Source organism: Melanostigma gelatinosum (genome assembly GCF_949748355.1).
Source record: "Melanostigma gelatinosum genome assembly, chromosome: 2".
Lineage (NCBI taxonomy): Eukaryota > Metazoa > Chordata > Actinopteri > Perciformes > Zoarcidae > Melanostigma > Melanostigma gelatinosum.
Window position 1 is genome coordinate 30,627,323 of NC_136635.1, and position 65,206 is coordinate 30,692,528.

At 33.6% G+C, this 65,206-nt stretch overlaps 3 protein-coding genes across 3 annotated transcripts in view; 2 read left to right on the top strand and 1 right to left on the bottom strand.

Annotated features, from left to right (window-relative positions):
• Window positions 1-3,428: 3,428 nt before the first annotated feature.
• On the top strand, window positions 3,429-15,799 carry LOC306796440 (RNA-binding protein, mRNA-processing factor 2a). Its single transcript, XM_079295356.1, has 8 exons — window positions 3,429-3,770; window positions 5,818-5,895; window positions 7,748-7,786; window positions 7,990-8,052; window positions 9,293-9,443; window positions 10,959-11,107; window positions 13,456-13,528; window positions 14,720-15,799. Exons 1-7 carry the CDS (start codon window positions 3,507-3,509, stop codon window positions 13,519-13,521), a joined length of 810 nt encoding a protein of 269 aa, XP_079151482.1. The 5' UTR covers window positions 3,429-3,506; the 3' UTR covers window positions 13,522-13,528; window positions 14,720-15,799.
• Window positions 15,800-24,555: 8,756 nt separating this feature from the next.
• On the top strand, window positions 24,556-34,262 carry cpeb1b (cytoplasmic polyadenylation element binding protein 1b). Its single transcript, XM_079287139.1, has 10 exons — window positions 24,556-24,999; window positions 27,552-27,781; window positions 29,418-29,670; window positions 30,490-30,603; window positions 31,071-31,160; window positions 31,592-31,728; window positions 32,481-32,679; window positions 33,052-33,146; window positions 33,474-33,554; window positions 34,051-34,262. Exons 1-10 carry the CDS (start codon window positions 24,786-24,788, stop codon window positions 34,159-34,161), a joined length of 1,524 nt encoding a protein of 507 aa, XP_079143265.1. The 5' UTR covers window positions 24,556-24,785; the 3' UTR covers window positions 34,162-34,262.
• Window positions 34,263-65,108: 30,846 nt separating this feature from the next.
• Window positions 65,109-65,206, bottom strand: part of LOC306796550 (CD82 antigen-like) — a 24,199-nt gene continuing 24,101 nt past the window's right edge. The window contains exon 9 of the mRNA XM_079295547.1: window positions 65,109-65,206. This exon is cut by the window's right edge and continues 1,157 nt beyond it. The gene's annotated coding sequence lies outside the window, so the exon portion shown is untranslated.

Sequence of the window (65,206 nt, forward strand, 5' to 3'; positions counted from 1 at the left end):
CTCCATGACAAATTTCCCCTTGGGGATCAATAAAGTATATTTCTATTCTATTCATAAGAACATTTCTCAAGCAATTCTACACTGTTCCGTCCTCACAGCCTCTCGTGCATCTAGTGTTTCCAGACTGGATACATTTGAGACACGTGGGACGAGTTGTAAAAGCAGAAGACAGTTTTATCTTGTTTCTTCAATTAATGAGGAGCAGCAGCAATTTTAATTCCTATAAAGCCCCCGAGGTTCTGAGGCAATCCATTAAAAAATAAAACAAAAAAACATCTCTTGATAATTTCAGCTATAAAAGTATCAGCCCTCAATTATGTAAAGCCTCGATGCCGACACGAGGTTTGTGAATTTAGCTCCAAACTACGTCAAGCATTCCTTTGAATCCAGAGACGCATCAATAAGACATCGTTTGCTCACCAATCTATCTTTACAGTGAGGACGTCCGTGACTTCTTTGGGCATAAACGGTTCAGCGCTTCAGTGACTCCGTTCTTGCTCTTTAACCCTTTGTGTGGCATTGGTCCCTATTTTTTACATTATAATTTGGCCATTTTTGGACCGTTGCATTGAAGAGTCGTGGGAAAAGAGAGGACGCAACAAAGGCATTAAAAAACATTTTCAGGCTTCAAATGGCATATGTAGTGATTTAACAAAAGGTGTCAATCGTCAGAAATTAGAGATGATACAAAAACAAGCATTTTCTTAAATCGACATATTTTGTTTGCATGTTCTCAAACAATGGGAATAATCTGCTTTTGTTTCGAGCAGAGGTTTAGGAAAGTCTCGTCATATTAAGAAAGTCATGCAGCAAATAGAGCTGGACAAAATGATCGTGACGTTAATAACAATATGTATCAAAATAAAGCACATTTACACAATTATTAAAGCATCGAACTGATATTTAAAGCGATGAACTGTGTTTCACTGTTCTGCATTACAAGACATCAAACTCTTTATGTGTAAAAGCAAAACGGGCACAAAGATTCGGAAAACAGAGATTCCAGCAAAACTGACAGAGAAGCAGCGTAATGATCGGCATTATGTGCCTCACTCTGTCTCAGTGAATCGTGAGGAGAGTGAGAGGTTTAGTGTAATAATTCCTGAATCAAATTCAACATTTATTTTACCAGGCAAAATAAAAGAAATGCAATAAGAACTGATGCAGCTTTTGTGCATGAAGATGGCCTCCTGTCAATTTAAACCGGCATATACGGCCTGAACGAACTGTTCTTTCTGATACATTGATGAACACTCAGCAAAACTAACCACACACACTCACATAAAACCTGGCTTTCATCCAGTGAACGGTTAAAACATCAATATCATCATTGTCACCCTTCACACCGGCTCACAGGCCTCCAGCTTCCACCTTCATCACAAACAAATCAGACATACAGCTCAGTTTCTCTTCAAATCGATTGATTTTGTCTCGTTAAATCATTTAGAGATATGTTTGATTGTAAAAGAGCTGCTATTTTTCAATGATTTCAAAGACATTTCGTATTTTTGATGAATCTGTCGATTATTTCCCATCGATTAAACCGATTAACTGGTTGGTCTGTGAAGTTGTTTTCTTGGTAAAATGTATCGTTTTGACCGACATCTTACAGATATTTAGTTTACAATGATGTAAAACAAAGAAAAGCAGCAATCAATGATCATTTACACACGTGACCAATGCTTTGTCTCCCTCTCTCTCTCTCTCTATATATATATATATATATATATATATTTGTTTATATATTTACCCACTGGTTCAGTCAGTTGTTACAGAAACAGTGAAAACACAGCAGAGCTCCTCTATTTTTAGATCAGACCTCTGAAGAAGAACAGTGAGAACCTCCCCCCTCCTCCTCCTCCTCCTCCTCCTCCTCCTCCTCCTCCTCCTCCTCCTCCTCGGCCTGCAGGTCTGATTGTGTTTCTGTACAAAGTCAGGAAACTGTGTGGCCTTTGGGAGCTGTCCTGTTGTGAGGAAACGCACTGCATGCTTGGATCACGTCCAGGGTCGAGCCTCAATACACAACACGGTCGTTTCTCCGCCCTACGCCCCTCTTACATCAGCCGGGATCAGAGCATTAAAACACAGGCATGACTACTTCTTCTTCTTCTTATCATCATCATCATCATCATCATCATTATTAATATTACTATTATTGTTAAATGTATTGATTTAGATGTGTACTGGCACAGATAAAGATGTTACATCTCTGTAAACACTGTTTATCATTTTATTCATCTATCAAGTCGATTTATCAGTCACATCACATAAGTGTGTGTGTGTGCGTGTGTGTGTGTCTGAGAGAGAGAGAAAGAGGAAATATTTCCTTAAATCACAACAGGCAGTCGATGATGATGAAATAGCTGCTGTACAATATATTGAACTATTACACACATAAACAAAATACACAATATTAATGAATTAAATATTCATTAATATTAAATATGAATGAATAAAGGCATACTAAATAACTAAACTACATCAAAATTAAATAAGAATCTAATTTAATCAAAATCTTTAATCTTTGTTGCTTTAAAGCACATTCACCTGCAGTAAAATGTGCAACATTTATAACATTGCCTCACCTTCAGTGTTGGGTTAGTAAGTGGTGCTCATACATGTCTCAGACTACCACACAGCGCTGCAACCAACAATTATTTTCATTGTCAAAATAAAATGTCGATTATTGTCTCGATTAATAAATTAGCTGTTTGATCTTCAAAATGTCGATCGGGTTTTTTTTTTGTCCACAACTCAAATATATTATTCAGTTTACTGTCACAGAGGACCAAAGAGAGGAGAAAATAACCTCACTGAAGAAGCTCAAACCAATGAATCAGTTATCAAGTTGCAGGTTAACTCAATCTATTGTTTACTAAAAATAAAAACAAATAAATTAAATGTGTTGTCATGAAGCCAGAGTGTTAGAAAGACAGAATATTCAATATCATTATTATTTAAACTTTGTTTTTTAATTGTTTGGGGTGACAATAAAAAATAAATAAAAATACATGCCATGAATTAATAATATTTATTTAATATTTTATACATAGGTTGTATTTTATATGGTTTGGGCTGAGTTCCCATTGGCTCTCCGGCTCCCATAGGAACGGCGATGCGGCGGCGGGTCTTCCTGCAACAGCTGAGGCGGATCGGCAGCGTGATTGCGGTTCACAGCGGACTCCGACATAATTGATGACCTAATTGAAAAGCAGGAGGAGGAGAGAGCGAAAGGAGGGGGACTCACTCAGCGGACAGGAGGAGAGAGAGACGCGCTGCCAATGAGAAAAGTTTACTTGTTCTTCCTCCGCACAACCCCACAGCTGAGGGGCATTGATGTGAGCGCAGAGGCTGTCTTGTGTTTTACTCGCACTTCTTCCCCCCCCCCCCCCACGTCTTTCACTCTCACACACACGGAGCACTAAATCCACCCTCTCACCTTTATAGTTTTAGCGCGCGGTCTTGTGTATTTATTTCACTGCCCTGTTTCCTCCCTTTTTTCATGAATGATTCTCTCTAGCAATACTTGCAAGATATCCTCGGACACCTCGCCGTCCTCGCGACCTCACCACCTCGGCACCTCTTCGCCCCTGAAGTGCAGACGCCACCAGGACTTGCACTGCAGCTTCAGACGCACTTGGGGGAAATATCAGTCGACGAGGAGAAGCTTGATACTTTGTGCCGCAGCAGCTGAAGCCGCAGAAGCGACCGCCGACATGAGTCTGAAAGCTGACGCCGAGCCGAACACCAGCGTCTCCATCGAGGAAGAGGTCAGTTCGGGATAAAAAACGAAGTTTGGCAGCTGAATAAAAATGTGTTTCCGGTCATTCGAAGGCTTAGTTTGGCTGAAGTTCCTTTTAGCTCAAAGTGGCTTTCCGCTCCTCTGGAGCAGCTTTGAAAAGGAAGTAATTTAAAAAACCACTTCCAGTGGAGGTCTGTGCAGGAATATCCTCCAACATTTTTATTTCAACATGCATTCCTTAACACTGTAGTAACGTCTCTCTTTTTTATTTTTACAAATTAAAACGTGTTTGACCAGGTGTGACGTAATCACTGCACTTAAATGAAGCAATTAAGCCGTTGGCCGTGCATTTTAGAAATATTTTATTAATTGTGACCTAAACTGCAAATATTGTAAGCTGTATTTACTTTTTTTTTAAATAATAATTTTATATTAAATACTCTGTAAATTATAAAATTAACTAAATAAGAAAAAAAAGTCCAATAGCTGAAGTTAAATATGAACTCTTTTTAATTCATCAATTATCCATTTATATATTTTTTTCCTCACGTTTGAGCAGTTTGTTGCGGTGACATTTTGTTTTCGTTCAGGTGTCAAACTAAATAAGATGCGTCACACAGACGCTGCAGGTTTCTCAGATGTGTGAAGAGGCAGCAGGTCCTCATGAAACTGAAACCTAAAAGAGAGTTTCTGATTAGACTCTTTATAAATAGATTTAATTAAAAACTGTTGCTTGACATCCTGTTTGGCAATTTGTAAGTTTTGTATTTTAAATCAACTGCAATGACAGAACTCCAAGGCACTTTGGTTTTAAACCATTAAAATACCTTTAATGTAATGGCATTATAATTTAAAAGGTTTAAATCTTGAATTGAACTAAAATGTGACTTAATTTAGACCTAAAATCAAACTCTTAAAGCCTCAACATGGGAGTCAAATTGATCCATGTTGACTTTCCTCGTTTTTTTTATTGTGCCAGTTGTGTGTGTGGCCAGCTATATTTCCTCTTTAATGACTCCTTATGGAGACACTCTGAGGGGAGCGCTGGGCCTTTTGTTGCTCCTCCTTTGTTCCCATTATATCTTTCAACAAAGACACGTGTGGCCTCTTGACTTTCTTAGCCTGGTTTCCCTTTTTTTGTGTATTTTTGTCTCCTTGTAATCAAGAACAAAGATGAAACCGGACGTTTGTGTTGAGGCTCAAACATCAATTTAGTACTGAAGTGTTAAATCGACACACATAATCGTATCTCTCGTTAATAGTAGTTTCGAGAGAAATTGCCTAAATTTGACTGACTAATTTCAGATTTTTTTGGGTTCATACAACTCGAGGAGGAGCCGGTGGACAAATGAAAACATCTCCATTGAGTTTGTGTCCCGCTGAGCCGGCCTCCACGTCGCTCTATGTGCTGACTTGTAAAGGGCTGAGAATCGCTGCTGTTCGGCACCTGAAAAATGCCGGCGGGGTCAAGGGCCGCGGGTCAGAGGAAGGAAATGGTGTCGCGCTGTGCACTGTCGTCCAGTGCTATTCGTCTGGCAGCCCCATTGTTCTGCGGGCCTCCCCACCGGCTGGGAACTAATGGGCCTCCGCGCTGCACTGTTTGTTTCCACGGCCGCACTGGACTGCGCACGGCATCGGTTCTCAACGTCTGCTCGAGGGGGGAAAGTCCAGGGGTCCTTGAACGGTACCTAGGGGGTCTCCATCAGGATAAAGAGCAATTCCTGTTCACCGAGCTCGTATCATGTTGGCGGATCGCGGTTTTCATTCATAGGCAAATGTTGAATACTGAGGGTCATCTAATGTTTTGGGTCTTGACAAGGTTCCCAACATGAGGGTCGGGGCCCAGCCGAGGGGTCGCTCGGTGAATTTGAGGGGTTGCGAGATGGTTGAAAGTAATTGGTTAAAAGTTTAATTACAGGATATTTTGACTCCTATCTTCTCAAAATAAAACAATGGGAGATGTTGGCCAAGCATTTATGAATCTTTTTGCAGCTCTGTTGACAACCGAGAGAATGAAGACTCCAAATAAATAAAATACACGATATTAAATGCAGTCTTTCTCTTTGTGTTTGCAGGTGCGAACGCTGTTCGTCAGCGGCCTCCCGGTCGATATCAAACCACGGGAACTTTACCTTCTCTTCAGACCTTTCAAGGTAAGTTATAAATGACTATTGTGTTGCCCGAATTGTGATTTGAGGTATACAAATGCTGCAGACTTCTCACGTTTCCTAAACATGAAGATGTTGCGCCAGGTTCTGGAGAAGAGTCGTGGAAAGTGTTTGCAAAATGATTATCTGCACGCAGAGGAAGACTGGTTTAAAGTACTGAGGAAGCAGCTGTAATCCAGTCTGAAGGTTTTCCTTTTGCAAATTACTTTTCATGACGCAGAATCCTAATTCACACAGAAAAAAAGTTCATTAGAGTTCATTTTTAGTTGCGTCAAACAATCCCCCGGTTGATGGACGTGCAGATATTTGCGCATATGGAAATGAGGCCACATCATTGTTTTCTCCACTGCGCTGTTTGTTTTTTTTGAGACTGGACTTCAGTGCCATAAACTCCCCTCCCACCCGTGTCCTAACTAACCAAATTGGAAGTGGTGTCCCTTGCACATGGATGAGCTCGTGGAATGTGTAAATGAGTAGCCCTCGCGATTGGCCAACTGACCCTCTCCATGACCAGCTCGCCCACCTCGTGTGGAGATTATTATTCTTTTTTTAATTTCACCTTTGTAACTTTCAGTTGTTGTGAAACCACTGAAATGTTTTGTTCCCTCAAGTCATTGTGACAGTTATACTTTGTATGCCTCTACAGTAGGAAACAGTGTGCAAACATGGGTTTTAATGAAGGTTTACAAAGAAACTTTTTAAAATATTGAACACTGTATTCCTACCTCGTTGTTTTCTCTTCGGCTGAATCTGGTTCCGATTGTTTCTTAGGATTTATGACAGCCAGTGAAAGTTGTTTAATTTTCCATGGCTGTAAATCAGGATCAGCAGAGATCCCATCTATCAATATTCCGGTCTAGCCAAATTCCCCTTCAGTTCTCAGGAATTTGCTCTTGCTTTAATCGACCCTTGTGCTGTTCTAACCTGTTTTTAAAACCAGAGGCTTTATCTGGACGTCATGCTTTAACGTGTGCGTAAGCGAGAACAATCGCATGTCTGATAACGTGCTTAAAACTAAATGTGGCTGTAACTTTATTTTTTAGCTTTGAGGATATTTATTAGTCAAATCAATTCATGGTGCATTCAGGACTGCGCGTTGCGTAATTTCCTGGCGTTTAATGATACACAATAGGCCTTATCTATTAACTGACAAGAATGACATCACCTTGTATTAGGAAACGTATACCTTTAATGTATCACAACTTTGTTTTATTCCCGCGTTATTAAAAACATAAAGGCATGTAAAATACTTTCAACATGAGACGCTAGTTTTTCATATTAGGTTAAATTGTGTAAGTCGACTACAATTATGAGAACAATACAAACATTTTAGGCTCCCTCATGTGGCTTAAAGATTAGCTGAAGATACAAATATTATATAAATAAAATGTTAAAAGACTGGAAGAAATCTTAAAGTCTCCTGCGACCCTTTTATATGAAATAACCACATAAAGCCTTTTGTACGGTGTGAATTAAATACTTGACAAATGAAACGTTCTGAGTATTTTCTCTTTTAATTAAGAACTTAAGTGAAACATGATAAGATTTTCTGAGGAGCTGTGTTTATTATCAATTCAGACGACCTAATTGTCTTTGTGATTCCATTTAAAAACAATATATTGTCGCCCTGCTGTGACTGCGTTTGTATGTTTCGCCTCATTTTACCACAACAAACGTAAATGCAACAGCGTCTCAGAAGGACTCGCGGCGTCCTGCTGCAGAGCTCACACTGAAGGTGAACACCAGCAGGTTTCTCTCGACGCAGCGAGAAGCGTTCATGCCTGACTTCCTGCATGTGACTCCAGGGTGGATAATTGGCTATCTTTCTTCCCCGCAGGGTTATGAAGGGTCACTGATTAAGTTGACGTCAAAACAGGTGAGAGGCTTCGTCAGTGGACGGAGCTGCTTTAATGCTGTTCTGTCTTTTTGTTACTTTAACATTGGCTAAAGACTTAAATGTCCTTTTCTTGTTTTTATCTTAAGATAAACATCCATCATTAATGTAACCGCAGGTTCTTTCATGTTGAGATGATTATTGATGTTGGATGTCAAAGTGTTTCTTCCCTTTTTTCCTTCCAGCCGGTCGGGTTTGTAACCTTTGACAGTCGCACTGGAGCTGAAGCTGCCAAAAACTCTCTGAATGTAAGCGTTCCCATGTTTTTATGGATTTATTGTGTCTCTGAGTCTGTTGCTGTTTTGACGTCCCTTTTCTTTTTTTTTAATCCTTTTTTAAATATGTCGTATTTCTCAGATTTGTTCCACCCTTTGCTCAAAGGGACGGTTAACCTCCAAAATCACAAATTCATATTTGTCCTCGTGCCTGTAGTGCTGTTGTTTTGGAGAAGTCTGCCTTCTCTCCAGTATAATGGGACAATATGACACTCTGCTTGTGGAGCTGAAAGCGTCAACGTTACTTTTAAAAATCTTATTTTTTGGTGTGAGCGCCCCAAGAAGTTTCATATAGTCTACTTCTATCAGAAGACGGAGATCTCTACGGCTAATTACACTCAGCTACTCGCACCAAAGGAATCTGGATCGATAAAAAGCACTACAGGCCAAAGGACGAAATGTGTAGACATGTTTTTGTTTTTTGGGTGAACTGTCCCTTTTCTTTTCGTGATTGGGAGCTTTAAAAAACGTCTTCTTTCCCATAAAATCTCAACGTCAACCAGTTTTGTTTCCTACATTCAATGGCAGGGCCATTTTTGGAAAGAGGCCAGAATCCCGTAGCCTTACGGTAGTTTACTTTGACCTTGATACACACCCCTTCGTTAGCCTGTTATAGCTCTCCTTTATTTTGCATACCACTGCTTTAATCGTAATACTGTGTTCTATTAGCCACATGTGTAGTGTTATTTGTACACATCTCCAGTAGTGTAACCTCTCATTGTATCACCCAGTAGCCCACGTATCTGGCAGTATCTAACACCTCTCTCATAGCCTTCCTCATGAGCATCCCCTCTTTTAGACACACACACACACCCCAAAGTACTACTCACCTGCATGTGGGCACAACGCTTGGGGCACAAGAACACAAGCGGGGTTCAACCACCTGAAAGGAGTTCCGCTCAGAAGTCTCCCCATCGGCCCCCTTTCTTTCCCCCTCGTCTCTCCTCCTGCGCTCCTGATTTGGTCACGAGGAGAGAAGGGGATGCGAGCGTGTTTGGAAGATTCCAGGAGTGTATCCTCCGGTCTTTATTTGAAGACGTGAGAGGGAATGTTTTTAGGAGGATACATCCCGAGTATTGCAATCCCGAGTATTGCAACACGGCTTTAGGGAAGAAAGGAGGCCATGTGAGACTGCTGAGCTACAGCTCCTTTTGTTTTAACTCAGCCGCCTCCCTTACGATGCTATGTCCTCCTCCTCCGTCTCTCCCCCCAGGGAATCCGTTTTGACCCCGAAAGTCCCCAGACCCTGCGCTTAGAGTTTGCTAAAGCCAACACGAAGATGGCAAAGAGTAAGCTGATGGCCACCCCGAACCCCACAAATATCCACCCTGCTCTAGGAGCACACTTCATTGCACGGGACCCATGTAAGTTGTACGGCTGCACCACTCTCAGGCTCTTCTTGTCCACTCTCACCTTAGCGATGCCAGAACTCGATTTGCCCGTTTAAAAAAATATATATGTCATCTATCTCAGGATAGTTTGTTACAAGATACAAACGGGCAGAGATTAAAAAAGTGTCGAACTAATTAAAGACTAACTCACCTCCACATGCATGCATCATCTCTACTCTTAGTTCAGCCGCTTTGCTTCTGTACAGCTGGGAAGTCTCCACTCTCTCACAGGTTTTAGTTTGTTTTTTTTTTGTTCGGCAGCAGCTGTGTCTGCTCCTCTTTGCATAAAACACCTGCTTGGGTCAGTAGATGTCGACAGGTGATGGCTGACAACAGTGTCGTGGCTGCGTTCAGACCAGAATTCGCTCTGTGGAATTTACACTCGTGTCGAGGCAGAAAAGAAACGCGTGGTTTGCGTTGTAAACAAACTGAGAAACGGTTTCAGTCAAATTGTAAATCGTCCTTCTTCTCTCTCATCCTTTGCTGCTCGTGTTTGGTCATGCAGGAAACGCTGCCGTCGTATAACTTTGAGTCGCCTGTTTTTCTTCTTGGATTTTACACTTGACGCATTATTGATTTTTGAATTAGTTTTGGCCTCAAAAGACAACAAACTTTATGACTAAAACGTTCCTTTAGTTTGTTGCCAAAGTGTTACAATGCTGTTGGAACGTACTCTATTTTGAATTTATTTTCCAGTCCAGAAAAGCATCTATGAGCCTCCAGAGTTATTGAACTCTAACTATTGAGTCTCTCTGACAGTTTAAACTGTTCAGCTGATATTCCAATAGTACTAACCTCTTATTTCTCTTAAGTTTAAAGAAGAGCTTTGCTAAAGCAACAAGTTTCCTGTTAAATCCAGCTTATCGACTGTAATATTGTGAAACATTTGACTCAGACGCTAGCCTTCCAGTTTCTTTTACCGACGACTTCTTCTGTTCTTATTCAGCTGTTACTCGGAGGGATCTTGATGTGGTTTTGTTCTCATGTACAAACCGAAGTATCATCGCTTAGTAAAGAGGACCTTCTACAAGCTGAAAGCATTGAAGACCATTCAAACACGGAGTATTCCTCTCAGACATCCGACAGACATCTTTTTTTTTTTTTGGCGGGCGATCACAAACTTGTGAAAGGCAGCGTATAACAAACTGATTCGAAAACATCCCGTCCCGGCCTGTTCCACGTAGAAATGAATGGGCAGCGAAATCTGGTCTGACTTTACCTTTTACTTTTACTTTTTTTTTTTTAGCCTTGTAAAAGTTAAGTCTAGTCTTTTAGAGTCAGTTGAAGCGCTTACTACAATGAGACGCGTTAGTAGACCTAAAAGCCAAAGTCAACAGAAACCTCTTTTTGCGGCATGATTTGATGACTCATTGTCTTCCTTATTGAAAATATTTAGCTTCTGTACCGATTGGCTACATGATGCAGGGCCGTATATTCAAGGATAGGTCAGTCAGCGTTTTCGTTTCCTCCCGTCCTGTCCTTCCCCAGATGATCTGACGGGGGCGGCGCTGATCCCAGCGTCTCCGGACGCCTGGACTCCCTACCCCCTGTACACCACGGAGCTGACCCCGGGCCTCCCTCACGCAGCCTTCACGTACCCGGCGGCCGCTGCCGCTGCTGCAGCCCTCCACGCCCAGGTGAGGGACCAACCGCTGTGTCTTCTTTCCTTCTACTTTCCCAAGTATCCTCCAGTCCAACTTCAGCTCTAACAAAACGGGATCCTCCGTAGAGACACAGAATGAACGCCTGCACCCAGGTACAAGCCTGAATCCAAAATTACTGAAAAATGAGAAAGTCCTGCCCCGTACAGTGGACCACCGTGGGAGCTTAGTTAAAAATAAAGATGTGCTATAGTCAATGGCGAGAGACGCATCATTATTTGATCCTGATTTGAATTTTGCCTGAATGTTTGTCAGTTTAACAATTGTCGTAAAACTTAAGTATAAAACTGAAAATACGTAATTGGAAAGACGTCAGACCCCAAAAAAAAGTAATTGCTCGTTCTTTTGCTTCCCGGCTGATAAAAAATGATTTAATAAAACTCATCCGGTAAGATAACGTTACATTTGTGCGTGCGTCATAGCTAAGTTGGCAAACTAGCTAGCAAGCCAAACTAACGGCCATTTTGGTGTTTGTGAGGTGCGAGAAGACTAAATATTACGACAAACTGCAACTTTCATGACATGCAATATCTTTTAAATTGAGAAACATTAAATGTGTAATTAATGGCACAATTTAAAAAGGATCATGCAACAGTTATTATGAATCCCAGAGCTTTTCTTGGCAAGACCTTTGTCGCGTTAAAGCGCGAGGATGGATCGGTTGTCTATGCTAACAGAGGTACTGGTAACCTGACTCGTTCTGGGCCCATGTCCTGACCAATGGGCGATGCTGACATCACTACTCGAGGTCAATGCCGAACCTCAACCAATCGTCTCTGCCTCCACCAGCTACGCAGGGCAGGTCTTGCCAAGAAGAGCAGTGGGATTCATAATTACACAACATGCAATGCACAGCTGGCTCTCTTGCTCTATATAGAAAAGAAGTACTTCACATATTTCCAGCTTCTTTTTTTTTTTTTTAAGGATCCACCGCTTAAATTAATAGCAGAGGTTCAGATTCTTGAAACGACCCCAGTGGTCATCTGAGGTACAACAACAACGGCACAAAGATAAACCCCAGATATCAAGTCTCCAATGCAATGACGTTAAAACCCTGATTTACATCGCAATAAAAAGATTTGTCATCTCTAAATGGAAAGTCTCGACTCCCGCTCTGCTGTCAGCAGAAGTGACGTGTTCATGCTTTCATGTGGTGTAGCGTTACGATGCCACGCACTTACCTTAAATCCCTCTTTGTGGTCGTCATCTGGCTGTTTTTGGTTCATGGTCGCCTTTGTTCTTTTTTGTGGGTTGAGATATAAATGTTTCCTTTTAATAGAGCTCAGTGCGTCCCGTCTGTGTGCTGAAGACAAAATGTGCTCTCACTAATGAAACGCCCATGTTTTATTCTACGGCGCAGACTGAATAAATGGAAATTTCATCCTTTTTAAAATAAGTTATAGTTTAATCCCAACTGAGACCTGGTTTGCATTCAGACAGTAAATCGGTTAAATGTCGTGTTAAGATCTGGTCTGCAAATATTCTTTTTAACGAAATGGGTGAACAATTTTTGGCAGACACAATGGAACGTTTTTTGTCCCAAAGTGTTTACATTGCAAACTAAATGCTACAGAAATAGAGCAGCTAAATACAAAGCAGTGGGCAGGGCCTTCGGTAACAATAGCAATGGAAAACATTTCCCTCGTTGGTTAATTTAAAGTTCATTGTGATCTAACTTCCTCCTGCAATGTAAGAGCACAGGGGAGTGCTACACTGCAAAGTAGGCAGCTATTACATGGAGCGTTTGTCGGGCGTAAGAGGACGAAGGAATGTGAGGTATTTGCTTGGAGAAATTGTTCGACCTGATGGCCTTTCTCCGAAGGTGCCAACTTACTGTCCACGTTCCCGTTGCAACATAAGCTGACTGTAGCCACACAAAAGGGGGGGGGGGGGCTTTTTAATTGCAATCCGGTGAAAGATCGCTAAAAGTTCCCTTCCCACTGACTCTCGGCCTTCGTAGTTTGACTGTGTGACACAGCGGCGTAGCATCAAATGTCTGACCTCCCGAGCTGTTTTTATTCCGTGTAGAAATGTCTCATTCTGCCACAAGTATGGAAAGATACCGGCTCTTACCCTGTGGGAATGTTGAACACATGGAGAGGTTCGACTCTCCACATTTCCATGCCTCTTAATTACTCGAGGACTATTGTCCTCAATGAGCGGTTACGTGACCCACATTCCCATGGCTCCATTGACCAGGGCTTAAAGGGACAGTCCTCCTAAACCTGTTTGTCCAAAAGTAAATTGTTTGAGTGTTGATCTGCTGAATTGAGGACTAAAGCCTGCTTTATATTCTGCTGTACATGATTATGTTTGTGTTTCAGATGCGCTGGTACCCTACGCCCTCTGAGACTGCCCAGCCTGGATGGAAGTCCCGGCAATTTTGTTAGATTTTTAGTGAGTAACCTTTGGTCGAACAGTTTGTTGTTTTTAAAAGATATGCCAACCCCCTCTAACTGCTAACTGCTAACCTAATGTCATGCAAACGTAAACCTGCATAATGAGACTAACACAATGTTTGACTGAAATCTGCAGTATGTGAAAATGTCTAAACATATTGTTTAAAGGATAAGGTTGGCGATGCTGTCTTGTCAACAAATCGATGAAAAGATTAAATACAACACTCCAAGAACAGGCCATTTGGACTTTAATCCCCCCCCAAAAAAACACTAAATGATCTCCTAAAATAGCTGAGCTCTGTAGTGCACGGTGTTCAGCTCATTTTCTGTGAACAGTGTAGCATTGAACACGGAATTAGCAAGCTGACTAGCTAGCTCGCCGCTTTAGCATGCTAGTTTTCTGAAGCCAAGAGCTGGCTAATCAGCTAGCTAATCAGCTAGCTAATCAGCTAGCAAGTTAATTCCGCCATGCTTTAATGCTACACTGGTTACAGAAATTAAGCCGAACCATGTTGTCATTTATCAGTTGATGGCAATATTCTTTCTTGCGCTGTGGCAAGTGTAGATGAAGCATTAAGTTGTTGATATTTAATCATTTACTTTGGCTCTCTGTTCGCTGCTTGTTTTCGTCGTTACTGTAAAACCTCACCTCAGTGAATGGCGACTTGGCGTGAGTGTTTAGTTTATACAGCAGTTAGCACGCTACAATAGCAACAATAAATATAAAAATGGCCGCCGCTCTGACCATCATGCTACGTTGATTTTGAATGGAAATGTTCTATTTCTATGATGTCCCCAATGCGCCTGTGTGGCTCATTGGTGATGGAGCGCGGTTATGCGTTTGTTTTTTCTAATAATTCTACATTCACCATCCTGTTGCAATGAAACGGTTACTTGCACATCAAATGTGTATCAGTCCGCAGCTGAAAAAAAGTTTACTTTCATGGAGTAGTGTTTGTGTAAAAAGTGCCTGAAACTCATCTTTAAAATAAAATAAAAAAATTGAAGTATACATTTGTTGCCGGTTTTAGTGATTCACAGAATTAATGGAACAAACTTTCTTGGGCTGAGAGCTAAAGCGCCGTGAGACAGACTAACACTATTTTAGGTATTTTCATAGTTATTTTTTATTTTTTTTTAGATAGTCTTTATTGTTGTGTTTAGACTAATGCTTGTTTTTCTTCTTCAGGCCTCTGGAAACTACACCTTTCTGTCCAGCTGAAGGGAGGTTTGCTACGCTCTTCATTAATTAATTTAATCAGGTTTATTTAATGGACAAATGTGCATTATTATAAACAGTATTTATATCCCCTCCCGATTGTCTCTGGGGGGAGTCTGAGTTGAAACCATCTTGCTGTCGACAATCTGAGCTTATCCTTGGCAACTACTGCGGTACCATCTTAGCACTTCAAATAAAAAAATGTATAAAAAAGAACCTCATGCAAAAAGCAGAGTCAAAACTTCATGGATCTTTATTGCTGAGGAAAATTGATGCATTGAAGTTGTTGTTGCGCTAGTCCTTCAATGGGGTCACCGCTGCGCCCGAGAGGTTTAGAAGCGTTAAGAGTCATTGCATGTTAGTCTTTATGGCATGAATTTAGAACGCAGAGTTCTGTGTATCCTAATTTTCTTAGTTTGTGTTGCCTCTTTACCTTTTTTTTGGCCTAGACAGCGAAAATGTTTTGTTTCCCTGTAGAACCTTGGTCTTACCTCTGTGAAAGCTAGGCTGTTGTGGCTTATCTCGCATGGACCTCGTGAATGCAGCCCTATGTTCTATATGACAACCCCGTGTCCTTACGATCATATCAGTGTCTTTATTTGAGCAAAGGAAAGTACAAGTATTTTTGTACTTTTTTGCGTAATGTATATTTATGCATTTTTGTGCAACTAAAAATAATGAACCTGTATAAGTTGGATGTTTAGTCGTCTGTGTTTTTCAGTGTTACTTTTTGATCCTATAATCCTGTTGACGTAGTTTTAAAGAAGTGCAATTTGTTTAGAGGAAATGGGTATCTGTAAAACAAATGGAAGTATTCTGAGCGTGGCTTGTGCCATTCTGATGACACCAGATTGCTGTAAAACGGATGTTTCAGAATGTGAAACTGGACTACAAACGTAAAGGGTTGTTTATTTTCTTGGGGGGGCATTTGAAATGGGAAGCAGGATCAGAGCGATGGAGTAATTTAGTTTGTGGTTTAGAAACAGGTTTGTCTTTGTATCTGCTGTGCATAAGATGTAAGAAAACAATTATTCCCATTCTATGAATAATAAAAAGAAGTGAATGCATTTTGTCTTTGGGCGTCTGTCATATTTATCGCTGCGGCCAATCGGAAGTTAACAAACAACGTTAACTCCGAGAATTCAACTCTGTGGACATCAGATGTTGCCGTCAATAATTCAAGACATCTTTTTCATTTATGCGCGGGTGCATTAGTGGCGCTTTGCAGCGTGCTGACCTCTGCCCTCATGAACTGGTGAGATGCTCAACCAACCGCGACGGCTCCTCAAGGGACTCTTAAGTGACTGTTCCCAGTACGACCAGCTGCCTCGTTGCAGTGGTGACGGTGGTTAACCGTAAACATTGGTCCATATTGTGCCAATTATACAGGACACAATGACTGCTTCAGCTATGCGACAGTCACTTTTTAAAGTGAAAACAGAACGGCATACTGTGAGCAATAGCATCGAAGTTTAAGCTTCAATGTTTTTAGTTTCTTTTTATTTCTAGTTTTTTTTTGTTTTGTTACCCTTTTAAAACCGAAATCAAGACCTAGTGCAGAATCCATGAATTGACCATGAAATTAAGGAGTACAATTTTAATTATCACGCAAAACTGTCACTACTCAAATGTGAGGGTTTGCTGCTTGTCCCTTTATACACTAGTGGGTATTTAAATGATTGCTCAGACAAGACAGATGAAGTCTTAAAAACCTATGAGCTCTGAGAAACTGTCTTTTTCACTTTTTTGGGGCTTTTCTACGAAGTCAGCACAATCTACCCCAGATTAATCCATGAAAATAATTACTTGCAGCTGTTAGACTCCATAGTTCACCGATGGATGCAGACTAATTGAGATCTGCTGAATGTAGAGGGATAAAACTCAAATTAAGCAGATTCTCAATCGTCCATTTTGATCTTTTTCTGAAGAAAGACGGGTCGGTCAACTTCACTTTCACACAGAATATTTGGATTGACATGAAATCAATAGAGTGCAAAGACAGAGATGCAACCCAACATTTTCTTTTCTCTGCTGTTTTCATCTGCAGACATGAGCTGTGTGTCGGGTTCAGATACAAACCTAAACATACCGAGAATAGATTTGGAATTCTTTACAATAATATTGGAATTGTTAACGGACAAAGGGGCACAACTGTGTGGTTGGTTCAAAACACACTTTGTTTCATATATTTATTCTAAAGTCTTTATTTACAGCGTTCATCTCAGTCTGCAGTAGGTCAGCATGAAGGTAAATGAATGTTTGCATTTCTGTTTTCCTTTGTGACCATTCATGTAAGAACACAATAATACAATACAATAAACCTTTATTGTCCACCAGGGTGGAAATGTGTCTTCGGCTCACCAAACACAAGAAACACATTTATCCGAATGGATGGAAACACCTGTCTCTCAGAAACGAGGTTTAAAACAATATCGTCTTAAGAGGGTTCTGCTCTGATGTGCAATAAAATCTCAAGCATTCATATTTTGTTGAAATAAAAATACATTTTAGATGATCTCTCTTACTGTAGGTTTGAGAGAAATGTTGGAAAAGGATTTTTCTTTTGCATTTCTCATATTTCAAACAGAATTCAGTCATATATACATCTATGTACATTATATATACTGTACATATGTGTACCCCACATTGTCAATCATTCAGAAAGACCCTTAGAACCCACCACTTCAGACTTCGTATTCCCCAAACAATACATTGAAAACACTCAATTGTGCTTCTTGCAAATTGTTTTTTAAAGGACTGTATCTGTGCCACAAGTTTTAAATTGTAGCAACCTGCTAAAAGTGTGAATAAGGTATTATCATTATTGTTTTTTGTTTTTTTTAACGACCACCAGGTAGAAGGCTGTCTGGAGATTCTGCTGAAGGACTTTGTCGCCCTCTTCTGGCCAAACGTCCACATGACCAGCAGCCATCAAGCAGCTAGCTTTTCACCTGCAAGGAATTTGTCGTGGTGGAAGGTGCATAACATTCAACAATAAACAATAACATTTAACTATCAAAATAACATTTAACTATCAAAATAACATTTAACTATCAAATAACACTGAACTATCGAATAACATTTGACGATCAAAAACAGTCAGCACAGTGCAGGAAATAGAAACATATTTGAAATGTACAATAAGATATGGAATATAGGATATGGAATAAAGTGCACACAAAAACAGATAACAGGACTGGAAACCAAGTAAAGTGTATGAATGTTAAAAGTGACGAGTGTGTTTAAATAGAGAGACAGGGATGTGCAGGGGAGAGACCAGAAGGGGAGAGACCAGAAGGAAATGTCCTGGGGATGACGGAGTCAGTGGGGGACCCGGGCTCTGTTCATGAGCCCGACTGCCGACGGGAAGAAACTGTTTGTGTGGCGTGAGGTCTTGGTTCTGATGGACCGCAGCCTCCTGCCAGATGGGAGGGGCACAAATAGATCATGTGCAGGGTGAGAGGGGTCGGCTACAATCCTTCTTGCTCGCTTCAGGGTCCTTGAAGTGAACAAGTCCTGGAGGGACGGCAGATTGCAGCCAATCACCTTCTCGGCAGAGTTAATGATGCGCTGCAGCCTGCCCTTGTCCTTGGCAGTGGCTGCAGCGTACCAGACCGTGATGGAGGAGCAGAGGATGGACTCACTGATGGCTGTGTAGAAGTGCACCATCATTGTCTTTGGCAGGTTGAATTTCTTCAGCTGCCTCAGGAAGTACATCCTCTGCTGAGCCTTCTTGGTGATGGAGCTGATGTTCAGCTCCCACTTGAGGTCCTGGGTTATGATGGAGCCCAGGAAGCGGAAGGACTCCACCATGTCGACGGGGGAGCCACACAGGGTGATAGCGGCTGGTGGGGCTGCGTTCTTCCAGAAATCCACATCATCTCCACTGTCCTTAGAGCTCTAAGTGGTTCAGACCGCACCAGGTCACCAGATGGTCAGTCTCCCACCTGTAGGCGGACTCATCCCCACCAGAGATGAGTCCAATGAGGGTGGTGTCATCCGCGAACTTCAGGAGCTTGACGGACTGGTGACTGGAGGTGCAGCTGTTTGTGTACAGGGAGAAGAGCAGAGGGGAAAGAACGCAGCCTTGGGGGGAACCGGTGCTGATGGTCCTGGAGGATGAGACGTGCTTTCCCAGCTTGACGTGCTGCTTCCTGTCAGACAGGAAGTCTGTGATCCACTTGCAAGTGGAGTCGGGCACGTGCAGCTGGGAGAGCTTATCGTGCAGCAAAGACGGGATGATGGTGTTGGAAGCAGAGGTGGGCTGAAACAAAGGCATGGGCCCCTGCTGAGCCGGGGGAGGGGGGGCTGGTTGATGGGGCTGTGGGGGATGGAGTCAGGACTTCAGCTACTATTCAGTGAGAGCATCTACTGGTGCTGGAGGAAGTACAAGTACAAATACCACGCGGTAAACATACCCTGGTACATGTGAAAGTCCTGCATTGAAAATGTAACTTTAGTTTAAGTATGTAAGTAAAATTCTGACTCCTTAGAATATTAAAAGTAAAAGCACTCAATGCAGAAAGATGTCCCTTGTGAGTGTAAAACTATTACATATCATATTACTGAAGTATTATTACTCTGGCATCGATGTAAAAGCAGGTTTGTAGTTGGTTGAGCTGGAGTCAGTTTTGTATCAGTCTGCAACTCATGATTATTTTGATTATGGATTAATTTGCTGAATATTTTCACCATAAATCAAATGTTTGTAAAAAAAATCTGAAAATAGTGAGAATGGCGTCACAATTACCGAGACACCTTCACAATGTTTGTTTTGTCCAAACAATAGTACAAAAACGATAAATTATTATAATTAATATGATAAAAAACGAATAAGACTTTAAATGATTACGTTGTTTCAACTGTACTTTTAGACGTTTTTGGGTAATTTAATTGATAACAACACATCATAGTTTAAAAACTCTTCCTCTAAAATATTAAATTGTAAAGGAACTAAAGCTGTCAGATAACTGTCGTGAAGTATGAAGCTCAATATTTCCCTCTGAGAAGTAGGAAGTGGCATCAAAAGAAAAGACTTAAAGTAAAGGTACTTGATTTCATTGCTCCACTGCCGTCTACAGATCTGTTTGTGTTCTCAAAAACATCTGGAGCTCTCCTTCAGATCAAATATACGATTCAACATGTGCACCTTATTAATATTAATCAATATAATCAGTTTAAAGTGGAACCAGCGAGACTTCATCAAACTACATTATACTGTATATTACAGTTCTTATTCTCTCTTTGATGCATTGTATTTGTGCTGTTTTGTTATTGATTGTCCTCACTGAACTGATTCTGCTGCTTCAGAGACTAACACTCACATGTGGATCAATAACTTTCCATCTTATCAAAGCCCTTCATCTACTTCCTGTAAGTTTCTTTTAAAGCAATTGTTCATTAAAATACGAACTCTATCTCCTTTACAGGTGTTTGTTTCATCTTAACTCCGCAGCGTCTTTGAAGCTCAAACATGGAGAGGAAGTCGTCCAAATCTGTCAACCAACAGCTGACTGTAACCATGCTGACACCAAAGTTTTGCTTTTATTTTAAATATTCTATGTATACTTTCCCACTGCAATGGTGTTCTATATATGACATTTTGTGTTTTGGTGAGCTAAAGACAGTTTTTACAGTCTGGTGGACGATAAAGATTCTCTTCTATGATGATTATTATAATCGCTCAATGCAGCAGCAGCTTTGAGGTGCTAAATAGAGAGACTCACACATCTGGCTCTAACCAGCAGTGGTGGAAGAAGTACTCTGATATTTCTATTCCAGTAAAAGTAGCAAAATACTCTGTTACAGGTAAGGTCCTGCATTCAGAACTTTCGTAAAAGTATCAGCATTCAAATACAATCACGAATGTTGCAGCTGGTAAAGATGCCAGAGGGCGTAATCCATAATAATGCATCATCATGTAGTATTAGTTGATTGAATTTCATGTTCATAATCTGACTCTGCAAAGTAGCTGTCACATAAATATAGTGGAGTTAAAAGTACAATACTTGCTAAAATGTAGTTGAATAATATAAAGTAACATAAAATGGAAATAAACTCAAGTAAAGTACCTCAACATTGTACTTAAGATGAGTCGGTACTTCAGTAAATGTACTTAGTTACATCCCACCTCAACAGGAATGACCTGAAAGAAGCGTATACATATATACATATATACATATATACATATACATCGTAATCCAAATACACAGAAGTCTGATGGTCACTTGTCCTCATCAGGTAACGCAGCTTCCATTTTCTACCATTTCACAACAAACAGGTGGGTCACAAGTATTAAAATGTTTATTTTTAAGTTTGTGAAAGCTAATAAAGATTATGTCTATTTCGAGCAGAATTTTTAAATATGTTGTCACCACTGAAGTGCCCTTGAGCAAAAGCCCGGAATCCCCCAAAAAATCCAAAACATCTCTGAGAAAATTTCAAAATTAAGAGTTTGAATTCATTCACCCGGATGTGACGTCGGCGGTTTAAAGTCCTTTATAAATGAATTTCATTTATACGGTGCAGTAATTCACTGAGCAGTACTGTTAAATAATGTACTACTTTCTTTTCTTTACAAAGAACTCAGTATTTACCTCCTGTAGTGAAACACAGGAACACTGAGATGAACTGCATTGAGTTGTTTTAACGTGGAGCAGCACGAGAGTACACGATATCTACTTTAAAGTGAGTATCATGAAGGTACACAACAACATCCTTGATGTACTTTCATTGTCATTCCTTTGGAACCTGTGACTCGATGTCTGTATTTAATGCATTTATTTGAACTTGCTTTTGTGTTATGTATTCAATTTACTATCATGCTTTGTTGTAGCTGTTTTGAACCAGATATCAAATAATATATCGTATCATATAAGTGATTTTAGTCATAATGAGACAAACTGTATGAATAAAGGTTCAGTCCATAAATGAATCAATAAGAAATAAAAACAGCAGGACGGTTCCAGACCTTTTGAATCCAACTTCCACGTTTCAGTTTGATTTATTGATTCAAATAAACAAATGAAGTGAAATTGAATGTAAAGTCAGTCTGATTGTTGTATAACTTATTGTTGTTATTATAAGTTGCAAATGGCTTTTTAAAATGTTTTAGTAATACACTTTTACATTTCATTGCTTGATATTGACCAGAAACAATGACGTGTACTTTTACATTGTATTAATGATTTATGATACATCACAGTATATGTCTAAAATACTGTAGGGCATCTCCCAGAATGCATTGGGCAGAAATTATTTGGAAACTTTGAGTATTTTTCCCCCAAAATAACCAATGATGACAGACTAATATGACTGCAAACATAAATGTTGTCCATTCAGAAAATATTAAAAATAGAATCCCAAACATGTACAAAGTTAAAGTACTTATAAATCGTATAAACAATATGGTCCACCTGTACATTATATTAGTATTTGTAGATCATAATATTAGTTTTAAATACGCTGGGGCACGTCCCAGAACACATATTTGGATACTTGAAGTATTTTTACCCCCATAATGAAAAAGCTCCGGTGATACACGACTATAAACTATAAATGTATTCCACTCAAAAAATATTAAAAATAAAATTCAAAACATGTTTAAAAAGTAAATACTTTAACTGACCAGTCTTTGAGTAATTCAATCATTTTTTGAATATTTCTTTTAAATATATAATCACATGACTTTCTATTGTGTGCGGCGTGCTTCTTTGATGTGTGTCACGTGACACTGCTACTTACTGGCGGGTGAGCTGGTGTGAACCAGCTCGTGTCATTCGCCGAGCACACGTTCACTAAATTGAGACTAATGAGCTGGCTGGCAGACTTTTCATAAATATGACCCGTTATCGCTGCCAGCAGTTATAATTTGGACATTTCTCTCCAGCTGTCAGTCCGCATCATGGCCTTTTCCCTGGTGAGTTAGAGAAACCAATTTAAAATAGCGACGTCTCAACGTGCACATTTGACCTTTTGTGTGACACGAAACTACTCCCGACGTCTCCGTTCGACTCTATTTTTTAATTCCGCTGCAGCACATGTGTCGTGACCTCCTAGCGTTACCTTAGCATCACTTTTCTCTTTCTTTGGTGTTTGCTTCTGCAGAGAAACGACCCCCGCATGCCAGACAGCCCGGACCCCGAGTCTCCGGCCCTGTCAACGTGCAGCAACGCGGACATCTTCCGCAGGATGAACACCATGCTGGGCAACGCTCTGGATTTCACCGGTGTGTGCACCACACCCAACAACAACACCACCACCACCACCAGGGGAAAGCCAGACCTGCTGTTTGGTAAAGTCTGCTTAGTATTCTCCACCCTGCAGCAGGTCGAGTTGGCTGCAGAAACCAGTGCAATGGTTGCATTGCTGGTTTTAGAAACACTGGGACCAATACAGCCACCAATACATTCTCTCACCACTGATACCACATGATGGGTACAGCCAAAGTAACGTTTCTTGGGTTTTATATTAATGGGAGACGCTACAGGTGAATAGTGTTAAACATGAAACTGATGGTTGTCACAGTGAAACTTCACATTAAGACTTTAAGTTTCTGTATTACAGCTTTTCTAAAATGTGACGTTTAAATATGCAAACGTTTGAGAAGCTGAAACTGCAGAATGCTTAGCATTTCTTCCTGAAAATCATTTTTCTGTTGATTAATCGGTTAATTGCTTTACGCTCTTACAACCAACGCTAATGTGAATTTATTCACGTTAAAAAGAAGAGAGCCTGAATGAGCCGACTGTAGTGGCACATTTTAGACCAGGAACTCGTAACATGGCCCTGAATGCAGCTTTCATTGCCTCTAGTTTTAAACTAGGTGGATTTAACTGTGTGGAACCTCTTCATCGCCACTTTCTCAGCCAGACTGGTCAAACCTCTTTCCTCTTGTTATCATTCGGGTGCCAGCAGCTGATTCATGCTGCATCGCTGTCCTGCAGCATTGCAGCACTTTGAAGTGTTTTTTGTTTTTTTTAAGAGGGTGAGATTTGCCAAGACTTAAGCTCCGCGCAGCGCCGGTGTCCTGTCTTTGAATTGTTACGTTTACAGTGACGTACAAAGATTTTACTCGGCTTGACTTCAGCAGCACTGTAACACACTTGTGTACGTTAAATATTTAAATTTTAAAAGTGTGTTTCTTCTTGAAACGCAGCTGAACTTGGGTCTGCGGCCGCCCCGGCTCCTGTGTTACTGCAGCTGGATGCTGTCCAGGCTCTGGTAGAGAGGGCAAAGGGAGGAGCTCAACATCTGATCAGTCAGCTGCTTCTGCTACAGCGAGTGTGTGTGTGTGTGTGTGTGTGTGTGTGTGTGTGTGTGTGTGTGTGTGTGAAAACCATCAGAATCAATGTGTCCGATTTAGCAAGTTGGCTTTTTGAGCATGCTCAAGTCGGAATTTTTTCTTTTTTTTTGTAAATGAAGTCTGCTGAGTCATTTGCTCCCATGCTGCCTCCCACCATGCCACTGTAGCTCTGCCCCTCGCCTCCCTCCCTCCCTCCCTCCCTCCCCTCGTTGTCAGCTTGCTCAGGAAACTAGGCGAGACGGAGTAAGCAGCAGCTGTGGCTGCCGTCTTTCCACCGACTCGGGAGAGGGGAGTACTTCTATCAACAAGCCAATAGCTCCGACAGGAATTTTTTATTACACAGTTGTTAGGCAAGGGAGGTGGAGGGGGGGGGCAGAGCTGATGTCATTAGCAGGGGTGTGCGAGTGCATCAGCAGCCATGTCACATGCTGCTAGGTGGGTCAGTGATGCGGACGGAGATGCATGGCAGTTGCACCGGGAACAGAGGCAGCAGGTTAGCTCCCCCGTCAGCTGGAGAAAAAAGGAAGGGGGGGGGGGTGAGAGCAGGGAAGTTTGTTTTTTATGGGATTTGTTTGGTGTCGCGAGTCTGTCCCTGACCTTCTCTATGTAACGCAGACTGAAACAACGGTTCTTTTTTTTTAACACTTCCTCTCTCTCTTTGTTTGTGTGAATCTCTGAACTGGATCTTGGGATTGAAAAGAGTCGGAGCTGGCTGCTGTGGGCAGCAGGAGGATGCTCTTCCCCAACTGTGGTGGCGGTGGCGGCGGCGGCGGCGGCGGCATGCCCGGCTCCCAGGAGATGCCGTCATCCAGGGGCCTGGCGGGTGTCACAGACCTGGGCCTGGGCCTCCAGTCCCTCCGGCTGTCCGGCTGGGACCGGCCCTGGAGCAGCCAGGAGACGGACGCGCACAACTCCCCCTCCCAGGTTCACACCAGCTCACCCTCCAGTAAGTACCAGACATTTTGTTCACATGTCATGTTTTTATACCTCATCATGTCCCAGAGTTTAGTTGACGGTGGCTGTTTTCCTAAGAGTTTATAAGCTCGCTGTTCATAACCTCATTACCATTACAGCAGACGTCATAACCTCTGCCAGCTCGTGTGCCCTGGTGTCTAATGAAATATGTGTTGGTTATTAACAGCAGTCTGCGCTTGGGAACAGGCTGTAGCGTCACCAGGGACGATGATGTGGCACTTCTGCTTTGCTGCATCTCTCAGCGATCCAGCCGGCACAAAAACAATCCACCGAAGCTACTCTCATCCCCCCCAGAATAAATCATCTAATATTTTAATGCAGAAGTTCTTCTGAATATTATAAATACCTGTTGATCAGAACTGAATGAATGGCGTCGCCAGAGTCCCAGTTGGCTGCTTTAACGTCCGTGGATGCTGAGATGAGCTTTGGATATTAGACTCCAACGATGCCCCGCTCGTCCTGACCCATTTTGCCGCTGCGTGTCTGAACCGACCCGACGTTACTTCATTTAGAGCTTTTCTAAACTGGGCCCTCGTCGAACTGGGACGTAGCTTTGAATGCGGCCTACAGCAGAGCGATCCCCTCAGAGCCTCGTGTTTATCCGTCGACTCACTTTTGTTATCCATCGGAAGGAAGCTGCTGGCTGAAACTTTAGGCATTGGCGCGTAGCTTCTGAGACGAGATCGTAGGGCTGGGCGATAAATCGATTTAATCGATTAATTCGAATGTGTGCTTTAAGGCGATGTGTTTTATTGAAAATCGAGAAAATCGCCCCCACCCCTTTTTCCCGTAGTAGAGTGCGCGCGCATTGTTTACAAACTAAAACAATGGCGGCCAGCAGCTTCACTGCTGCCGCCGCCACCTCACAAAAACAACCCAGCATTTTGGAGACATTCACCAACTGTACTCCGCATGAGAAGAAGAGTGCCCGGTGGAAAGCCATCACGGATGCAGTCGCGATGTATATCGCAAAAGATATGGTGCCCATATACACCGTGGAAAAGCCGGGGTTTATTCACCGTCTCAAAGCTTTGGACCCCAGGTACGTGCTACCAAGCCGTAAACATTTTTCTGACGTTGCCTTGCCTCGGCTGTACAATAGTACACGCCAAAGGATCTCTGCGGAGCTGGAGGGGATGTCATTCTACTCCGCAACAACTGACCTGTGGTCCAGCAGGTTGACCCAGACACCGATCCACTTGACTGGTGGAAGCGTCACCAACTTAACTTTCCAAGGCTAAGTACTTTAGCAAAGAAATACCTCTCTGTGCCAGCTACAAGTGCCCCCTCTGAGAGGCTTTTCAGTGTGTGGGGGGGGGCATTGTTACATGCCACCGTGCATGCCTGAAGCCAGAGGTAGTAGACAGGCTTGTCTTCCTGGCAAAAAATATTTAGAAAAAACATGCACTACTGTTTAATACTGTTGGTTATGTTGTGAATGCACTTGATTTTGTTTACATGCACTTATTTACTGTGCAAAATATGTTATGTTGATGTTAGATCAGATGTTGCACTTTTGAAAATGTGAATGTTAAAGGGTCACATACATTTTATTTCATGCTGTGTTTGTATCAGTGTATTCAGTTAGAAAAGCTTACTGTAAAAAGTTACATTTGCACAGTTGTTTACAATGGAAGGCTACTATTTAATGCCATTTAATGTTATGTTTAATTTAATTTTATATTTAAATGATTCAGGCAAACAAAAGAGTGACCAAATACTTTTTGTATACTACAGGCACCTTTCTACAATGTTCAGGTTTTGTTTGCACTTTATTTTTATCAACCTACTTGGGAAAATCATCACAAAATAAAAGAAAAAATTGTTTTCAACAGCTTCTGTCATCTGCAAAAAATTTTGGGGGAAAAAAATCGATTTAAATCGTGAATCGGATTTTTTGTAAAAAAATCGGAGATTTTTTTTTTAGGCCATATCGCCCAGCCCTACGAGATCGTGTTTCACATTATTTGCAGCCGAGTTGCGAAGAATCAAAAGTAAAATAGAAAATGCTTCGCGCGTCGGCTCGAGCGGGCAGCCTGCTTGCACATCGAGTATCCTCTTCTGCATGCAAATTCTGGGAAAACTTGACTTTGCGGCCTTTCAGTTCTCACAAATCAATGTGGTTCTTGAGATTCAGCGCACAAACACAAGTTTCTTCACTTTGCTCTTTAGTGGGGACCTGTTGTGCAACTGGACGAGCAAAGAGTCATTTTTAGACTCTTGCAGTTCCTGCATTCCTCCTTGTAGCTTCAATGAGACCGGCAACAACTTATCAATAGTGGTCGACTGTTAAAAGAATCCCTATTTTAACAGTTTGAGTTATTTCGACTGACTTCTTAAATTTGTGGACATTTTTCACCATTTTATAGACTGAACAACTCAAAGATGAATAAACGATGAAAATGACCCGTAGCCTTCAGCACACACATCCCATCTTCAGTTTGCTCATCCAAAACAGACTACGTCAACCTCTCAAATGGCCGAGTCACCTCATTAACTGGTGTGGTGGTCCTGTCTCTGCAGTGCTGGGTATACTGAACAGCCCCTTCAGTAGCATCCTTGGGAAGCCCCCCGGCTACCTGCCCCCCGAGTCCCTGAGCATGACCGCTGACTTCCTGGAGAAGTTCCCCAGCATGGCGCGCATGGCGAACCGCCTGGACTCCAGCTCCTTCTTGGACTCTCGCTCCAGCAGTCCTGAAGACTCGGCGACCAGCGGCTTCAGCTCTGGTTCAGACCACCTCTGTGACATGCTGGTGAGAATCATCCTTCTTCTTCGGCTTCCTTTTCTTAGAGGGGGGGGGGAGAGACGTCCTTGTTTCAAACGTAGATGAGCTTCACGTTCAACAACCAAATACTGAGGTCACGATCTGCTGAGCTGTAGTCTGTAAATGATCAGTGTCTTTATTTATAGTGTCTTTATTTATAGTGTCTGTATTTTTGGTTTTTCCGAAGGCGTGTCTTTGTATGAGAGCCCAAAACGGCCATGATTCAAACCTTTTTTAAAGATATTATCTTGAGATCACAATTAATTCCTCATGTCAATATATCGAAACAGCAAACGTTGGTATCTCGAACAAGATCATTTGTTATTACGAGAGAACAGATGGTCGCTTATTCGTAAATGTTTAGGTCAAAATGCTTTACTTTTATAATATTGATGCTGATTGATCAGCCAGGTTTTGCTGAACTGTAGATTCCATAAATCATCACAATGGTTTTATTTAAAACGGGCTTCGATTTATTCGATTTACTCCCGGAAGTACATTTTCGTATCGTTTTTCACTTTTTCTAATCTGTTCTTTTTTGTGTATTAAGCTCCGTCAATAGAATATAAACTTCCTACACAGATGTTTATCTTGGAATCAATCCAGCGGCTCTAAGGGCATAACTCCTCCCTTTCCTGTTAGCCTTTTAAAGCGTGGTGCTGTTGGGTTGGTGATGAGAGTACGGTAGACCCAACGTATAAACCCAGCACAGTGTTGACTCTTTTTCTCATGAAAGCAGCAAGTTCTTCTCACCAACAGTCGCTTAAATTAGTCTCGTGTGCAAAACAATCACCAGCTAGTAGATTTCAATTCACGAGTTCAAAAGTAATAACGGAATTTAAAAGTAGAGTGCAAATTGACGACTCTCTTATGAAGTTTTCAAAGTGAATAATTGATATAAAAGCGCAAGAAAATAAATATCTTATCAAAAAACCCAAACAAGATGTAAACTACAATGTGCTTCTTAAATCTTCTGTTACCGAACGGTGTGTGTAATTTTATCTCCTTCTGGGCTTCGAGCAGCCCATAGACCTCCGTGCTAAAGACGCTAGCGTAGCTAACTAGCTTCTTTGCAGCTTTGACACGGCCGAAGGCACTTTCGTCACAATTATTACACATTTATATGGATGGATAACCTCAGGCCAATATTTGAATTGCGTGATATCGGAACCAGAAACTGATATTTGATCGGATCGACCCATCGCTAAATATTTGGCATCTGGGCTCTGACCTGATTGTTCTCAAGGGAACCGGTTCTCAGGGGGAGAAAAGCTAGACTGAGCCTGCAGGTGGAGGCGAGGATCATAAATGCTGTACAAACGGCAGCATCAAGTGTCTGCGTCGCTTTGAGGTGAACGGAGCCCGGACGGCTTCATTGCTCCATGATTGTAAAGGTGTGTTTTAGCTTAACGTTGCAGTGAGAGCAGAATGCCCCTTGTGAGTAACCGCAGGCTGAAACTGACTTCATCAGTGAATGAAACCTGCGTTTCTGTTTGAGAAGCTACAGCAGCAGATTGTAGACGTGACGGGACTCTGTATGACGGGATCGTCGCTGTGGAAATGTACATTATGAATAGTCTCCAGTAAGGTGCAGTTGTCTGGACATGTCTGTCTTCCTCTCCAGTCGACTTTGCGGATTTCCCCTCCGCTGCCTTATATGGCGTCTAACATGCAGAAGGATCTGCTGCGACTGGGCTCCCGTCTGGACCCCCAGGACTCCTGCGCTCCTCTGACCCCGCCATCCAGCGCCAGCCCCACCTCCACCATCTCCCGCCGCTGGCGTAGCGGCTCCCCCTGGCCCGGTGCAGAGATGCTCGACCAGTCGGATGACACGTTCAGTATCGAGAGGGAGGCTCGTCTGCACAGACAAGCTGCAGGTAAATCTAGAGCTCACCGACTGTTCTACCCTTTGTTTTCTGCTCTGTTTTAATTAGTGGCGTAACGGACCGTTGTCTGTTTGTACTTGTAAGTTTTACTGATAGTCAGTAAAAAATGTGCAATCAGGAGATCTATATTTAAGCGTTCCATTCTCTGATGATGTTACACTGTGAAGAAGAAATCCTTGCTGAAATTGACAGGAGAGCTAATGACGTTAGCAGCGCCGCCAATGTACAAAGGTTCCATTGTGATGCATTCAGGCTCTGTTCGGTGGAAGGGAGTATTGTGTGACAGTAAATTATCGCGGTGCGTTCACATGTGATCTCGTAGAATGTAGTTTTTATGAGTCACTTGAATAGTTTGAAGACGTTGTCTGCAATATGAAATGGATATTGGAGATGAATTATGAGTGTTTAAACTACTTATAACCTGCTTATAACACATCATTAAACTACTAGTCGCAAGACATTTTTGAATAAATGAAAATAGTCTTTTTTTCCCGATCATTTGAATTGTTTCTATGAAAAAATAAACTACATTTAAATGGTTTACACTAATTGTCTGGATCTTTGTAGACCAACTGCTGGAACATTACAAAACAAACGTGCTTCATATGAATAATCTATGACCGGCAGTTTGTATCTGTGGCAAACCATGTGATCGTAGATTTCTAAAAGTTATATTTGCTCTTTTGTTCTGATCCGTGAGTTTTTTTTTTGAGCCGTTGCACCTCTTCAGTTATTTATTATACATGGTCGTGTCCTCTGAATTTTGTCTTACCCCCCCCCCCCCCCCCCCCTTTTGCCTGTCCTCGTCAGCTGTGAATGAGGCCACGTTCACCTGGAGCGGTCAGCTGCCTCCCAGAAACAACAAGGACCCTCTGTACTCCTGCAAGGTGTTCCTTGGTGGCGTTCCGTGGGACATCACAGAAGGTTACTGCTGCTTTAATGTTGCTGCCCGACGTCTTCTGGACGGTTTTATGGATGCTTATTAGCGTTAACCTGACAGTGTAACGAGTGATGCATACTTTCATAGTTCTGGTAGGGCTGAAGGTAACGTTGTCAGAACAACCACTGTAAAGCTAATTGGTTCTATTTTGCCGTGAATGTGGACTTTTGCAGAATAGGCTTATGAAACCTGCTGATGTCAGCTGATGTCCTGCTCTTTGTTGACGCCTGGTGGTAAAAGCCGTTTCTCAGCTTGTTGACACAATTGTGGGGATTGTCGTCTGAGCCACATTTCTTGGTTCTTAATTAAACAAATGTGCTTTTTATTCTATGCTCATTAACTCAACTACGTCACGATGTTGACGACCAACAACCGCACCCTTAACAACTGTAAATCTAACGACTTTATAGAAGCCAGACTCGAATAAAACGGTGGTTCTGCTTCATTTCAGCCGGCCTGATCAACACCTTCAGTGGCTACGGCCCTCTGACTGTGGAGTGGCCTGGTAAGGATGGAAAGCACCCTCGCTGTCCTCCCAAAGGTAATGTGGCTAAAGGTAACGACGAGCTGGTAGGCCATTTTTATTTCCCTTCGTGGTGGCACTGTGGTGAGCACATGGCATGCTGATGAGTGGCTGGAGGCCTCTAGAGCGACTTTGGATGGTGACGCTGTGGCTTTACATGTAGCGTTAAACATGGCGGTCGGAAAAAACCCTCACGGTGCTTTAGATCTTTGGTAAAGTCTGTGAAAGCTTATGAATGTTGGGCTTCTGGGTAACCTGATCATCGGCTGTTTAAAGCAAACTCATTGCTCGTTACTGTGAAACAAGTCTTTGTAGTTTCTTTACAGTACTGAACTAAAAGGTTAGAAACTGGTGACAGACGTCACATAAACGACAAATCGATTAGTTGAAAAACGGAACAATAACCGTTCGTTTCAGCCCTAATCTTAAAGTGCGTTTTCTGTTTTTAGGCTACGTCTATCTGGTGTTTGAGAACGAGAAGTCTGTGCGGGCGTTGCTCCACGCCTGCTCCCAGGACCCGTTTCACCCCGAGGACAGCAGAGAGTACTACTTCAAGATGTCCAGCCGCAGAATGCGATGCAAGGATGTGAGTTGGCGCTAAACCTGCAAGGCACCGTTATGAAATGCACGATCAGTGGTGGAAATACACGAAGTACTTTTACCGCTTGAGACCTAAAAAAACGAATTCCATCAAGTTCGTGACTAAACTAACGATGAAGGAATCTGTTTTAAAAGGGTGACTTTGAGTTTTCTGTCGCAAAATAAATGTTAAAAAGGATACATGTAAAGTAGATAATCACTGTACTGACTGGAGTTCAACTTCTATTCATGTCCTTTTCTATTTCTGCTGCAGTCTGACTAAATAATCCAAAATGAACTCGACCAACTAAATCAGAGAAAGTACTCAAAGGAAAAACTAGATTATTTTTACTCTTGCATTAATGTAAAGTGTTTTTTCCTAATTATACTTGCAAACTTAAGTAACATGCAGACCGTATTGTTTGCACAGTGTAGTTGACTCTTTAATAGGCCTACAGATGCACTATAGAATATTTTCTGCCGCTTTCATGAGCATGAAATAAAAAAATTCTAAAATGTTTGTGTGCTTTACATTGTAGTTATAAGAACAACAGATGGTTGCAAATAGTAAATCAGTTTTCTCAAACTCAATCTTTTAATTTTCTTTAATGGAAGAAATGGTAAATGTGTTCTTTAGTTGCAGCCACAGATCAGATGTTTCCTTAATTAAATGAAAACATTACTCGCACAGAAACTTGGCTGAGTAAAATGTCACAGCTGAGGATCTGTGACCGGACTCTGGCTTGTTTCCTGGTTCAGGTGCAGGTGATCCCCTGGGTGATCTCCGACAGCAACTACGTGCGCTGCCCGGCTCAGCGTCTGGACCCCAGTAAGACGGTGTTTGTTGGCGCGCTGCACGGCATGCTGAACGCTGAGGCGCTGGCCAGCATCATGAACGACTTGTTCGGGGGAGTCATGTACGCCGGCATCGACACGGACAAGCACAAGTACCCCATAGGTGAGCTGCGTGTTGGTCAGATGTCCTGCTTTTCATTCTTCCAAGTGTAGCCAGGCGGCAACCTCCAGTTCTGCCACGTGAAGCCGATGAGGAAGTGTTAAAGCTGCATTCTCTCTCGTGGCCATCAGGGGGCGTCTCCTCTGGTTGTATAGAAGTCTGAGAAAATGACTACCGTAAATTCCGGCATATAAGCCGCTACTTTTTTTTCACACGCTTTGAGACTCCGGCTTTTACAACGATGCGTATAATTGATGGATTTTCATGGATGTGACGGTTCTGCTTTATGTGCATGCAGTTCAGACGCCTTGTAAGCTCAGTTTTATCTAAAGCTGCTGTGCAGAAATGAATTCTCTCAACTTTTCTCGTGTTCAGGCTCTGGACGTGTCACTTTTAACAATCAGCGCAGTTACCTGAAGGCTGTGTGCGCAGCGTTTGTGGAGATAAAAACCCCCAAGTTTACAAAGAAGGTAAGAAGATGCCAAGTTTTTCTACAGTGGGGAAAACTAACTCGTTACTGAGTTCATTTACTGAAGTACTTTAAAGGAACAGTGCATCATTCAGGGGATCTGTTCGCAGAAATAGAATATTATAACGAGTGTTTTTAGACGGTTATAATCGCCTGAAAATGAGAGTTGTGTTTTCGTTACCTTAGAATGAGCAGTTTGTCTTCAGTCATGTTTCTACAGTAGCCCTGAACGGACAAATTCAACGCTGCGTCTTGATGAGGCCGCCTTCGGGGTTTGTTTTTTTCACCTTACTTGCTGTAAACTGAGTGTTTTGGATTTTCCTCTCAGGTCCAGATCGACCCGTACCTGGAAGACTCCATGTGTCAAGTTTGCCTTCGCCAACCCGGGCCTTTCTTCTGCAGAGACCAGGTCGGTGGAAACGCGTCTTTGTCCTGCTAGCAGAGCCGAGTGGTGACTTTCATGACCAGTTTCTCTAACTTCTTGCGCTCTGATTGCCATCGAAATGAGTTTACATTATTATTGGTCCACAGAGTGAGTGTATATAAACCAAAGAAGCAACCCTGTTAGTATCCGACCACAAGTCAGGTAAAAACAAAGTTAGCTGGTCTTTCATATTAGAGTCTGTTATTAACCTACTCCAGTTATCAGAACAGTAAACATGTTCAGGCTCCCTCGTGTGGCTCAAACGTGTACTGCAGATTGAAATGTTTAATAATAGAAGAAATTCAAATTTATTTGGCGACCCAAATTAAATCTCCTGTGACCCCAGTCTTTGGGAATGAATGCACTAAATGAGTTTGAGCTATGAAATTTGAAATGAATCACTTTAAAGTGTTTCACAAATATCAGAAATGTCATTCTCAGCCTACTAATGAGCTCTATCACCGTCTGTCCACACACACAGGCCTGCTTCAAGTACTACTGCCGCTCCTGCTGGCACTGGCAGCACTCCATGGACATCTTGAGCAACCACCGGCCCCTCATGCGCAACCAGAAGAACAGGGACTCCAGCTAGAGCAGATGGACCCAAACACTCTGAAGGGCCGTAGAGAAGAAGAGCCCCCTCCCCCTGGACGAGGATTGGGGGGGGGGGCGTGAGGCTGCCCGCCAAGGAGAGAGAGCACGTGTGCCGGATGTCCCTCGGCACGGGGGTCACCACGGCACTCCACCAGGCACCGGGGGGGGGGGGGGGGATATCACTGTAGAGAAATGTTCACTTTTGCACTTTTGCGCTTCATTTTTGCTGTTCACAGTGGCACGATGCACAGTGACCTTGTTGGGGGGGGGGAAGGGGAAGACAAGGGTGCCCTTCACACTTATGCATTTTTTCCAGACTTGCGGCCGGACGGGGAGATGGGAGTCCGCCGACGGTTGAAGAAGTGGATGAAAATGCCATTTCTTGTTTTTTTTTCGGGGGTTTTTTTCTCCTTGTTTGTGTTGCATAGTGAAGAGCAGTCACGCAAGTCTCATTGCCGTTCATTGGCAAATGCCATACAGTGCCTTTAACTTTTTATTTTTCTCCCCCCCTTCCACTGCTCCTCCGCCCACCCTAACCCCCGGCTGGCATCTGTTTTTTCCTGTGCAAGCCAGCTGGTGTTTCTTACTTTTGGGAGTTGAATGTTGGCCTTCATTTAACCAGTCGCATTTCAGACATTTTTACGCAGTTTTTTACTAATTTGTACACAAACGGTTTTAAGTCATGACATGAACATTTTGAACAGAATTCTACCCGGTGGCTGTTTTTTGGGGAAAACCCCTTTTTTATTTTTCTCATACAATTTTTCTGTAGTGTTTTTTCCTTTTTGTTTTTTTAATTTGCCCTCCCAAATTTCAACTGAACGGGCACAAAATGTTGGAAGTACTACTTTAACTTGCGTTGTTGGTCCAGTTATATTAAATGTCAGCATCAATAGTACTGGATATGCCTCAGCTGTCCATCATTTCTCAAGCACCTGATGGATCCTGTTGAGACTAGAGTGAATGAGCATTTGATTGTACATGGTTTTGGGTTTTTTCTTTTTTGCGCACTTTTTAATTTGCACGTGTGGAGAGGTGGCAGTGGTTTTTATTCACTTTTGTACATCAGCAGGGGGAACGCGCTTACATTAGAACAGCTGCTAGTTTCCTGTTGACTGTAAGAACTTCCACTTGGCTGATGATAGCGTGAATCTATCCAGAGCTTGAGTAGACCCCAGTAAATGATTCCAACGCTTTCGTATCCCATCTTTGCCTTCCTGTCCCAGTTGGGACGTCAATGCATAATAAGCTGTGTGCCAAAGACTTGAGTGTCTTTCCTTTATCCATTGAGTTTGTCATGCTGAGCGTGTCCTTGGCCCACCTGCTTTTTAGAGTTTTGAAAGTCTACCTCATTGTGGTCTGCCAAGTTTGCTGCTACTTACAGTTGTGGAGTTTGTTCAGATTGGGCACAATAAAGGTGTTTAAGCATTACCTGACACGTCTGGACTCTTCATTCATTTAAGTTGTGGTTCAGATTAATTTGTAAACATTCAATTATGGGCTCTTAAATCTCTGGCTCCTAATAGCTATCATCATGCAGCTCTATATTCTTAGCTCTATAGCAGACCTTACCTGTGATGTCTGCAGGTGTCATTAAGTCTTCAAATTCAAGATAAGACTGGCGTGTCAAAGATCTGTGCAGCTCCTTTAATGCTAAACGGTTATTTGCCTGCAAAAATCATCTGAACCGTCAGGTGATTTTTGGGAGATGGGTTCCTGTGATATATAAAATCTCATGAGCGTCACACGGTTTGTTCCTTTCAAACAGGCTGTTTGAATTCATCCTTAAAGATGTTAAATTCAACGGTTTAGTGTCTCTAGCGGCAAGACTTATGCAATGTGACTGGAATCTTCAAGTCATTCAGCTAATGATGACATCACAGGTCGAAGGTCACCGTTCTTTAAATCTCTGACTAAAGGTGGCGGTTCAAAGACGGCATGCCGGGTTGCTGATGCAGGAAGAAATGGACCGAACTAAAAGGCCGACAGTCTGGAAACTTGAAGGAGCGGTAGATACACTAATTATTAAAAATGCATTTAAAACTTAGTATTTTAATACCGTCTGTTAATATCTTCTGGTATTGTCTGTAGAACTAATAGTCTTCTTTATGAATAAATATCTATGAACGCATACTGACTTCCATTTCTGACTGTGCTGCGACTTTTATATGGTAAATTATTTTATGACTTCCTAAAACTCACTATACTGTGACAGTTTTACCATATTATGAATTTATGACTTCATGAACTACTGTTTTGATTAAACACTATGATGTGACCTGTTATGACATTTTTTTATATTTTTGACATGCTATACTAAGACTTTATTATATTTTTGACATGCTATACTAAGACTTTTTATAATATTTTTGACATGCTATACTAAGACTTTTTATAATATTTTTGACATGCTATACTAAGACTATTATATTTTTGACATGCTATACTAAGACTTTTTATAATATATTTGACATGCTATACTATGACTTTTTATAATATATTTGGCATTCTATACTAAGACTTTTTATAATATTTGACATGCTATACTATGACTTTTTATAATATATTTGGCATTCTATACTAAGACTTTTTATAATATTTTTGACATGCTATACTATGACTTTTTATAATATTTTTGACATGCTATACTAAGACTTCATTATATTTTTGACATGCTATACTAAGACTTCATTATATTTTTGACATGCTATACTAAGACTTTTTATAATATTTTTGACATGCTATACTAAGACTTTTTATAATATTTTTGACATGCTATACTAAGACTTTATATTTTTGACATGCTACACTAAGACTTCATTATATTTTTGACATGCTATACTAAGACTTTATTATATTTTTGACATGCTATACTAAGACTTTTTATAATATTTTTGACATGCTATACTAAGACTTTTTATAATATTTTTGACATGCTATACTAAGACTTTATATTTTTGACATGCTACACTAAGACTTCATTATATTTTTGACATGCTATACTAAGACTTTTTATAATATATTTGACATGCTATACTATGACTTTTTATAATATATTTGGCATTCTATACTAAGACTTTTTATAATATTTGACATGCTATACTATGACTTTTTATAATATATTTGGCATTCTATACTAAGACTTTTTATAATATTTTTGACATGCTATACTATGACTTTTTATAATATTTTTGACATGCTATACTATGACTTCATTATATTTTTGACATGCTATACTAAGACTTCATTATATTTTTGACATGCTATACTAAGACTTTTTATAATATTTTTGACATGCTATACTAAGACTTTTTATAATATTTTTGACATGCTATACTAAGACTTTATAATATTTTTGACATGCTATACTAAGACTTTTTATACTATTTTTGACATGCTATACTAAGACGTTTTATAATATTTTTGACATGCTATACTAAGACTTTATTATATTTTTGACATGCTATACTAAGACTTTTTATACTATTTTTGACATGCTATACTAAGACGTTTTATACTATTTTTGACATGCTATACTAAGACGTTTTATAATATTTTTGACATGCTATACTAAGACTTTTTATAATATTTTTGACATGCTATACTAAGACTTTATTATATTTTTGACATGCTATACTATGACATTATTATATTTTTGACATGCTATACTAAGACTTTTTATAATATTTTTGACATGCTATACTAAGACTATTATATTTTTGACATTCTATACTAAGACTTTTTATAATATTTTTGACATGCTATACTATGACTTTTTATAATATTTTTGACATGCTATACTAAGACTATTATATTTTTGACATTCTATACTAAGACTTTTTATAATATTTTTGACATGCTATACTAAGACTATTATATTTTTGACATGCTATACTAAGACTTTTTATAATATATTTGACATGCTATACTATGACTTTTTATAATATATTTGGCATTCTATACTAAGACTTTTTATAATATTTGACATGCTATACTATGACTTTTTATAATATATTTGGCATTCTATACTAAGACTTTTTATAATATTTTTGACATGCTATACTATGACTTTTTATAATATTTTTGACATGCTATACTATGACTTCATTATATTTTTGACATGCTATACTAAGACTTCATTATATTTTTGACATGCTATACTAAGACTTCATTATATTTTTGACATGCTATACTAAGACTTTTTATAATATTTTTGACATGCTATACTAAGACTTTTTATAATATTTTTGACATGCTATACTAAGACTTCATTATATTTTTGACATGCTATACTAAGACTTTTTATACTATTTTTGACATGCTATACTAAGACGTTTTATAATATTTTTGACATGCTATACTAAGACTTTATTATATTTTTGACATGCTATACTAAGACGTTTTATACTATTTTTGACATGCTATACTAAGACGTTTTATAATATTTTTGACATGCTATACTAAGACTTTTTATAATATTTTTGACATGCTATACTAAGACTTTATTATATTTTTGACATGCTATACTATGACATTATTATATTTTTGACATGCTATACTAAGACTTTTTATAATATTTTTGACATGCTATACTAAGACTATTATATTTTTGACATTCTATACTAAGACTTTTTATAATATTTTTGACATGCTATACTATGACTTTTTATAATATTTTTGACATGCTATACTAAGACTATTATATTTTTGACATGCTATACTATGACTTTTTATAATATATTTGGCATTCTATACTAAGACTTTTTATAATATTTTTGACATGCTATACTATGACTTTTTATAATATTTTTGACATGCTATACTAAGACTTTTAATAATATTTTTGACATGCTATACTAAGACTTTATAATATATTTTGCATTCTATACTAAGACTTTTTATAATATTTTTGACATGCTATACTATGACTTCATTATATTTTTGACATGCTATACTAAGACTTCATTATATTTTTGACATGCTATACTAAGACTTCATTATATTTTTGACATGCTATACTAAGACTTTTTATAATATTTTTGACATGCTATACTAAGACTTTTTATAATATTTTTGACATGCTATACTAAGACTTTATAATATTTTTGACATGCTATACTAAGACTTTTTATACTATTTTTGACATGCTATACTAAGACGTTTTATAATATTTTTGACATGCTATACTAAGACTTTATTATATTTTTGACATGCTATACTAAGACTTTTTATACTATTTTTGACATGCTATACTAAGACGTTTTATACTATTTTTGACATGCTATACTAAGACGTTTTATAATATTTTTGACATGCTATACTAAGACTTTTTATAATATTTTTGACATGCTATACTAAGACTTTATTATATTTTTGACATGCTATACTATGACATTATTATATTTTTGACATGCTATACTAAGACTTTTTATAATATTTTTGACATGCTATACTAAGACTATTATATTTTTGACATTCTATACTAAGACTTTTTATAATATTTTTGACATGCTATACTATGACTTTTTATAATATTTTTGACATGCTATACTAAGACTATTATATTTTTGACATTCTATACTAAGACTTTTTATAATATTTTTGACATGCTATACTAAGACTATTATATTTTTGACATGCTATACTATGACTTTTTATAATATATTTGGCATTCTATACTAAGACTTTTTATAATATTTTTGACATGCTATACTATGACTTTTTATAATATTTTTGACATGCTATACTAAGACTTTTTATAATATTTTTGACATGCTATACTAAGACTTTATAATATTTTTGACATGCTATACTAAGACTTTTTATACTATTTTTGACATGCTATACTAAGACTTTATTATATTTTTGACATGCTATACTATGACATTATTATATTTTTGACATGCTATACTATGACTTTTTATAATATTTTTGACATGCTATACTATGACTTTTTATAATATTTTTGACATGCTATACTAAGACTTTTTATAATATTTTTGACATGCTATACTAAGACTTTATAATATTTTTGACATGCTATACTAAGACTTTTTATACTATTTTTGACATGCTATACTAAGACTTTATTATATTTTTGACATGCTATACTATGACTTTTTATAATATATTTGGCATTCTATACTAAGACTTTTTATAATATTTGACATGCTATACTATGACTTTTTATAATATATTTGGCATTCTATACTAAGACTTTTTATAATATTTTTGACATGCTATACTATGACTTTTTATAATATTTTTGACATGCTATACTATGACTTCATTATATTTTTGACATGCTATACTAAGACTTCATTATATTTTTGACATGCTATACTAAGACTTTTTATAATATTTTTGACATGCTATACTAAGACTTTTTATAATATTTTTGACATGCTATACTAAGACTTTATAATATTTTTGACATGCTATACTAAGACTTTTTATACTATTTTTGACATGCTATACTAAGACGTTTTATAATATTTTTGACATGCTATACTAAGACTTTATTATATTTTTGACATGCTATACTAAGACTTTTTATACTATTTTTGACATGCTATACTAAGACGTTTTATACTATTTTTGACATGCTATACTAAGACGTTTTATAATATTTTTGACATGCTATACTAAGACTTTTTATAATATTTTTGACATGCTATACTAAGACTTTATTATATTTTTGACATGCTATACTATGACATTATTATATTTTTGACATGCTATACTAAGACTTTTTATAATATTTTTGACATGCTATACTAAGACTATTATATTTTTGACATTCTATACTAAGACTTTTTATAATATTTTTGACATGCTATACTATGACTTTTTATAATATTTTTGACATGCTATACTAAGACTATTATATTTTTGACATTCTATACTAAGACTTTTTATAATATTTTTGACATGCTATACTAAGACTATTATATTTTTGACATGCTATACTAAGACTTTTTATAATATATTTGACATGCTATACTATGACTTTTTATAATATATTTGGCATTCTATACTAAGACTTTTTATAATATTTGACATGCTATACTATGACTTTTTATAATATATTTGGCATTCTATACTAAGACTTTTTATAATATTTTTGACATGCTATACTATGACTTTTTATAAAATTTTTGACATGCTATACTATGACTTCATTATATTTTTGACATGCTATACTAAGACTTCATTATATTTTTGACATGCTATACTAAGACTTCATTATATTTTTGACATGCTATACTAAGACTTTTTATAATATTTTTGACATGCTATACTAAGACTTTTTATAATATTTTTGACATGCTATACTAAGACTTTATAATATTTTTGACATGCTATACTAAGACTTTTTATACTATTTTTGACATGCTATACTAAGACGTTTTATAATATTTTTGACATGCTATACTAAGACTTTATTATATTTTTGACATGCTATACTAAGACGTTTTATACTATTTTTGACATGCTATACTAAGACGTTTTATAATATTTTTGACATGCTATACTAAGACTTTTTATAATATTTTTGACATGCTATACTAAGACTTTATTATATTTTTGACATGCTATACTATGACATTATTATATTTTTGACATGCTATACTAAGACTTTTTATAATATTTTTGACATGCTATACTAAGACTATTATATTTTTGACATTCTATACTAAGACTTTTTATAATATTTTTGACATGCTATACTATGACTTTTTATAATATTTTTGACATGCTATACTAAGACTATTATATTTTTGACATTCTATACTAAGACTTTTTATAATATTTTTGACATGCTATACTAAGACTATTATATTTTTGACATGCTATACTATGACTTTTTATAATATATTTGGCATTCTATACTAAGACTTTTTATAATATTTTTGACATGCTATACTATGACTTTTTATAATATTTTTGACATGCTATACTAAGACTTTTAATAATATTTTTGACATGCTATACTAAGACTTTATAATATATTTGGCATTCTATACTAAGACTTTTTATAATATTTTTGACATGCTATACTATGACTTCATTATATTTTTGACATGCTATACTAAGACTTCATTATATTTTTGACATGCTATACTAAGACTTCATTATATTTTTGACATGCTATACTAAGACTTTTTATAATATTTTTGACATGCTATACTAAGACTTTTTATAATATTTTTGACATGCTATACTAAGACTTTATAATATTTTTGACATGCTATACTAAGACTTTTTATACTATTTTTGACATGCTATACTAAGACGTTTTATAATATTTTTGACATGCTATACTAAGACTTTATTATATTTTTGACATGCTATACTAAGACTTTTTATACTATTTTTGACATGCTATACTAAGACGTTTTATACTATTTTTGACATGCTATACTAAGACGTTTTATAATATTTTTGACATGCTATACTAAGACTTTTTATAATATTTTTGACATGCTATACTAAGACTTTATTATATTTTTGACATGCTATACTATGACATTATTATATTTTTGACATGCTATACTAAGACTTTTTATAATATTTTTGACATGCTATACTAAGACTATTATATTTTTGACATTCTATACTAAGACTTTTTATAATATTTTTGACATGCTATACTATGACTTTTTATAATATTTTTGACATGCTATACTAAGACTATTATATTTTTGACATTCTATACTAAGACTTTTTATAATATTTTTGACATGCTATACTAAGACTATTATATTTTTGACATGCTATACTATGACTTTTTATAATATATTTGGCATTCTATACTAAGACTTTTTATAATATTTTTGACATGCTATACTATGACTTTTTATAATATTTTTGACATGCTATACTAAGACTTTTTATAATATTTTTGACATGCTATACTAAGACTTTATAATATTTTTGACATGCTATACTAAGACTTTTTATACTATTTTTGACATGCTATACTAAGACTTTATTATATTTTTGACATGCTATACTATGACATTATTATATTTTTGACATGCTATACTATGACTTTTTATAATATTTTTGACATGCTATGCTAAGACTTTTTATAATATTTTTGACATGCTATACTAAGACTTTATTATATTTTTGACATGCTATACTAAGACTTTTTATAATATTTTTGACATGCTATACTAAGACTTTTTATAATATTTTTGACATGCTATACTAAGACTTTTTATAATATTTTTGACATGCTATACTAAGACTTTTTATAATATTTTTGACATGCTATACTAAGACTTCATTATATTTTTGACATGCTATACTAAGACTTCATTATATTTTTGACATGCTATACTAAGACTTTTTATAATATTTTTGACATGCTATACTATGACTTTTTATAATATATTTGGCATTCTATACTAAGACTTTTTATAATATTTTTGACATGCTATACTAAGACTTTTTATAATATTTTTGACATGCTATACTAAGACTTTATAATATTTTTGACATGCTATACTAAGACTTTATAATATTTTTGACATGCTATACTAAGACTTTATTATATTTTTGACATGCTATACTATGACTTTTTATTATATTTTTGACATGCTATACTAAGACTTTTTATAATATTTTTGACATGCTATACTAAGACTATTATATTTTTGACATTCTATACTAAGACTTTTTATAATATTTTTGACATGCTATACTATGACTTTTTATAATATTTTTGACATGCTATACTAAGACTATTATATTTTTGACATTCTATACTAAGAATTTTTATAATATTTTTGACATGCTATACTAAGACTATTATATTTTTGACATGCTATACTATGACTTTTTATAATATATTTGGCATTCTATACTAAGACTTTTTATAATATTTTTGACATGCTATACTATGACTTTTTATAATATTTTTGACATGCTATACTAAGACTTTTTATAATATTTTTGACATGCTATACTAAGACTTTATAATATTTTTGACATGCTATACTAAGACTTTTTATACTATTTTTGACATGCTATACTAAGACTTTATTATATTTTTGACATGCTATACTATGACATTATTATATTTTTGACATGCTATACTATGACTTTTTATAATATTTTTGACATGCTATGCTAAGACTTTTTATAATATTTTTGACATGCTATACTAAGACTTTATTATATTTTTGACATGCTATACTAAGACTTTTTATAATATTTTTGACATGCTATACTAAGACTTTTTATAATATTTTTGACATGCTATACTAAGACTTTTTATAATATTTTTGACATGCTATACTAAGACTTTTTATAATATTTTTGACATGCTATACTAAGACTTCATTATATTTTTGACATGCTATACTAAGACTTCATTATATTTTTGACATGCTATACTAAGACTTTTTATACTATTTTTGACATGCTATACTATGACTTTTTATAATATATTTGGCATTCTATACTAAGACTTTTTATAATATTTTTGACATGCTATACTAAGACTTTTTATAATATTTTTTACATGCTATACTAAGACTTTATAATATTTTTGACATGCTATACTAAGACTTTTTATAATATTTTTGACATGCTATACTAAGACTTTATAATATTTTTGACATGCTATACTAAGACTTTTTATAATATTTTTGACATGCTATACTAAGACTTTTTATACTATTTTTGACATGCTATACTATGACTTTTTATACTATTTTTGACATGCTATACTAAGACTTTATTATATTTTTGACATGCTATACTATGACTTTTTATAGTATTTTTGACATGCTATACTAAGACTTTATTATATTTTTGACATGCTATACTAAGACTTTATTATATTTTTGACATGCTATACTAAGACTTTTTATCATATTTTTGACATGCTATACTAAGACTTTATTATATTTTTGACATGCTATACTAAGTCTTTATTATATTTTTGACATGCTATACTAAGACTTTATTATATTTTTGACATGCTATAATAAGACTGTTATATTTTTGACATGCTATACTAAGACTATTATATTTTTGACATGCTATACTAAGACTTTTTATAATATTTTTGACATGCTATACTAAGACTTTTTATAATATTTTTGACATGCTATACTAAGACTTTATTATATTTTTGACATGCTATACTATGACTTTATTATATTTTTGACATGCTATACTAAGACTTTTTATAATATTTTTGACATGCTATACTAAGACTTTATTATATTTTTGACATGCTATACTATGACTTTTTATACTATTTTTGACATGCTATACTAAGACTATTATATTTTTGACATGCTATACTATGACTTTTTATAATATTTTTGACATGCTATACTAAGACTTTTTATAATATTTTTGACATGCTATACTAAGACTTTATTATATTTTTGACATGCTATACTAAGACTTTATTATATTTTTGACATGCTATACTAAGACTTTATAATATTTTTGACATGCTATACTATGACTTTATTATATTTTTGACATGCTATACTATGACTTTTTATACTATTTTTGACATGCTATACTAAGACTTTATTATATTTTTGACATGCTATACTATGACTTTTTATACTATTTTTGAAATGCTATACTAAGACTTTATTATATTTTTGACATGCTATACTAAGACTTTATTATATTTTTGACATGCTATACTAAGACTTTATAATATTTTTGACATGCTATACTATGACTTTATTATATTTTTGACATGCTATACTATGACTTTTTATACTATTTTTGACATGCTATACTAAGACTTTATTATATTTTTGACATGCTATACTATGACTTTTTATACTATTTTTGACATGCTATACTAAGACTTTATTATATTTTTGACATGCTATACTAAGACTTTATTATATTTTTGACATGCTATACTAAGACTTTTTATCATATTTTTGACATGCTATACTAAGACTTTATTATATTTTTGACATGCTATACTAAGTCTTTATTATATTTTTGACATGCTATACTAAGACTTTATTATATTTTTGACATGCTATACTATGACTTTTTATACTATTTTTGACATGCTATACTAAGACTTTATTATATTTTTGACATGCTATACTATGACTTTTTATACTATTTTTGACATGCTATACTAAGACTTTATTATATTTTTGACATGCTATACTAAGACTTTATTATATTTTTGACATGCTATACTAAGACTTTATTATATTTTTGACAGGCTATACTAAGACTTTTTATCATATTTTTGACATGCTATACTAAGACTTTATTATATTTTTGACATGCTATACTAAGTCTTTATTATATTTTTGACATGCTATACTAAGACTTTATTATATTTTTGACATGCTATAATAAGACTGTTATATTTTTGACATGCTATAATAAGACATTTTATCATATTTTTGACATGCTATACTCAGACTTTTTATAATATTTTTGACATGCTATACTAAGACTTTTTATAATATTTTTGACATGCTATACTAAGACTTTTTATAACATTTTTGACATGGTATACTCAGACGTTTTATAATATTTTTGACATGCTATACTAAGACTTTTTATAACATTTTTGACATGCTATACTCAGACTTTTTATAATATTTTTGACATACTATACTAAGACTTTATAATATTTTTGACATGCTATACTCAGACTTTTTATATTTTTGACATGCTATACTCAGACTTTTTATAATATTTTTGACATGCTATACTCAGACTTTTTATATTTTTGACATGCTATACTAAGACTTTATTATATTTTTGACATGCTATAATAAGACTGTTATATTTTTGACATGCTATAATAAGACTTTTTATCATATTTTTGACATGCTATACTCAGACTTTTTATAATATTTTTGACATGCTATACTAAGACTTTTTATAACATTTTTGACATGCTATACTAAGACTTTTTATAACATTTTTGACATGCTATACTCAGACTATTATATTTTTGACATGCTATACTATGACTTTTTATAATATTTTTGACATGCTATACTAAGACTTTTTATAATATTTTTGACATGCTATACTAAGACTATTATATTTTTGATATGCTATACTATGACTTTTTATAATATTTTTGACATGCTATACTAAGACTTTTTATAATATTTTTGACATGCTATACTAAGACTTTATTATATTTTTGACATGCTATACTATGACTTTATTATATTTTTGACATGCTATACTAAGACTTTTTATAATATTTTTGACATGCTATACTAAGACTTTATTATATTTTTGACATGCTATACTATGACTTTTTATACTATTTTTGACATGCTATACTAAGACTTTATTATATTTTTGACATGCTATACTAAGACTTTATTATATTTTTGACATGCTATACTAAGACTTTTTATCATATTTTTGACATGCTATACTAAGACTTTATTATATTTTTGACATGCTATACTAAGTCTTTATTATATTTTTGACATGCTATACTAAGACTTTATTATATTTTTGACATGCTATACTATGACTTTTTATACTATTTTTGACATGCTATACTAAGACTTTATTATATTTTTGACATGCTATACTAAGACTTTATTATATTTTTGACATGCTATACTAAGACTTTTTATCATATTTTTGACATGCGATACTAAGACTTTATTATATTTTTGACATGCTATACTAAGTCTTTATTATATTTTTGACATGCTATACTAAGACTTTATTATATTTTTGACATGCTATAATAAGACTTTTTATCATATTTTTGACATGCTATACTCAGACTTTTTATAATATTTTTGACATGCTATACTAAGACTTTTTATAACATTTTTGACATGCTATACTCAGACTATTATATTTTTGACATGCTATACTAAGACTTTTTATAACATTTTTGACATGCTATACTCAGACTTTTTATAATATTTTTGACATGCTATACTAAGACTATTATATTTTTGACATGCTATACTAAGACTTTTTATAATATTTTTGACATGCTATACTAAGACTTTTTATAATATTTTTGACATGCTATACTAAGACTTTATTATATTTTTGACATGCTATACTATGACTTTATTATATTTTTGACATGCTATACTAAGACTTTTTATAATATTTTTGACATGCTATACTAAGACTTTATTATATTTTTGACATGCTATACTATGACTTTTTATACTATTTTTTACATGCTATACTAAGACTATTATATTTTTGACATGCTATACTATGACTTTTTATAATATTTTTGACATGCTATACTAAGACTTTTTATAATATTTTTGACATGCTATACTAAGACTTTATTATATTTTTGACATGCTATACTAAGACTTTATTATATTTTTGACATGCTATACTAAGACTTTATAATATTTTTGACATGCTATACTATGACTTTATTATATTTTTGACATGCTATACTATGACTTTTTATACTATTTTTGACATGCTATACTAAGACTTTATTATATTTTTGACATGCTATACTATGACTTTTTATACTATTTTTGAAATGCTATACTAAGACTTTATTATATTTTTGACATGCTATACTAAGACTTTATTATATTTTTGACATGCTATACTAAGACTTTATAATATTTTTGACATGCTATACTATGACTTTATTATATTTTTGACATGCTATACTATGACTTTTTATACTATTTTTGACATGCTATACTAAGACTTTATTATATTTTTGACATGCTATACTATGACTTTTTATACTATTTTTGACATGCTATACTAAGACTTTATTATATTTTTGACATGCTATACTAAGACTTTATTATATTTTTGACATGCTATACTAAGACTTTTTATCATATTTTTGACATGCTATACTAAGACTTTATTATATTTTTGACATGCTATACTAAGTCTTTATTATATTTTTGACATGCTATACTAAGACTTTATTATATTTTTGACATGCTATACTATGACTTTTTATACTATTTTTGACATGCTATACTAAGACTTTATTATATTTTTGACATGCTATACTATGACTTTTTATACTATTTTTGACATGCTATACTAAGACTTTATTATATTTTTGACATGCTATACTAAGACTTTATTATATTTTTGACATGCTATACTAAGACTTTATTATATTTTTGACAGGCTATACTAAGACTTTTTATCATATTTTTGACATGCTATACTAAGACTTTATTATATTTTTGACATGCTATACTAAGTCTTTATTATATTTTTGACATGCTATACTAAGACTTTATTATATTTTTGACATGCTATAATAAGACTGTTATATTTTTGACATGCTATAATAAGACATTTTATCATATTTTTGACATGCTATACTCAGACTTTTTATAATATTTTTGACATGCTATACTAAGACTTTTTATAATATTTTTGACATGCTATACTAAGACTTTTTATAACATTTTTGACATGGTATACTCAGACGTTTTATAATATTTTTGACATGCTATACTAAGACTTTTTATAACATTTTTGACATGCTATACTCAGACTTTTTATAATATTTTTGACATACTATACTAAGACTTTATAATATTTTTGACATGCTATACTCAGACTTTTTATATTTTTGACATGCTATACTCAGACTTTTTATAATATTTTTGACATGCTATACTCAGACTTTTTATATTTTTGACATGCTATACTAAGACTTTATTATATTTTTGACATGCTATAATAAGACTGTTATATTTTTGACATGCTATAATAAGACTTTTTATCATATTTTTGACATGCTATACTCAGACTTTTTATAATATTTTTGACATGCTATACTAAGACTTTTTATAACATTTTTGACATGCTATACTAAGACTTTTTATAACATTTTTGACATGCTATACTCAGACTATTATATTTTTGACATGCTATACTATGACTTTTTATAATATTTTTGACATGCTATACTAAGACTTTTTATAATATTTTTGACATGCTATACTAAGACTATTATATTTTTGATATGCTATACTATGACTTTTTATAATATTTTTGACATGCTATACTAAGACTTTTTATAATATTTTTGACATGCTATACTAAGACTTTATTATATTTTTGACATGCTATACTATGACTTTATTATATTTTTGACATGCTATACTAAGACTTTTTATAATATTTTTGACATGCTATACTAAGACTTTATTATATTTTTGACATGCTATACTATGACTTTTTATACTATTTTTGACATGCTATACTAAGACTTTATTATATTTTTGACATGCTATACTAAGACTTTATTATATTTTTGACATGCTATACTAAGACTTTTTATCATATTTTTGACATGCTATACTAAGACTTTATTATATTTTTGACATGCTATACTAAGTCTTTATTATATTTTTGACATGCTATACTAAGACTTTATTATATTTTTGACATGCTATACTATGACTTTTTATACTATTTTTGACATGCTATACTAAGACTTTATTATATTTTTGACATGCTATACTAAGACTTTATTATATTTTTGACATGCTATACTAAGACTTTTTATCATATTTTTGACATGCGATACTAAGACTTTATTATATTTTTGACATGCTATACTAAGTCTTTATTATATTTTTGACATGCTATACTAAGACTTTATTATATTTTTGACATGCTATAATAAGACTTTTTATCATATTTTTGACATGCTATACTCAGACTTTTTATAATATTTTTGACATGCTATACTAAGACTTTTTATAACATTTTTGACATGCTATACTCAGACTATTATATTTTTGACATGCTATACTAAGACTTTTTATAACATTTTTGACATGCTATACTCAGACTTTTTATACTATTTTTGACATGCTATACTAAGACTTTTTATAACATTTTTGACATGCTATACTCAGACTTTTTATAATATTTTTGACATGCTATACTAAGACTTTTTATAACATTTTTGACATGCTATACTCAGACTATTATATTTTTGACATGCTATACTAAGACTATTATATTTTTGACATGCTATACTAAGACTTTTTATAACATTTTTGACATGCTATACTCAGACTTTTTATAATATTTTTGACATGCTATACTAAGACTATTATATTTTTGACATGCTATACTAAGACTTTTTATAATATTTTTGACATGCTATACTAAGACTTTTTATAATATTTTTGACATGCTATACTAAGACTTTATTATATTTTTGACATGCTATACTATGACTTTATTATATTTTTGACATGCTATACTAAGACTTTTTATAATATTTTTGACATGCTATACTAAGACTTTATTATATTTTTGACATGCTATACTATGACTTTTTATACTATTTTTGACATGCTATACTAAGACTATTATATTTTTGACATGCTATACTATGACTTTTTATAATATTTTTGACATGCTATACTAAGACTTTTTATAATATTTTTGACATGCTATACTAAGACTTTATTATATTTTTGACATGCTATACTAAGACTTTATTATATTTTTGACATGCTATACTAAGACTTTATAATATTTTTGACATGCTATACTATGACTTTATTATATTTTTGACATGCTATACTATGACTTTTTATACTATTTTTGACATGCTATACTAAGACTTTATTATATTTTTGACATGCTATACTATGACTTTTTATACTATTTTTGAAATGCTATACTAAGACTTTATTATATTTTTGACATGCTATACTAAGACTTTATTATATTTTTGACATGCTATACTAAGACTTTATAATATTTTTGACATGCTATACTATGACTTTATTATATTTTTGACATGCTATACTATGACTTTTTATACTATTTTTGACATGCTATACTAAGACTTTATTATATTTTTGACATGCTATACTATGACTTTTTATACTATTTTTGACATGCTATACTAAGACTTTATTATATTTTTGACATGCTATACTAAGACTTTATTATATTTTTGACATGCTATACTAAGACTTTTTATCATATTTTTGACATGCTATACTAAGACTTTATTATATTTTTGACATGCTATACTAAGTCTTTATTATATTTTTGACATGCTATACTAAGACTTTATTATATTTTTGACATGCTATACTATGACTTTTTATACTATTTTTGACATGCTATACTAAGACTTTATTATATTTTTGACATGCTATACTATGACTTTTTATACTATTTTTGACATGCTATACTAAGACTTTATTATATTTTTGACATGCTATACTAAGACTTTATTATATTTTTGACATGCTATACTAAGACTTTATTATATTTTTGACAGGCTATACTAAGACTTTTTATCATATTTTTGACATGCTATACTAAGACTTTATTATATTTTTGACATGCTATACTAAGTCTTTATTATATTTTTGACATGCTATACTAAGACTTTATTATATTTGACATGCTATAATAAGACTGTTATATTTTTGACATGCTATAATAAGACATTTTATCATATTTTTGACATGCTATACTCAGACTTTTTATAATATTTTTGACATGCTATACTAAGACTTTTTATAATATTTTTGACATGCTATACTAAGACTTTTTATAACATTTTTGACATGGTATACTCAGACGTTTTATAATATTTTTGACATGCTATACTAAGACTTTTTATAACATTTTTGACATGCTATACTCAGACTTTTTATAATATTTTTGACATACTATACTAAGACTTTATAATATTTTTGACATGCTATACTCAGACTTTTTATATTTTTGACATGCTATACTCAGACTTTTTATAATATTTTTGACATGCTATACTCAGACTTTTTATATTTTTGACATGCTATACTAAGACTTTATTATATTTTTGACATGCTATAATAAGACTGTTATATTTTTGACATGCTATAATAAGACTTTTTATCATATTTTTGACATGCTATACTCAGACTTTTTATAATATTTTTGACATGCTATACTAAGACTTTTTATAACATTTTTGACATGCTATACTAAGACTTTTTATAACATTTTTGACATGCTATACTCAGACTATTATATTTTTGACATGCTATACTATGACTTTTTATAATATTTTTGACATGCTATACTAAGACTTTTTATAATATTTTTGACATGCTATACTAAGACTATTATATTTTTGATATGCTATACTATGACTTTTTATAATATTTTTGACATGCTATACTAAGACTTTTTATAATATTTTTGACATGCTATACTAAGACTTTATTATATTTTTGACATGCTATACTATGACTTTATTATATTTTTGACATGCTATACTAAGACTTTTTATAATATTTTTGACATGCTATACTAAGACTTTATTATATTTTTGACATGCTATACTATGACTTTTTATACTATTTTTGACATGCTATACTAAGACTTTATTATATTTTTGACATGCTATACTAAGACTTTATTATATTTTTGACATGCTATACTAAGACTTTTTATCATATTTTTGACATGCTATACTAAGACTTTATTATATTTTTGACATGCTATACTATGTCTTTATTATATTTTTGACATGCTATACTAAGACTTTATTATATTTTTGACATGCTATACTATGACTTTTTATACTATTTTTGACATGCTATACTAAGACTTTATTATATTTTTGACATGCTATACTAAGACTTTATTATATTTTTGACATGCTATACTAAGACTTTTTATCATATTTTTGACATGCGATACTAAGACTTTATTATATTTTTGACATGCTATACTAAGTCTTTATTATATTTTTGACATGCTATACTAAGACTTTATTATATTTTTGACATGCTATAATAAGACTTTTTATCATATTTTTGACATGCTATACTCAGACTTTTTATAATATTTTTGACATGCTATACTAAGACTTTTTATAACATTTTTGACATGCTATACTCAGACTATTATATTTTTGACATGCTATACTAAGACTTTTTATAACATTTTTGACATGCTATACTCAGACTTTTTATACTATTTTTGACATGCTATACTAAGACTTTTTATAACATTTTTGACATGCTATACTCAGACTTTTTATAATATTTTTGACATGCTATACTAAGACTTTTTATAACATTTTTGACATGCTATACTCAGACTATTATATTTTTGACATGCTATACTAAGACTATTATATTTTTGACATGCTATACTATGACTTTTTATAATATTTTTGACATGCTATACTAAGACTATTATATTTTTGACATGCTATACTATGACTTTTTATAATATTTTTGACATGCTATACTAAGACTTTTTATAATATTTTTGACATGCTATACTAAGACTTTATTATATTTTTGACATGCTATACTATGACTTTATTATATTCTTGACATGCTATACTAAGACTTTTTATAATATTTTTGACATGCTATACTAAGACTTTATTATATTTTTGACATGCTATACTAAGACTTTATAATATTTTTGACATGCTATACTATGACTTTATTATATTTTTGACATGCTATACTATGACTTTTTATACTATTTTTGACATGCTATACTATGACTTTTTATAACATTTTTGACATGCTATACTAAGACTTTATTATATTTTTGACATGCTATACTAAGACTTTATTATATTTTTGACATGCTATACTAAGACTTTTTATACTATTTTTGACATGCTATACTAAGACTTTATTATATTTTTGACATGCTATACTAAGACTTTATTATATTTTTGACATGCTATACTAAGACTTTATTATATTTTTGACATGCTATACTAAGACTTTTTATACTATTTTTGACATGCTATACTAAGACTTTATTATATTTTTGACATGCTATACTATGACTTTATTATATTTTTGACATGCTATACTATGACTTTTTATACTATTTTTGACATGCTATACTAAGACTTTATTATATTTTTGACATGCTATACTATGACTTTTTATAGTATTTTTGACATGCTATACTAAGACTTTATTATATTTTTGACATGCTATACTAAGACTTTATTATATTTTTGACATGCTATACTAAGACTTTTTATCATATTTTTGACATGCTATACTAAGTCTTTATTATATTTTTGACATGCTATACTAAGACTTTATTATATTTTTGACATGCTATAATAAGACTGTTATATTTTTGACATGCTATACTAAGACTATTATATTTTTGACATGCTATACTAAGACTTTATTATATTTTTGACATGCTATACTAAGACTTTATTATATTTTTGACATGCTATACTAAGACTTTTTATCATATTTTTGACATGCGATACTAAGACTTTATTATATTTTTGACATGCTATACTAAGTCTTTATTATATTTTTGACATGCTATACTAAGACTTTATTATATTTTTGACATGCTATAATAAGACTTTTTATCATATTTTTGACATGCTATACTCAGACTTTTTATAATATTTTTGACATGCTATACTAAGACTTTTTATAACATTTTTGACATGCTATACTCAGACTTTTTATAATATTTTTGACATGCTATACTAAGACTTTTTATAACATTTTTGACATGCTATACTCAGACTATTATATTTTTGACATGCTATACTAAGACTATTATATTTTTGACATGCTATACTATGACTTTTTATAATATTTTTGACATGCTATACTAAGACTTTTTATAATATTTTTGACATGCTATACTAAGACTATTATATTTTTGACATGCTATACTATGACTTTTTATAATATTTTTGACATGCTATACTAAGACTTTTTATAATATTTTTGACATGCTATACTAAGACTTTATTATATTTTTGACATGCTATACTATGACTTTATTATATTTTTGACATGCTATACTAAGACTTTTTATAATATTTTTGACATGCTATACTAAGACTTTATTATATTTTTGACATGCTATACTATGACTTTTTATACTATTTTTGACATGCTATACTATGACTTTTTATAACATTTTTGACATGCTATACTAAGACTTTATTATATTTTTGACATGCTATACTAAGACTTTTTATACTATTTTTGACATGCTATACTAAGACTTTATTATATTTTTGACATGCTATACTAAGACTTTTTATACTATTTTTGACATGCTATACTAAGACTTTATAATATTTTTGACATGCTATACTATGACTTTTTATAACATTTTTGACATGCTATACTAAGACTTTATTATATTTTTGACATGCTATACTAAGACTTTTTATACTATTTTTGACATGCTATACTAAGACTTTATTATATTTTTGACATGCTATACTAAGACTTTTTATACTATTTTTGACATGCTATACTAAGACTTTATAATATTTTTGACATGCTATACTATGACTTTATTATATTTTTGACATGCTATACTATGACTTTTTATACTATTTTTGACATGCTATACTAAGACTTTATTATATTTTTGACATGCTATACTATGACTTTTTATAGTATTTTTGACATGCTATACTAAGACTTTATTATATTTTTGACATGCTATACTAAGACTTTATTATATTTTTGACATGCTATACTAAGACTTTTTATCATATTTTTGACATGCTATACTAAGTCTTTATTATATTTTTGACATGCTATACTAAGACTTTATTATATTTTTGACATGCTATAATAAGACTGTTATATTTTTGACATGCTATACTAAGACTATTATATTTTTGACATGCTATACTATGACTTTTTATAATATTTTTGACATGCTATACTAAGACTTTTTATAATATTTTTGACATGCTATACTAAGACTTTATTATATTTTTGACATGCTATACTATGACTTTATTATATTTTTTGACATGCTATACTAAGACTTTTTATAATATTTTTGACATGCTATACTAAGACTTTATTATATTTTTGACATGCTATACTAAGACTTTATAATATTTTTGACATGCTATACTAAGACTTTATTATATTTTTGACATGCTATACTATGACTTTTTATACTATTTTTGACATGCTATACTAAGACTTTATAATATTTTTGACATGCTATACTATGACTTTATTATATTTTTGACATGCTATACTATGACTTTTTATACTATTTTTGACATGCTATACTAAGACTTTATTATATTTTTGACATGCTATACTAAGACTTTATTATATTTTTGACATGCTATACTAAGACTTTTTATCATATTTTTGACATGCTATACTAAGACTTTATTATATTTTTGACATGCTATACTATGACTTTATTATATTTTTGACATGCTATACTATGACTTTTTATACTATTTTTGACATGCTATACTAAGACTTTATTATATTTTTGACATGCTATACTATGACTTTTTATACTATTTTTGACATGCTATACTAAGACTTTATTATATTTTTGACATGCTATACTAAGACTTTATTATATTTTTGACAGGCTATACTAAGACTTTTTATCATATTTTTGACATGCTATACTAAGACTTTATTATATTTTTGACATGCTATACTAAGTCTTTATTATATTTTTGACATGCTATACTAAGACTTTATTATATTTTTGACATGCTATAATAAGACTGTTATATTTTTGACATGCTATAATAAGACTTTTTATCATATTTTTGACATGCTATACTCAGACTTTTTATAATATTTTTGACATGCTATACTAAGACTTTTTATAATATTTTTGACATGCTATACTAAGACTTTTTATAACATTTTTGACATGCTATACTCAGACTTTTTATAATATTTTTGACATGCTATACTAAGACTTTTTATAACATTTTTGACATGCTATACTCAGACTTTTTATAATATTTTTGACATACTATACTAAGACTTTATAATATTTTTGACATGCTATACTCAGACTTTTTATATTTTTGACATGCTATACTCAGACTTTTTATAATATTTTTGACATGCTATACTAAGACTTTATAATATTTTTGACATGCTATACTCAGACTTTTTATATTTTTGACATGCTATACTAAGACTTTATTATATTTTTGACATGCTATAATAAGACTGTTATATTTTTGACATGCTATAATAAGACTTTTTATCATATTTTTGACATGCTATACTCAGACTTTTTATAATATTTTTGACATGCTATACTAAGACTTTTTATAACATTTTTGACATGCTATACTAAGACTTTTTATAACATTTTTGACATGCTATACTCAGACTATTATATTTTTGACATGCTATACTAAGACTATTATATTTTTGACATGCTATACTATGACTTTTTATAATATTTTTGACATGCTATAGTAAGACTTTTTATAATATTTTTGACATGCTATACTAAGACTATTATATTTTTGACATGCTATACTCAGACTTTTTATAATATTTTTGACATGCTATACTAAGACTTTATTATATTTTTGACATGCTATACTATGACTTTTTATACTATTTTTGACATGCTATACTAAGACTTTATTATATTTTTGACATGCTATACTAAGACTTTATTATATTTTTGACATGCTATACTAAGACTTTTTATCATATTTTTGACATGCTATACTAAGACTTTATTATATTTTTGACATGCTATACTAAGTCTTTATTATATTTTTGACATGCTATACTAAGACTTTATTATATTTTTGACATGCTATAATAAGACTTTTTATCATATTTTTGACATGCTATACTCAGACTTTTTATATTTTTGACATGCTATACTAAGACTTTATTATATTTTTGACATGCTATAATAAGACTGTTATATTTTTGACATGCTATAATAAGACTTTTTATCATATTTTTGACATGCTATACTCAGACTTTTTATAATATTTTTGACATGCTATACTAAGACTTTTTATAATATTTTTGACATGCTATACTAAGACTTTTTATAACATTTTTGACATGCTATACTCAGACTTTTTATAATATTTTTGACATGCTATACTAAGACTTTTTATAACATTTTTGACATGCTATACTCAGACTTTTTATAATATTTTTGACATACTATACTAAGACTTTATAATATTTTTGACATGCTATAATAAGACTTTTTATCATATTTTTGACATGCTATACTCAGACTTTTTATATTTTTGACATGCTATACTAAGACTTTATTATATTTTTGACATGCTATACTATGACTTTTTATACTATTTTTGACATGCTATACTAAGACTTTATTATATTTTTGACATGCTATACTATGACTTTTTATACTATTTTTGACATGCTATACTAAGACTTTATTATATTTTTGACATGCTATACTAAGACTTTATTATATTTTTGACAGGCTATACTAAGACTTTTTATCATATTTTTGACATGCTATACTAAGACTTTATTATATTTTTGACATGCTATACTAAGTCTTTATTATATTTTTGACATGCTATACTAAGACTTTATTATATTTTTGACATGCTATAATAAGACTGTTATATTTTTGACATGCTATAATAAGACTTTTTATCATATTTTTGACATGCTATACTCAGACTTTTTATAATATTTTTGACATGCTATACTAAGACTTTTTATAATATTTTTGACATGCTATACTAAGACTTTTTATAACATTTTTGACATGCTATACTCAGACTTTTTATAATATTTTTGACATGCTATACTAAGACTTTTTATAACATTTTTGACATGCTATACTCAGACTTTTTATAATATTTTTGACATACTATACTAAGACTTTATAATATTTTTGACATGCTATACTCAGACTTTTTATATTTTTGACATGCTATACTCAGACTTTTTATAATATTTTTGACATGCTATACTAAGACTTTATAATATTTTTGACATGCTATACTCAGACTTTTTATATTTTTGACATGCTATACTAAGACTTTATTATATTTTTGACATGCTATAATAAGACTGTTATATTTTTGACATGCTATAATAAGACTTTTTATCATATTTTTGACATGCTATACTCAGACTTTTTATAATATTTTTGACATGCTATACTAAGACTTTTTATAACATTTTTGACATGCTATACTAAGACTTTTTATAACATTTTTGACATGCTATACTCAGACTATTATATTTTTGACATGCTATACTAAGACTATTATATTTTTGACATGCTATACTATGACTTTTTATAATATTTTTGACATGCTATACTAAGACTTTTTATAATATTTTTGACATGCTATACTAAGACTATTATATTTTTGACATGCTATACTCAGACTTTTTATAATATTTTTGACATGCTATACTAAGACTTTATTATATTTTTGACATGCTATACTATGACTTTTTATACTATTTTTGACATGCTATACTAAGACTTTATTATATTTTTGACATGCTATACTAAGACTTTATTATATTTTTGACATGCTATACTAAGACTTTTTATCATATTTTTGACATGCTATACTAAGACTTTATTATATTTTTGACATGCTATACTAAGTCTTTATTATATTTTTGACATGCTATACTAAGACTTTATTATATTTTTGACATGCTATAATAAGACTTTTTATCATATTTTTGACATGCTATACTCAGACTTTTTATATTTTTGACATGCTATACTAAGACTTTATTATATTTTTTGACATGCTATAATAAGACTGTTATATTTTTGACATGCTATAATAAGACTTTTTATCATATTTTTGACATGCTATACTCAGACTTTTTATAATATTTTTGACATGCTATACTAAGACTTTTTATAACATTTTTGACATGCTATACTAAGACTTTTTATAACATTTTTGACATGCTATACTCAGACTATTATATTTTTGACATGCTATACTAAGACTATTATATTTTTGACATGCTATACTAAGACTATTATATTTTTGACATTCTATACTAAGACTTTTTATAATATTTTTGACATGCTATACTATGACTTTTTATAATATTTTTGACATGCTATACTAAGACTTTTTATAATATTTTTGACATGCTATACTAAGACTATTATATTTTTGACATGCTATACTCAGACTTTTTATAATATTTTTGACATGCTATACTAAGACTTTATTATATTTTTGACATGCTATACTATGACTTTTTATACTATTTTTGACATGCTATACTAAGACTTTATTATATTTTTGACATGCTATACTAAGACTTTATTATATTTTTGACATGCTATACTAAGACTTTTTATCATATTTTTGACATGCTATACTAAGACTTTATTATATTTTTGACATGCTATACTAAGTCTTTATTATATTTTTGACATGCTATACTAAGACTTTATTATATTTTTGACATGCTATAATAAGACTTTTTATCATATTTTTGACATGCTATACTCAGACCTTTTATAATATTTTTGACATGCTATACTAAGACTTTTTATAACATTTTTGACATGCTATAATCAGACCTTTTATAATATTTTTGACATGCTATACTAAGACTTTTTATAACATTTTTGACATGCTATACTCAGACTATTATATTTTTGACATGCTATACTAAGACTATTATATTTTTGACATGCTATACTATGACTTTTTATAATATTTTTGACATGCTATACTAAGACTTTTTATAATATTTTTGACATGCTATACTAAGACTATTATATTTTTGACATGCTATACTATGACTTTTTATAATATTTTTGACATGCTATACTAAGACTTTTTATAATATTTTTGACATGCTATACTAAGACTTTATTATATTTTTGACATGATATACTATGACTTTATTATATTTTTGACATGCTATACTAAGACTTTTTATAATATTTTTGACATGCTATACTAACACTTTATTATATTTTTGACATGCTATACTAAGACTTTATAATATTTTTGACATGCTATACTATGACTTTATTATATTTTTGACATGCTATACTATGACTTTTTATACTATTTTTGACATGCTATACTATGACTTTTTATAACATTTTTGACATGCTATACTAAGACTTTATTATATTTTTGACATGCTATACTAAGACTTTTTATACTATTTTTGACATGCTATACTAAGACTTTATAATATTTTTGACATGCTATACTATGACTTTATTATATTTTTGACATGCTATACTAAGACTTTTTATACTATTTTTGACATGCTATACTAAGACTTTATAATATTTTTGACATGCTATACTATGACTTTTTATACTATTTTTGACATGCTATACTAAGACTTTATTATATTTTTGACATGCTATACTAAGACTTTATTATATTTTTGACATGCTATACTAAGACTTTTTATCATATTTTTGACATGCTATACTAAGACTTTATTATATTTTTGACATGCTATACTAAGTCTTTATTATATTTTTGACATGCTATACTAAGACTTTATTATATTTTTGACATGCTATAATAAGACTGTTATATTTTTGACATGCTATACTAAGACTATTATATTTTTGACATGCTATACTATGACTTTTTATAATATTTTTGACATGCTATACTAAGACTTTTTATAATATTTTTGACATGCTATACTAAGACTTTATTATATTTTTGACATGCTATACTATGACTTTATTATATTTTTGACATGCTATACTAAGACTTTTTATAATATTTTTGACATGCTATACTAAGACTTTATTATATTTTTGACATGCTATAATAAGACTGTTATATTTTTGACATGCTATACTAAGACTATTATATTTTTGACATGCTATACTATGACTTTTTATAATATTTTTGACATGCTATACTAAGACTTTATAATATTTTTGACATGCTATACTATGACTTTATTATATTTTTGACATGCTATACTATGACTTTTTATACTATTTTTGACATGCTATACTAAGACTTTATTTTATTTTTGACATGCTATACTATGACTTTTTATACTATTTTTGACATGCTATACTAAGACTTTATTATATTTTTGACATGCTATACTAAGACTTTATTATATTTTTGACATGCTATACTAAGACTTTATTATATTTTTGACATGCTATACTAAGACTTTATTATATTTTTGACATTCTATAGTATGACTTTATTATATTTTTGACATGCTATACTATGACTTTTTATACTATTTTTGACATGCTATACTAAGACTTTATTATATTTTTGACATGCTATACTATGACTTTTTATACTATTTTTGACATGCTATACTAAGACTTTATTATATTTTTGACATGCTATACTAAGACTTTATTATATTTTTGACATGCTATACTAAGTCTTTATTATATTTTTGACATGCTATACTAAGACTTTATTATATTTTTGACATGCTATACTAAGACTTTATTATATTTTTGACATGCTATACTCAGACTTTTTATAACATTTTTGACATGCTATACTCAGACTTTTTATAATATTTTTGACATGCTATACTAAGACTTTATAATATTTTTGACATGCTATACTCAGACTTTTTATATTTTTGACATGCTATACTCAGACTTTTTATAATATTTTTGACATGCTATACTAAGACTTTATAATATTTTTGACATGCTATACTCAGACTTTTTATATTTTTGACATGCTATACTCACTTTTTATAATATTTTTGACATGCTATACTCAGACTTTTTATAATATTTTTGACATGCTATACTAAGACTTTATAATATTTTTGACATGCTATACTCAGACTTTTTATATTTTTGACATGCTATACTCAGACTTTTTATAATATTTTTGACATGCTATACTAAGACTTTATAATATTTTTGACATACTATACTAAGACTTTTTATAATATTTTTGACATGCTATACTAAGACTTTATAATATTTTTGACATACTATACTAAGACTTTATTAGATTTTTGACATGCTATACTATGACTTTTGGGACTTTTTTCAACATTCTATACTCGGGCTGCGGTCGAACATTCCTTTTTGCTCAGGAATTATATCTAGTACCTAAGTGACCGCCATGATGAGAGCTCTTCGAATTCTCTAAATGCTGAGGCGTCAATGATTCCTTATTAGCTCCTTTAGCATAGGAAACACTTTACCGTCCTTTACCAAAGGAAAGTTGTTGATGTCGCCCCATAATTCCTTGCAGTGGCATCATTTAAAGTGACGTCCATGAACAATATGCTGATGTTACACAGGTTTGACAATTATTTTCATAGTCATAAACTAATCGCATTCATGTTGATGAATAGACAGTGACAGTCATTTCGTTTCATTTTATATGTACTTATTTACTTCGAATGTAACAAATGTGCAAAAAATAAATCAACAGTATATATAACAAACTGTCGAACAAATTATCATTCCTGATAATAAAGAAGCATCAGTTAAAACAGAAGCTAGGTAGCCTGAAGCTATAGATTATTAAACTGTTAAACAGCACAATATAACCGAACCGTTGGTTGCAGAGTGATTGTTAAGTGTGACAGCAGCAGGAAGGCGCTCCGGTTTCTCTCCTTCATACCACGATATATATATATATAATATATATATAAATATATATATTATATATATATATATATTATATATAATATATATATATGCTATATATATATGCTATATATTATATATATATATAAATAATATATATATATAAATAATATATAATATATATATATAATATATATATATAACCCCTCACTATGAAATTTGTTATGACATACTATAGTATGCCTTTTTATGTTATGACATAATACTATGACTTTGCCACTTCCAGCTTCTTTTTTTACAAATATGAAATTAATTTAAACCTGTAATAATATAATCTAGAAACAAGCTGGTGAACCAAAACAATAAGGAGTTCAGGTGTGTTCATCACTACGAAGGAACCCTTTCACTTTATAAGATGTGCTCTGAGCTCGGCCACAGTCAGTCACAGGCGTCACTGCAGTCCGGGACAGGAAGGAGTGAGCGGAGCGGCATTCAGTCGGTTGTTGGGTCGGGTGGCATCTGGTGGTGTGGTCGAAGAGCCCACACTGTACCTTTAAGAGGAAGTGGATTAAGGCTTGAAAACAAACAAACTACTGTAATCAGTTTATTGAAAGAATGAATGTTGTGAGTACTAATCCAGCTCCCAGAAGTCCATCTAGTTACAAGCATACGTACCCTCTCTGTTTTAG

What these genes read in the sequence shown, in the direction of transcription:
- LOC306796440 (XM_079295356.1), top strand. Translation starts at nt 3,507, where the DNA reads ATGATTCTCTCTAGCAATACTTGCAAGATATCCTCGGACACCTCGCCG. An exon ending in CTTCATTGCACGGGACCCAT is followed by an intron (nt 9,444 to 10,958) that starts GTAAGTTGTACG and finishes GTCCTTCCCCAG; the next exon opens with ATGATCTGACGGGGGCGGCG. An exon ending in CTGCAGCCCTCCACGCCCAG is followed by an intron (nt 11,108 to 13,455) that starts GTGAGGGACCAA and finishes TTTGTGTTTCAG; the next exon opens with ATGCGCTGGTACCCTACGCC.
- cpeb1b (XM_079287139.1), top strand. Translation starts at nt 24,786, where the DNA reads ATGCTCTTCCCCAACTGTGGTGGCGGTGGCGGCGGCGGCGGCGGCGGC. An exon ending in CAAGCACAAGTACCCCATAG is followed by an intron (nt 32,680 to 33,051) that starts GTGAGCTGCGTG and finishes TCTCGTGTTCAG; the next exon opens with GCTCTGGACGTGTCACTTTT. An exon ending in CTTTCTTCTGCAGAGACCAG is followed by an intron (nt 33,555 to 34,050) that starts GTCGGTGGAAAC and finishes CCACACACACAG; the next exon opens with GCCTGCTTCAAGTACTACTG.